At 37.4% G+C, this 72,089-nt stretch overlaps 1 protein-coding gene and 1 pseudogene across 1 annotated transcript; both read left to right on the forward strand.

The window, feature by feature from the left end:
* The first annotated feature begins 30,534 nt into the window (after positions 1 to 30,534).
* LOC111909407 (aspartate carbamoyltransferase 1, chloroplastic) lies at positions 30,535 to 31,761 on the forward strand. Its single transcript, XM_023905228.3, has 4 exons — positions 30,535 to 30,751; positions 30,844 to 31,157; positions 31,230 to 31,466; positions 31,549 to 31,761. Exons 1-4 carry the CDS (start codon positions 30,535 to 30,537, stop codon positions 31,654 to 31,656), a joined length of 876 nt encoding a protein of 291 aa, XP_023760996.2. The 3' UTR covers positions 31,657 to 31,761.
* A 1,369-nt stretch (positions 31,762 to 33,130) lies between these two features.
* On the forward strand, positions 33,131 to 35,243 carry LOC111909406 (uncharacterized; annotated as a pseudogene).
* Positions 35,244 to 72,089: the final 36,846 nt, after the last annotated feature.

Raw genomic sequence — 72,089 nt, forward strand, 5'->3', positions numbered from 1 at the left:
TAAGCATTTTACAATAGTAGTGAAAGTATTATGTTCCTCAGGATTTGCTACATACGAGGGTGATACCACGAAAGCATTGGAAGATAAACATCCATACAAGCCACCACCATCCATGTCGAGTACCATATTTTCAGAACCTCCCCTTGTAGTGGATATTAACCATGTGCTTGGGAGCATTAAATCCTTCCCTAAAGGAACCTTGTGTGGGAGGGATAGGTTGAGATCTAAACGCATTTTGGATGTTGCCTTTGACCCTGTTATGCGGCGCTTAAAACCTGGCAATGAAATATGACCTATTGCAATAGGCACTATATGGAGATGTCTGGTTACCAAGTTGGATATGAAACATGTTGGTAAAGAAATGGCCAATTATCTCGATGATTTTCAGTTCAAGGTCGAGGTGTCAAGTGGCACTGAGGTTGTATTACATAGCATCAATAAGGTTTTAAGTGAGTGTCACAATGACAAGTCTCTTTCCATGCTTGCTGTGGACTTCTCTGATGCCTTTAACCTAATGGACAAATCAACATTACTTCATGAGGTCATATCTAGGTTCCATTATATATCCTTGTGGATAAAATTCTTATATAGTAAAGCAACAAGGTTGTATCTACGAGACACACATATTTGGTCAACCACTGGGGTTCAGCAAGGTGACCCCTTGGGACGACTTATCTTTGATCTAGTGTTGCACCCTCTCTTGCATAATATTAAATACAATTGCAAGCTTCTTCTCCATACATGGTACTTTAATGATGGAACACTTATTGGATATTCGGAGGATGTGGCCAAAGTATTGGACGTCATTAAGGTGATTGGTCCAGAATTGGGTCTTTAGTTAAATATCAAGAAAACCGAGCTCTTTTGGCCCTCTTATAATGGTAGGAAGCTTCATGAGGGGTTATTCTTTGTTGACATTGATAGGCCGCTATTGGGGGTGAAACTTCTTTAGGGAGGTATTAGTAGAGATGCTAGTTTCATTAGCAACTTATCTATAAAGATAGCCAAGAACGCTATGAATTTGATACGCCTTATTCCATAACTTCTGGATCCCCATAGCGAGATCCTTTTGCTTCGTTCTCGTATGGGTCTTGCTAAACTTTTGTTTGGGCTTAGGACATGCCAACGCATTCACATGGATGAGGCGGCGTTATTCTTTGACAACAAATTGCACAGGGTGATAGAGGACATCAAATTTTGTGGTGGCCCTTTCTTTGACGACATGCAGTGGCGACTTGTTTCCCTACCCATTAGGTTTGGTGGTTTGGTTTTGTACTCGATAGTAGATGATTCCTCATATGCTTTTGTTTCCTTGAGGGCCCAATCTTGGATGTTACAAGACCACATCTTACAGGATAGTGACATATGTTGTATGGATTCTGATTGTGCTTGTGTCTTGGCTTCTCTTCGTAACACGCTTCCAAGAATTGAATTTAGTAGTTTCACTAATAAGGACACCGCCCCCAAATTCCAACATACACCGGCGAGTGCCCTTTTCAGTAAAATTGTCCAAGACATGAAGTTGCATTTCGACATGATGGTTCTGTAGAAAGCAATTTTTGAGTGTTTACGAGCACCACATGCTCAAGATTTTCTTCTAGCTATCCCTATAGATGTTCTTGATCAACATTTGTCTCATGTGGAGTATCATAGTATCCTTAAATATCGGCTAATGATCCCAATATACCCAACTAACAAGATATGTTCGGTGTGTCGCAAGGCATGTTTGGACTCTTTTTGAGAGCATTCAGTTCATTGTAAAGACCTCTCAGGGTTTAAATACAGACAAAATACGATTAGGGATGTTTTGGTTGACAAATTTAAGTGCACTGGAGTTTTCGCCAAGAAAGAGACACATGTGAATTTCTTGACTGACCTGATAAAAGGAAGGATAACCCTTAGATTGGTTGATATTTTGGTTTTTGGATGGGTTGGAGGGAAACACGCTTGTGTGGACCTTACAGGTGTATCCCCTATCATAGGCTTGAAGGCTGGGGGTTTCAAGTCAGGACATGCTGCTTTAAAAGTTTCTATATGCAGAGTCACAAAACATGAGAAATCATACATGGAAAATTAACACGTGTTCATACCATTTACGTTTAATACGTTTGGTTTCCTCGCGCCAGATGCGGTGGAGCTTCTTAACAGAGTACAACGGATAATGCATAGCAATGTTATATCCCATAGATCTATGGATATAGTTTTCACAAGAATTGATTTTATAATACAAAAAAGTTTAGCGATGCAAGTTGTTGCCTTTTTTTCTTCTCACTCATTGTATTTTTATCACTAATTAATATACCATTCTTTTACTCTAAAAAATAATTAAAAGCATGCATTACTATACTTTCAAATATATTTCTCTCTTTCATCTTGATGGTATGGAAAATGACATTGTTCCTATATTGCCACAATACCTAGATAACTGTGATGAAAATAAGCTCTACCATTGTCAAATATATGACTCTTTTTTTGACCCTTTCTTATTGAACCGTATGATACAAAACAACCACATATATTCAATAATTTAAAATTAGTTTCTTGGTAATGGTGGTGCATAGTGCAGATGGATGGTTATTGTAACGCCGTAAATTTTCAAACAATTTTTTTTTTCATTTTAAAATCACATAATTCTCATAACACATTTCACAAAAATCCCAATTAATTAATTAACAAAACATAACTCCATAATTGTTTGATTAATAATCCAGGATCCTCAAACACATGACTCTTTCAATTGTGTGTACAATCATGCCGACACCTTCCCGTGATCCTGAGAAGAACCGGAAACACATATCACACATAACACGGTAAGAAAAAAGCTTAGTGAGTTACCCAAAATATCACACATATCTCATTAACCTCTAATGGCTATACTTAGATAAGACCCTCTGGTCAATGTGTCTCAGCGGGACCCTCCAGTCCCACAACTCGGGTGGACCCTCGGTCCTAACTCAGTAAGCTCAGAATAATACACATCATAAATCACAAAGACATAATGAAGGATATCAAAATACTTAATATAAGCACATAAGACCCTCTGATCACACAAAGGTTACCACTCTAGGTAAAGTATAGTAAGAAGACTCACCTCGGGAGATGACACAGCTCCTATAAACGTTGTTGCTGTGCATCGGCCTCTATATCTAAGCCAAACTAACAATTAACCCAATTAGGATCTAAGTCCAAACTCTCACTCATTTGGTCTAAAGTTAGTCCACTAACCAGCCCATCCATAATCCAAAACCCATTGGGCCCACCAAGGCCCAATAATAAATGGGCTCTCCCGAGGCCCAACTCTCAAGTCTAAATGGCAAGCCCAACACAAGGGCCCAAGACACACATATATATATATATATATGATATTTCTCTTATCAAAATCTCTATTACACAAGCCCAAAAATCCAGGCCCAACCCTTAAGGCCCAATAAAATTTAGCCCAAAAATCCCACGGCGAGTTTACGTGGGGGGTACCTCCCTTGGTACGCTCAGCGTACACAAGCATGCACAAATCCTGATCGGTGACACCAACCTAGTACGCGGGGTGATGAGATTAAATTAATAACTTTTAATCTGTAAAGATCGATTAGATCGTGAACAAGTATATGAATATGAAACTGCAAGAACACAATATAAATAACAAGGCAGAACGCAATAATAAGAACAAACAGCTTGAATCAAACGTGTCGAATGATTAAATAAAATCCTTAGAAGAGCTCGATTAAGAACATCAACTGTAAAGGATTGGAAGATTACAAGAGAGCAAATACGTAAACTCTGGAACGCTAAAACAGAAATCTTGAATCTTAAATCTTAACCTAATATGCATGCAAGCGATAACTTATATACAATACATAAAAGGCTCTCGGTAGGACAGGCCCAAACCGGAGAATACAAGGCTAATCTACGAGCCCAAAAGACGCAATACAAAACAGAACTTCAGCCCAACAATCTCCCCCTTTGCGTCAATTTGGAGCGAGACCATCACTTCGTACTTGGGCCGGCAGCTGAAGCTGGTACCTTCTTCTTCACGGTACTAAACAGACACTTGGTAATGGAAAGAATGGTCTGTCTAAACCGGATGTACCAGTTGATCATATCTTCAAAATATTTGATGTCATCAGCCGAATTGTCCTTACACCGCTTGATGATAGATAGGACATGTTCCAAGCAGGTAGTGGTGTAGAGGTGCTTGTCAGCTAACGCGAACAGACATTTCTGTCCTTCGGCTCTGGTGAACATCACAGAGTTTCGCCTCGAATCTATCTTGCCCATTTTCATCGTGTTTAGATCACTGGCCGATCCCACAGGCTTGACTTTCGGTTTCTTCTTAAACACTGTGGCAACCTCCTGATCCATTAAGGCCACCTCCATGATATAGCATGCCAGCATCCTTTTGACATGGTCCAAGATGGGACTATATTCAGCTTCGTTTGTCAGCAAGATGTTGTACAAGACTATCCAATCATGAGGGTTCAGATTGGGCAGATCCGCCAGAGAGATCATGTGAGCAGTTCTTGCAGATCCTCGGATAAGCTTGAACTTGACGTTGGTGAATCTCCCCACGGCAAACGGCTTCATCACCCGAACATTGACAATCTTCTGGGCGCTCCATGTAAGGTATTGAGGGCGAGCGGCCTCCAGATAAAAGTCAATGAGCTCCTTGTCAAGCTCATCGTTCGGATGCGGGACTTCGTAAATGTTCGAGAAGGCGTGGAAGATGAACGCCTTTCGAGTCAGCGGCATATCAAATTGCGAATCGACCGAGTTGATGCAGTCGAATGATATCACCGGCTCGAGCCACAGAATGCTTGGAGTCTCTATGGCCTCTTTTATCAGTCGATCCCTGGTCCAGGCAGGGAAGAGCAGCTTTCGGCTCTCAAGGAGATCGTTGGCTTCTTTTTGTTTACGTTCGGCTTCTTCAGCTTCACGTGCCACACGATTGACATCGTCAGTAGTATTGCGACTGTTCTTTCTCTTCAACATGTCCGCAATAGTCTCCTTGTCTTCATCTTCATCTTCATCTTCATCTCCTCCCTCTGCAATATTTTTGCCCTTGTCCTTCACACCCGAACCCGAGGCATGACCAGTTGGGGTTGGTTCGGTTGTGTGAGTTGCTTTTGAGGAAGGAGGTGGTTTCGATCCAGTCTTCTCATCTCCCCCTTGTTTCGGAATGGACACGAAACTGGGTAGGCCTTCAATTTTATTCAAGAGAGCCAGGGCCGGAGAGAGTTTCTCAGCGAGGGAACGCCTTACCGAGTAATTGAGGATGGGATCGTGTGCTTCCAAGATGTTGGATAGGACGGCGTGGACATCCGAAACACACATCTTGATTATTTCCCGTTCGGATCGAAGAGCCTCCAGTTGGTGTTCGGAGTTGGAAAGTTGGGTGCTCTTGACCTTGAGGGCAGTGGTCTTACTCGCCAGGACGTCCATCAATTTATTTTCAGCCGCAAGATCCTCTTGTAGCTTTGCCAAGCGGGCTTCAATGGAGGCACGGAGTGCCGAGTTGTCGTCGCTAAGATGTTGTCTGAGGGTAGCGAACGAGGATAACTCCGTCTTCACAAACTGGCCCAATTGATTAACAAGAGGTTCCAGTGTTGTTTTGTTGGCTTCGGCGCTTTCCTGCATAGACTGCAGCAGGATAGAAGCGTCATGGAATAGTTTATCGACTTTTTCGGTCGCTGCCTCACAAGCTCGGGTGGAGGCGTCTATAGCAGCAGTAGCAGAGGCCACTGAGTCATGTTGAGCCCTAGAGAAGGCGTCAACTATCCTCTGAAGGGCAGCTTCAGATAAGGATGACTGCTGATTGGAAGAGGAGGCGAGAAGTTGATCAACCTTCTCGTTCAGCGCGCGGAGATGCTTCTTAGTAACAGGAGCATCATCCTCCTCGTCGCTTTGAACTTGAAACGGACTGTAGTAGACCGAATCAAAGTTCAGGTTGTCACCACCTAGGTATTGATCATCGCCATCGGAGGCGTCTTCTGGAGATTGAGGTGGTGGTGAAGCTGGGGGTGTTAGAGGTTTGGTTGGTGCAGGTTGAGTGGGTGGGGGTTGAGTTTCGGGTGGTGGTTGTGTATGGGTTTCGGTTTGTGGAGGTTCGGTTACGGGAGGGGTTTCGGTTACAGGTGGTGTTTCGGTTGAGGTGGTGAATATGGGTGGAGGTATAGGGAATGAGGTTGGTGGTATAGTGGGGGTTATGGTGGGAATGGAAATAGGTATTGTGGGTTGAGGAGAAGGAACTGGGGATTGGTGAAGTTCCATGTCCGGGGTTGGGGACCTAGGAGGTGTGTTGCCTCTTTGTGGAGATTCGTCTCCGTGTGACTCCTCAGAGCCCGAACTACCACCTTCGGATTCACTTGATGAGGATGAAGAAAGGGAGATACATACCTGAACACTTGAACAAGCCTGATAATTTCAGTGAACCAAGCACAAGTGGTACTAAAGACACTCCTCAAGAGGGTGATCATTCGGCAAAAGAAGACATTCCTTCAACGCCAACAGCTCGAAGTGAAACTTCATCAGATACTCCTTCCACTTCCTCAGGGCAAACTGAGTCTTTGTCAAACATTCCCTCTGCACCCTCAGCTCAAAGAAAAACTCCTAAAGATCAAAAGGAACCAGCCAAGGTGACATCAAAAGCAAAAGCGAACGTTCATCATCAACCTAAACAGATGAGGGATAAAAAGATAGAAAGGAACCTAAGGCCACCAGTTGTGCTTTTGCGGTCGAGTCCACATCCTCCAAGGTCTGCATCAGAATAGGCTTGAACGAAGAAGCCAGAGTTGGATGGATACCATAGACCCAAGGAGGCGGTTCGCTTGAGATAGCGTAAGATGTTCTTCACTGCCAGCATGTGAGGTTCGCGTGGGTTAGCCTGAAATCGAGCACAATAACATACAGAAAACATGATATCAGGCCTGCTAGCAGTTAGATACATCAGTGAGCCAATCATTTGACGATAGAGCGTGATGTCGACGGCCGGTTTATCGAGTGAAGGGGTAAGTTTGGTGCCGAATGCCATAGGGACTTTGAAGATACCAACCGAAAGCAAAGGTTCGGTTCGCAAGAAGATATCAACCGAAAGCCAAGGTTCGGTTCGCATGAAAATACCAACCGAAAGCAAAGGTTCGGTTCTGAAAAGGATTTCAACCGAAACCAAAGGTTCGGTTCCAAGAACAACTCCAACCGAACTCAGAGATTCGGTTCTGAAGTCAGAAGAGAACAAGACTTAAAGGTTAAACCCACCAGCGATCAAAAGCAAAAGGGTCACCTAGAGTCATCAGCAAGGAAGACACCTCCATCCCCATCCAAATTCTCTCGATCTAACTCTTCTCGTCATTCTACTCCTACTCACTCATCTTCATCTTGCTCTAAAGCTAATCCCACTTTTCCTCATAAATCTCATTCATCAGCTGAACAGAAGGGAAAGCAAAAGGTCGATAAATCCAAGCCTGAGCCCAAAGGAAACCAACCTAATCTTAACAAAATAAAAGTTTTCACCATTAAAAAGAAAGATGAAACAACTTTGATTAAAAGAACATATCTTGTTGATATCTCTCTTACTATTCCTGTTCCCATGAAATCCTCACATGGACCCAAGAAACTTTGGGTTCCTAAATCTGCTTAATTTTTGCAGGTTATAAGTGACGAGCAGTTTGACGAAGAATGGTACATCGACAGTGGCTGCTCGCGTCACATGACAGGAAGGAAGGAGGAACTCAGGGAATACAGATCTCTTGCAAATGGTGGCAACGTTAAGTTTGGAAATAACTCTTACGGCACCATAAAGGGATATGGGATGATAACGAATGGTGATTTTACCATAAGAAAGGTGGCTTATGTGGAAGGACTTCAACACAACCTCATCAGTGTATCTCAGCTTGTTGGAGGTACAGGTCTCAAAGTTTCATTCGATGATGAAGGTTCTGAAATCATTGACAAAACAACAAAGAAAGTGATTCTGAAGTCAGAGCGAAAGGGTGAAATGTTTCCGCTGAACATGAAACCCATCAAAGGAAACCCAGCTATTTGTCTGCTATCAAAAGCTCAATCCGACGAAAGCTGGTTGTGGCACAGAAGACTCTCTCATCTCAACTTCAAAGATATCAACCGACTTGTCACTGGAGGTCATGTTAGGGGTCTTCCACTGCTCAAGTTCGACAGAGAACATTTGTGTGCTGCATGCGAAATGGGAAAGCAGAGTCGTCAAAGTCACCCATCTATAATCAACACAAAAGTTGTTGAACCACTCGAATTGCTTCATATCGATTTGTGTGGTCCTTCATCTATAGAAAGCATCGGTGGTAGCAAGTATATTCTTGTTATCGTTGATGACTTTTCACGATTTACATGGGTGTTCTTTCTAAAGCTTAAATCTGAAGCGACTCAAAAGCTGAAAGTGTTTATCAAGCAAATTGAAGTCCAGCTCAAGAAGGTCGTTCGCAACATCAGGAGCGACAATGGTCTCGAATTCAAGAACAGGGAGTTTGAAGCGTTTCTTGCAGAAAAGGGAATCAGCCACAATTTCTCAGCTCCTTACACACCACAGCAGAATGGAATAGTCGAAAGACGAAACCGATCTCTGTGTGAAGCTGCCCGAACTATGTTAAGTTTCGCTTCCTTACCTCTTTATTTTTGGGCTGATGCTATTTCTGCTGCTTGTTATACACAAAACAGGTCCTATCTCAACAAGCGATTCACGCTCACACCATATGAGATTCTAAACAACAGGAAGCCCAATGTGAAATTTTTCCATGTTTTTGGCTCAAGGTGTTTCATCTTTAACTCTAAAGAACACCGCAACAAGTTTGATGTCAAAGCCGACGAGGGAATCTTTCTGGGTTACTCACTCACTTCAAAGGCGTACAGGGTCCTAAACAAACGATCAAGAAGGATTGAAGAGACATACTATGTGACCTTCGACGATAACTACGTCAAGAAGCTGCAGGCCATAGATGACACTGCCGGGGAAATATTTCCTCAAACTGGCCAAGTCACAGTCTCAATCGCCAATTTGTACGAGAATTTTCTGGAACTCTTTGAAGAACCGGAAAAAGCTTCTCTCTCCGAAGCAGGTGCAGCTGACAACAAAATAGATCATATGAAGCATATTGTCGAAGATGCTGCAAGAAGAATGCATGAAGGAGAATCGCCCACTGATGACTCTCCAACCAACAATGCTTCAGTCGAGGGGGAGCCAAGTTCTCATGTCGAGGGGGAGCAAAGCTCTACCACTTCACCCGAAGGTCCTTCACCAACCGAAGGTACCTCTCCAACCGAAGATGTCCCTCCAAACGAAGGTGCTTCAATGCCTGAAACTCCAGCACCACAAGAAACCCCTGAAACTCATGTTTCTCAAGACTCATCAATTGAGGGGGAGCATGATGATATGACGCTTGATGACGATAGCCAATCTGAGCCTGAAGAGATGATCAATGCTGAACTAGATCCATCCTTTGATCCGAATTACCCTCCTCTTACAAAATGGACCAGAGATCATCCTATCTCTCAAGTAGTTGGTGATGTATCTGAAAAGGTTCTGACCCGATCTCAACTGAAGGCAAAACAGACATCCTTATTCTCAAAAGTTGAGTTTTGTATGTTTAACTCATTTGTATCAAAAGTCGAACCGAAGACAGTGAACACTGCCCTCGATCACTCTGATTGGGTTCAAGCTATGCAAGACGAACTAAACGAGTTTGAGAGGAACAAAGTCTGGCGCCTCATTCCAACTCCTCCGGATGCTTCAGTTGTTGGTCTCAAATGGGTTTTTAGAAACAAAATGGACAAGGAAGGTAATGTCATAAGAAACAAGGCTCGCCTGGTTGTCAAAGGATACTGTCAGGAGGAAGGGATAGATTACGAAGAGACGTTCGCTCCAGTAGCTAGGCTAGAATCGGTTAGAATATTTCTGGCCTATGCTGCTCACAAAAACTTTGAGGTCTTCCAAATGGACGTCAAGTGCGCATTTCTCAATGGAGAACTTGAAGAAACTGTGTATGTGGAGCAACCTCCTGGGTTCGTGAACGAAAAGTATCCACATCATTGCTACATTCTGGATAAAGCTGTGTACGGCCTTAAACAAGCTCCGAGAGCCTGGTATGAAACGCTTACAAAATTTTTAAAGATGTCCAAATTCAAACAAGGTTCGGTTGACCCCACCTTCTTTCGCAAAAAGGAAGGTAACCACCTTATGATAGTTCAAATTTATGTCGATGACATCATCTTTGGCTCTACGAATCCCAGCTTAACAGCTGAATTCAGAAAGTTGATGGAGACTAAGTTTGAAATGAGCTCAATGGGTCCTATTAATTTTTTCCTTGGTTTAAATATAAGACAGGGACCCGAAGGCATCTTTATCAATCAGGAAGCTTACACGAAGACTCTCCTAGCAAAGTTTGGCATGATGGGAGACTCAAAAGTCAAAGTCCCTATGGCATTCGGCACCAAACTTACCCCTTCACTCGATAAACCGGCCGTCGACATCACGCTCTATCGTCAAATGATTGGCTCACTGATGTATCTAACTGCTAGCAGGCCTGATATCATGTTTAAAAAAAAAAAAAAAAAAAAAAAAAAAAAAAAAAAAAAAATTGATGAGATTAAATTAATAACTTTTAATCTGTAAAGATCGATTAGATCGTGAACAAGTATATGAATATGAAACTGCAAGAACACAATATAAATAACAAGGCAGAACGCAATAATAAGAACAAACAGCTTGAATCAAACGTGTCGAATGATTAAATAAAATCCTTAGAAGAGCTCGATTAAGAACATCAACTGTAAAGGATTGGAAGATTACAAGAGAGCAAATACGTAAACTCTGGAACGCTAAAACAGAAATCTTGAATCTTAAATCTTAACCTAATATGCATGCAAGCGATAACTTATATACAATACATAAAAGGCTCTCGGTAGGACAGGCCCAAACCGGAGAATACAAGGCTAATCTACGAGCCCAAAAGACGCAATACAAAACAGAACTTCAGCCCAACACGGGGCATACTAGGATTACGCTCGGCGTACGTCCAACATGGATTTTCCCACTCTCTTGGTCTTAACCCGTTAAGACCTTAGCTCATATCACAAATTTGGACTCCCTAGAGGCTCTTACTCCATAAATTCTGTGACTTTAAACCTTTGCATGGCTAATAAAGCCACAAACACCCAAAACTCTCATTCTCTTATCTCAAAATGCTCATATCTCATGCATGGGTTGATTCAAACGTCCAAGTCTCGATTTTTACGACTCTACACGACTAAAGACACTCAAAGAAGCTGATAATAATCTCTGGAACTCAATATCTCATAAAACATCCAACTTTGGGACCAAAACCCTAAAATGAGCTAAAATGATGCACAAATCAAAAGAGTGAGAAAGCTTGGAGCTTTATACCTCAAAATGAAGCTCCAAACTCAGATAAACTCAGATCCAAAGCTTAGAATCCCACACCTTCTTCTTCAAGGCTTCTTCTTCAATCCAAAGTGACACAAGATCACTCAATAGCCCACAAATGGACACACAAGCTTAATGGACGAGTATTTAGGGTTTGAGAGGGTTGATTGTTTGAGAATGGTGGCCAGGAATGAGGTCATCTTATTCTTTATATTGGAACACCCCCTCATTTAGGGTTTTCACTCTGTGCCTAGTACAACCAACGTACTAGTTGACTCCACTTCAAATTCACACACATGAGTACGCTAAGCGTACACACGTACGCCCAACGTACTTAGCTTCCACCTTTCTCAAATAAGGGACTTATCCTGCCAAAAATTCAAACTGTCATAATTTACTCGTTATATGTTCGTTTCTAATGAACCTCATATCCACGGAAAGGCGACGAGAAGCCTTACACTTCTAGCAACTCGACGCAGCCTCGAGGCTTCCTCATGCCAGGGTTGCAGCCCACGAACCCTAAATCACGGACGATCTGAAACATGATGTTACAATTCTCCCCCACTTGAATTAGATTTCACCCTCGAAATCGCTCCTTATCAACACATAGATCGAACCCGATAACTCAAGAAGTACCACTGAAAGGATGTCATATCTAATGGGTTTCGAGCAATACATCAAACCTATGGTGTACATGCAAACCCTAATAACTTTTGGATCTAGTTTGTCTAATGAACATGCAATTGAATATCCAAAGCTATAAACCCTAGATCTAGCATACAATTAATCATATTAACATAAAGTAGGGTTTAGATCTGTCCTTTGATTGTTATATAGCAATAACAATCAATCTTTAGCTTTAGAAATCTTAGTGCCTCAAGTGTTGCACCTCTAATGGAGTCACAAACACCACTAAGCAACAAGTTGAAAAAGAGAAGAGAGGGGAGGCACCAAAACGGCTGTAAACCCTAATCCAAGTGTTAGCCACCTTTTGGTGCCTAAGGGTTCCTTATATACTTAGGCAATTAGGGTTATCTAACAAGGAAACCCTAATTTGACTGCTTAAGCCCTAAGCAGCCCATGGACTCCTTCTTTAGAAGCCTTGGATGACTTCTAATGGGTTTCCCCCATAGAATTCATCCACTCCACCTTCTATGGAGTCCATCAACCCATCTATGTAATTATCTTATAATTACACAATAAGTCCCTTAAGTTTAATTAATCTCTTTTAGCCACAAAATTAATTCTTAATTAATTCTTGAGTAATATTAATTAAACATTATGATTTCTCTTTAATATATTATTCTTATAGTATATTAATAAATCATAATTAAACCTTTCTCTCCTTAATTCATCCTACATATTGCTATGGTGAAGGCAACCCAAAAGGACCATGCTCGTAACCGGGTCAAGTACATACCAAAATAGTTATGGACTTAAACATTAATCCAAACGTCTCCCACTTGGATAAGTCTAATAACTATTTTCCGTATGACTTCAGAACCTGATCAGCAATCGTAGCTTTCAAAAGCCGCTGTCAACTCTGATCTTATCAGATATGTGTGTCCTTTAGATAAGGGATCATATATTCCTCCATTCTTAAGATATCGTATAGTCATAAGACATGAATTTCAATCATTCTCTATATATTGTTTCCCGACATCCGATTTATGACGACTGACAACAGACTACAATTGAACACATCAACTTAGTCCCGGCTTGGCCAAGCGCTTAGGTGTCATCACTAAATCATCGAGGGGCCCACATATATCGTTTTTATCCCACTTTAGTTAAAAGGAATGGATAAACTTTGACTCATATGCTTGCTTGCATTCAGTAATCGAATCACACACAACAATAAGTTTTATAACATCAAGTTACTGGTGCGTTTACTTATCATCAATGTGCAACCGACCAGCAAATAACAACTCACACGTCTCGGTTTCAAGAATAGACAATATTATTGTCTCACTAATCACCCGTGATAAATCCATGAAGTGATCCAAGTGAGCGTGGGTTTCATCCAATACTCTAATCTTATTAAAGCACTCATGAACTCTGAAGAAAACTTGTGCTATGTCTAAACTCTTCAGACAATCTACAGACTTTTCATGACATTCTTGCTTCATACCTACTTCCAGAGTATGATCGACTGTGGAGGTTCGAATAAACCAATTATTCTGGAAGTCAAAATATGCAAACTGAAACACAACAATAATACTTAATCCTATATGGCCCCAAACTTGTGGGAGTAAAGAAAACACTTTTGTTTAAACACCATATTGATTACTCATTATTCATTGTTTACTGTTTTAGAAAATCAACTTATTACTCAAATTACAACAATAGTTGTCCCATGCATAAAGCATGCACACTATGTTTCCTATGGTCCTTACTTTGTGAAATAGATCAATTGAAAATCTTTTCCAATGATGCTCATTTCACAATCCCCCAATCCTTATCATTAGTGTTAGAACACAAGGTTCTTGCCACTACTAGAATATACTAGATTCTAACATTTTATGCAACGATCCTTTCGCTAAGTCATAGCACAAAAGTCACCAAGACTTGGCCAATGAAATTACGAAGTACTCTATCGAAAATCGTTACCAGACAATTCCATAGACGTGAAGTCTCACATTCAAAGTACATTCCTTTGAACATCCTTCTTGCATAAAATTTTCTAATCTAGACATAGACTCTCAATATCCAACTCCCAATATGGAAACATTTCCATATTTGCAATATGGAAACTCATTCTTAATAGAATCTTATCTATTCATAATAATGTCGATATGGTCCATCCAATACCATACTTCCAACTATTCACAAGCGACCAATCCTCAGCGAGCTTTGGATCGTCCTTTGATAGTTGTTTAATTATTTTAGTCAAAACCGATTCTAGTCCTTTTTCCCTCTTAATACGCTAGACATTTGGAAAATTTAAGAAGGGTCAAATATTATAGCATTTGCAATCGATCCTATACCCGATGCGTATGGGACACGATGCATAATGTCTTACATAAAGATATGATACTTTATCAATCTTTTTCCATAATATTTTATGTGTCACATTCTCACAATTCGAACTATGAAGAGGGATGCCGTAAGCATAATCGAAATTTAAGAACACACTATGTATCCTTTGACTAAATTTATTAAAATTTCTCAATCTAAGCATTAGATTTTGAAACGAAGTATAATATTCTCTCCCTTCATTATATCAAAACAACTTTTCAACCCATGCAACTTTGCAAATTGAATCTTTGTTTTTCTATAATTAATATTGCTAACTTGCAATACTTGCCATAATAATCATACAAGCATAACACTTATGCTCCCACTATCATGATGATTATTATCATATAAGCATAACACTTATGCTCCCACTAGCTTTGACATGTATTAAGAAAACAACTGAACTTCCAGCAAACAATGCCTATTGAATTTCTGAAGTTCATATTTCTAATACCAGATGCTTCGATAAGCCTTTATCTAAGCTTCTTAAACTTATACACCTTTGCCTTAGATAGCGTATATGTGTGTCTAAACAATTCAAAACTTATATCAATAAGTCGCAAATGTTAGACTAATTGCCAAATCTCATAATTCAAACTATGGAAAGGGATGTCGTAACCATAATCGAATTTGAGAATACAATTTTCACAATTGCTATCTTCTTAAAATCTCTCTTAGTGAAAGCATTTCCTCACAGTCATTTTCATGAAGGAGGGAATCTTATGACACTTAGATTTTATGGTGTATGAGTTCCTATCCATGTGAATTTTCCAAAACCAAGTTTGCGACAAATCCAAACTCATATGGACTGAACTTTCTTAATCTTGATTTCTTGCCTTATGGTGACACGAGTGCCCACCATGTCTTCCAAGTAGTTTAGCAACTTATCCTTACATATCAATGTACTTTCCATCGATCAAGTTACTTTGTCTTTATGCATTCAAATGAGAACTCATAGAACTCACATAGAAACAAAATAATGTCAACACGATAGGCTGTAAACCTCAAGTCGTGTGCTAGTGATGATTGATAAGGTATATTCTTGATTTGTTCTTGAAACCTTTTCTCAAGATCATTAAAACTCCCACTGACCTCTTGACATATATGATTCTCTTGTCAGGAAACTTTCCTAGACAAAACAAATATTCAAGAGTTAGTCTTTGTCTTATCCAAGACAACACAACTTACCAATTTCAAATGTGCAAGAATAAGAAAACTTTTCCAAATTCCACATTTGTTGAGTGTTATAAACCTACTAAAGACTTGTCACTCAATTCACAATCTTGGAGTATAACTCTAAGGTTCGATATTGGAACGAAGTATGATTGACTTCTTGATTTAACCATTTCCACAATTCTCGTTTCCTCTTCTTAGATATACAAATGTACTAAGACTCACATAGAGGATCAATTGAGATATGGTTCTTAATCATTAAGGCATATCATAAAACACAATAAAAGTTACTCTCCCTTCTTCTTAGAATAGAGAAATTTTTATCTTTTTGCCTACTAGATTCTTCTTATTCGTTTTGCTGTTGATTGCGAACTCGATCTCCTAGTCCTTCACTTGACTCTTTGTCAATGAATTAGTCTTGAATTTCCAATTATATAATTTCTCATTCATCACACAACCAAGTTGTATGATTCCAAGTTTCTATCCAATTGAAACTTGGGCGATGAGAAACTTTCCCTATTTGGAAAATTCTCGACATTTCCACAAATAACATAATTAAGAATAAAATCCATTTTGCTAATAATAGAAATCTTCAAACATCAATTTTTCATACATGCCATTGCAAGGATAAAGAAATAAAATAAAATCAAAATTTACTTTATTGCGGAAAAATTTGTCCTTACAATGTAATTCAATTGAAAAACTATGTTATTACTTATTTCTTAGCAATCTATTCTAACTCCAAGTAGTAGCTCAAGAACCCAATCTTCAAGCTATGCGATCGAAATCCATTTCTTCACGATTAGATTCAGCTCACTTCTTCCCTTAAGCTTCCTCTCTTTTCTTTGATCCTACAAAACATCAAAATGTAATCTTATCACATCATGTATTAATAATCTAGAATAGGAACTTAAAAGAGTTATTTAACGGATTTTTACCAGAAGTAGAGCCATACGTATTGATTCTCCCATCTCTTAGATCTTTCAGGTAAATAGGGCAGCTTCGTCTCCAATGCCGTTTCTCTTGGCAATAAAAGCAAATGGATTCCTTTGACACATTACATGGGAAAATCTCATGCTCAGTCCTTTCTGGACTTTCAATGTTGCTAGTGTCCAATGAAGTATGGGAGTTTGATCGACCAATCAAGTTTGCTTGACCACTGCACCAAATCATCGCTGAGTCAGCAACAATAAGCAAATAGGTGAGATCAATGAGGGTCACGTCGTGATCCATCATATAATACTCTCTAACAAACTCACTATATGATTCAGGAAGTGACTGAAGAACCCAGTCAACAGCCAACTCCTTAGGGATGACAACACCCAGCATACCCAACCTGTCAATGTGTGACTTCATCTCTAAGACGTGTGCACACACAGACTTTCCATCTTCATGTTTACTTGCCAAAAGGGCTTGAGTGAGCTTGAACTTTTCAAGCCTTCGAACTTGTGGGTTAGGGAGAACAACTGGAGGAGGTGGAGGAAGTGAAGCATGATTTCTTGTTCCTCGATCATATCGTGGAACATCATCTTCATTTGGAAAGCTTGTTCCATGGGATTTGGGAAGACCGTGATTGTCAGAACTAGACATCTACAAAACGGGAGAATTCAAGTTAAGTTGATTAGAATCCTTGATGTAACACCCAAATGAAACATCAATGCTAGGATCCAACATAATACTCTACAACCTAGAAGAGGCATGCCGTAATCTAGTTGCAGAATATTTGAAGGTAGGTAAATGATGATTTACCAATTTCCACCATGAAAAACGAAGTTTTTTTCCCTCCGCCTTTTTGACTCGGCGAGTTAATGGATAAACTCGGCGAGTCAGGTCAACTCAGCGAGTCCAGTCCCTGAATCGGCAAGTCCATGGATCTGGCAGTTGTTTTTCGCTAACAAACAGCCCTAGGCTCTGATACCACTGATGGGTTTCAAGCAATACATCAAACTTATGGTGTACATGCAAACCCTAATAGCTTTTGGATCTACTTTGTCTAATGAACATGCAATTGAATATCCAAAGCTATAAACCCTAGATCTAGCATACAATTAATCATATTAACATAAAGTAGGGTTTAGATCTGACCTTTGATTGTTATATAGAAATAACAATCAATCTTTAGCTTCAGAAAGCTTAGTGCCTCAAGTGTTGCACCTCTAATGTAGTCACAAACACCACTAAGCAACAAGTTGAAGAAGAGAAGAGAGGGAAGGCACCAAAACGGATGGAAACCCTAATCCAAGTGTTAGCCACGTTTTGGTGCCTAAGGGCTCCTTATATACTTAGGCAATTGGGGTTATCTAACAAGGAAACCCTGATTTGACTGCTTACGCCCTAAGCAGCCCATGGACTCCTTCTTTAGAAGCCTTGGACGACTTCTAATGTGTTTCCCCCATAGAATTCGTCCACTCCACCTTCTATGGAGTCCATAAGCCCATTTATGTAATTATCTTATAATTACACAATAAGTCCCTTAAGTTTAATTAATCTCTTTTAGCCACAAAATTAATTCTTAATTAATTCTTGACTAATATTAATTAAACATTATGATTTCTCCTTTAATATATTATTCTTATAGTATATTAATAAATCATAATTAAACCTTTCTCTCCTTAATTCATCATACATATTGCTATGGTGAAGGCAACCTAAAAGGACCATGCTCATAATCGGGTCAAGTACATACCAAAATAGTTATGGACTTAGACATTAGTCCCAGAATATCATCCAAAAATATTCTCCAAAGACACTTGAACCCAAACAAAAAGTCTCAATCCCGAAAAAGGACAGACTCATCTGCCGCTGCGGTACTAGTTCTGTCTCTCCAGATCTTGAAAAATCTAGTGGTCTGTCTCCCTGCCAGATCGTCCTAGCAAGATATCATCATTTTAATCGCTCATCGATTAACAGACTCTAAGAACACTCTACAAATTCTGATTCTCTAATCGATCCCAGTCGTAACTCAAAAGGATTGGAAGGGTCATATCCTACCAAGGACCCACCGCCTAAATAGCTATCAAAACTCTTCTGAAGGAATGATCCTCAAAATCTATCCTCAAACACAAGAAAACGATCATGTCAGCTCAGAACGATCCTCTGACACCCATAATCATATGCCCTAGTTCCCCTCAAATGTTCCTTTCGACACTGAACACCAGGTCAACTCCCGACCCAACAGTTGGACCTCTAAGGCTACTCATTGCCCATCTAACATTCAACTTTATAATTTCTTTTTGCAATAGCTTTCTCGGACCATCATGTGACTCACGAAGTCACGAATTTCACCTTTACCTCAAGAGAACTCTATAATCCCCTTCAGAAGCCGCCTCACCTCCAACCCCTGTCGTCTACTACTCGCTAGTTCCATGCATCACGTGGTCCTTCTCAAACAAACGAACTTGCCCACTCAAGTCTAAAACACCAGATGGAAACACATCCCTCTCAGAATGAGATCCACCCAAAATCCCAACTTGCTCATCCTCCACACAGATAGAGCCAAAATCACCCATCAGAGTCTGGTCCGACACAAAATTGGAATCACTCGTCCCAATCTAGCGCTCAACTAATGACCCATGATCCACGATTATACGCATGCATTACACCTCGATCCGTCCAATTCGCGACAACCCCTCTCTAACTCAAAACACAACGGGTTCCGACCACTGTCGAGACCCTGGTCTTACCCTTGGTTTGGCCACCAAGCCCTCACAGACTCCTCTGGTAAGGCTACCCAGGCTTAAGAACCCCTCTGCGTCACCCCTGACTAGTAAGGCTGTGGCTCCCGCAGGTATGCAACACTCTCTCACTGACTAACAAGTGTTACGGCTCTCCGTAGTCCTATGACACTCTCTCATTGCCTCGTGAATGCTACAGCTCCCCGTAGTCTTACGAATCTCTCTCTGACTCATGTATGTTACAACTCCCCGTAATCATACGATACTGTCTCTCTCTAACTCATGTATGTTATGGCTCCCCGTAATCAGACGATACTGTCTCTTTCTAACTCATGTATATATGTTACGGATCCCCGTAATCATACGATACTCTGTATCTGACTCATGTATGTTACGGCTCCCCGTAATCATACGATACTCTCTCTTACTCTCCATTGGCTCTCTCCACGGTCTTCCCTAACAGTCCTAAGTGATTACTCCCACTCAGATCTGCTCACACTCTTATCACCCCACATTCTCATCCTCAAGTCATCACCCCACTGAGTCCACTAGCTCATGCTCTGTGGTCCAACCTTAGATAGGTACATACACCTATCATGATTAAGCATCTCTACTTCTGAAGACAACTGCTGCAACAAGACACTTTCTCCTGCTATAGTTCACATTTCGATAGTCTCATTATATGACCATTAGATGAAGGGTTCCCACTGGAACAATAGTCATTCGGTACTCCACTTGTCATCTCACAACTCAAGTCTCAAAACAATCCCAAAAGTTTGGGGTGTCATACTTAGATAACCCGGTACACCATCACTAAACCTCACGAAGTCTTGTCTCGTCCATGGATCTTCCACTCACGTAATCATACTCGGTTACCATAATACACCCTCTCAGAATCTCACCATGTCTTGCCTCGACCACTGATTTTCCACTCGCACAACTCGCAACCTCGAAATACTCCAACTCACAACTTGAAATACGGAGGAATCATCAATGAACAAGAACACGTTGACGACAATCTGAAATCTCATCTCCTACTGCTCAAAACCCATGTGAGAATACTCATACCAATTATGAAGTTGATTTCCAAACAACTGTTGCCCTTCCTGGAGTCCATATAATAACCCATACATTGAACTAGAAATTCTCGACAGTCGATACTGGACCTCAACGAGCTAACCGCCTCGAATCTCAACCACTTTCACTTGAAGAGTTCCTAACCACAATATGGTCCCTAGCCAATGGTGATCTTTAATTCTTTGAATTTACCATATTTTTGATTTTTGGTATCTTCAACTTTTGAATTTCTTTAAAATTTTGATCTTTTGATCTTCACTTTGACTGCTCCAAAATTCTTACAAATTTTCTTTTAATTCTCTCTCTTTTTTTAACATGTAACTCACTTTTTTTCACTCAAAACCTACATGCTTAAGCAAGGGCGCTCGACTTCAACCTTTATTTGTTCAAGATATTAGCTTTCTTAGATACATTTCAAGTACACGATGCTAAACATATTGCGTCCCTCAAACTAAGCAAGATTGTGTTTTTGTTCCATGATTTCACTAGAATAAGAGAGGCTACAAATGCATTATAACATATATAGGCTCAACTAAACATTTAGGTTCTCAAGGAATCATCAAACACAATACTAGCATGGAATCCTAATTGCTTTTTACCTAAATTTCTAAATTAGCCCTAGCAATTTTTATGCAAATTTTTCAAAATTTAACTAAAATTCTAAATTAACTAGTATAACCAATCCCCTACCCCACACTTAATTTAAGCAATGTCCTCATTGGATGTTAAAACAATTAAAGAACATAAAAGTAAAGAGAGAATTGGAACAAGCTCCCATGGGATAGTAGTGGAGAGGGTGATCTTCTTCAATTTAGCTCTATCTTCAGCTGACTTTAGACATGGAAACAACTCATCCATGCCTTGGGTGTCAAATCTCGTATATACAATCTTTATAAAAGCTCCAAATATAAGGAAAAAATCTCTTGGAATGCTTAGAATTGGACTTCAAAATATAAACTATGTCCACGTCGTATGGAATCAAATCAAAGACTCAAAAATCAAATGACTGAGCAACACGCCTAGACTCTTCACGCTATATTCTCTTACGCTCTATACTCTTTCACTTCACTCTTTTATCTAAATTCTGAGAATATCAAAGGCAAACATACGTAAAAAAAAGGAAAAACAAACATCAAAATAAAAATCCTAAATTATCCTTAAATACTAGAAGTTTAGAAAGAAAAAGAAAAGCAAACTCTAATGACGGGTTGCCTCCCGCAAGCGCTTCTTTTTGTGCGAGTCTTGAGCTAGAATCTCAACTTAATAAACTTCTAATAAAATCAATGCCATTCCATCTGTTGCATTAAATATTTTCTTTGGAAAAATTTGTAAAATTTGGCGCTTTGCTTCTAAAATTGGCCAAACTAGCTTGAATTCATGTAACCCAAGAATCTTGACAAGGGTTGGAACCGGTCGGGTGCTAATCAGAAATGGATCGTGCTTCAAAACTTTCTCCAAAGTTGGAATTTTCACCCCATGCATCGAAATACAAACTGGAAATATAGGGGGCCATGTCGTGGTAATGGTCAAACCACATGTTGGTTCTTGCAATTCAACTTGTTCTTGTTCTCCGTTTGACCTTCTGCTAACAACCTTTCCGGCTTCTCCAAATCTCTTTCTGGATTAAATTCTTCATCTTGTAACTCTAGCTCTTGTGACTCAGATTGATCTTGTTTATTAGGCAAGATGTTTTATAACCATCTTCCAAATTTCTTGAAATTTTCATCAGAGTCATACTCCTCATCTTTTTGCTCAATTTCATGTACTACTTCCTCAAGAAAAGCATCAAGAGCATTGAGATTTGGAAAATACATAATAAATAAAAATAAAAATTAAATAAAATATTAAAAAATCAATAAATTAAAAATGATAACAATTAGCAAATAAAATTAACTATTAGAACTGTTCCCCGACAACGGCACCAAAAAACTTGATGTGTGTTAAACGAACTAGTTTTAATCCTACTAACTTAGACACAAATAAACACACGAAAGGTAGTGTACCTATCGATTAGTAATATAGTTCAAGCAAGTAGGGTATCGAACATATGGAACGGTAAACAATTAAAATAAATGCTAATATTATCTAAATAAAACAAGTAATAGAAAGGGGGTTTTCTCTAGTTTTGCAAGACTAGAAACTTAACAATGAAATAAAACTCAAACTAAGCAACTAACAACTAAAGGAAATAGACAATCACTAAATTCAATAATGGAGAAGACTTCTGTTTAGGTTCGATTCATTTACTACCATGGTTGATTTTATGGTAAGTGCAACAGAATAATTATTATTGGCTACCGATTAATGTGATTAAGTTCATGTTCGCTATTACTAATCATTAGAAAGCAAATTAATTCAAACAGTGGCCAATTGGTTAAACTAATGAGTTTCCTAGTTTATTGATTCGGGTTAAGTAAGACTTGTAGTAGCTAATCAAATTGCTAATTCAAATAACCTCTTGTTGATGGTTCGTCATACAAGGCTCACACATTAATTTACCTATTTTCTAGTTAACCCTAGTTTCACGTTCTCTATTCTTAGGCATATAACAATGTTTTCACATAAATCATATGAGATCAGCAATTAAGAGATGTTTATGCAACTTAATATGTTGGTTAATTAACAGAAAATAGTTATTGTTAACACATGACGATCTTTAACAATCTTAAAAAAACAAACTCACGAATTTCAATTAATCCAACCACAAAAATCAACACATAGTCATAAATCCATCTACCCTAAACAGAAGATATGAGTTTTAGCTCATGATTACAGCAACAAGTAGCTCAAAAACGAAATCTAATAGTTCACACATAGTTAAAACGAAAGATTAAGTAAAGAGTAAACCTAAATTGCCTTTAATCTTCTCAAAATTGAAGTCTAGGGTTGTTCCACGAGTTCCATGGCTTCTAGCTGCACCTCCGATTAAAAATTAATCCCCCAAAGGTCCCCCCATTCGTTAGGGTTCGAATGAGAAGCGTTATATATATATATATATATATATATATATATATATATATATATATATATATATATATATATATATATATATATTCTGAAATCAGAGGCGACTTGGCGAGTCCAGTGACCGACTCGACGAGTCCATCACTTAAAATCCCATGTATGGAAAGTCAGCGTCAAGAATCGCGAACTTTCTGCTCAACTCGTCGAGTTGAGGACCAACTTGTCGAGTCCGTTTGGAATCAACATTTTCTCAAAACACGAAATTAGTCTGAAATTGTGTCTAGTTTTCAGAACATTTTGAATCTCTTCAATCGGAGTTACGGTTCATGAGATATGGCCAAAACACTGATGAGGATTCAAGCTGTCCAGCAACATCCTTCTTTCTTCAAAATCCAAGATCCAAGCTTTCAACTGCTAAATCCGCTTCTTTTTCCATACGAGCATGTATTTTAGGCTACAAATACATTTTAAACATAATTTAGTACGTTTTGTCCCTAAATTTCAATAAATTAGCCAAAAAGTATTAAAATTCTATACAAAATATATAGCTAAATATGCACATATCAAACGGCTACTTACTCTGGTTGCATTATCTCACTCCGCACCTTGTCTCATCCACCAATGACCCAAGTCTCATATTTCCCTACCACAAATCTCCATAATTATTTCTCTAACCGCACTTGAACAAATCTATAATCCTCTTAATAAAATATTCAGTTCTCCCCCACTCAGGGTTCGAACCATCACCAATTGGCATACAAACAGTCTACTCCACAAACTGTTTCACCAGGTACATCACACTTGACTCTTGGAACGTAATATGTAATTACTCAATGATCTTCCCGATCGAGACCAAGCAACTCCAAATATCCCGTAACTCAGACAAAATCTCAAAATCCTCCCAACGTGACTGCCTCTAGTCATCTCAAAGCCTCAAACCGACACACCGTCGGATACCCCAACTGTTCCGAATTAGTCTTGACACTCAATCTGGAAATAATGCACTATCATGCACCTCATCTCTGATTCCTCGACCAGCCTCCCATTGCGGAAATCATCATAAGAGCAAGAGACCTCACTCTCACATTCGATACCCAACGTAGACAACGAGGGTCACCACCCCGATATACTCCTCTTAATCACCTGGAACTGTTGCTAAAAAGTATGCCTACCTCAATTAGGAACTTCCTTGTTCTCTTCCATCTCAGTCCCCACTAATGACTCTCTCGTGGTATAAGAAATACCTCGCAACAAACATACTGCCCAAATACTCTAGTGAAAAGGTTGCAACTATATGCTACCAGACGGGGTTTACCTCCAAACTCTGAAACCGAAATCTTGCTATCTCTTTCGCTTCTCCCAGGAAATGGGGACAACGCAACTCTTGTGACAGAAGATGACGTCTCATCTATCGGATGATTTCTCAACTCAGACCGCGAGCCTCCATAAAGCGTCATCTTTACTCATTCCCGAGTCTTGCAACTCGAATTGGCATCTCACCAATAAAATCTCTTGAAAACTAACTCGATTTCCCTCTAAAGGTATGCTCCATTAAAACTCATTCGACATGGCCCTATGGCACCACACTCTATCAAATTTGTTGTCAGTCTGATCAATCACAACGGGATAACTGGTAAACTCTGAAGCACTAACCGTCACGAATCATGGTACTCAAACCATGCTATCTCTTCTCAATCTGCTGCGAATCATGGTACTCGAACCATGATATCACCTCTCAATCTGCTACTTAGAACCTCTGGAATTTTTCCTATTTCGGGTACGGGTCCTCTGCTTTCAGTAGTATGGGCCCATACTACCTGCCACATTTACCCATACTTTCCACACAGATCGTCCCATATTTTCTTAGTAGCTGCTCAACCTTCTCGATCACAAATCCCGATATACCTGGTCGCTACCTAGCGAATACTCTCCTTTATCAGCATACTCTTCTGACTAAAGTCACACTCTAGGCTCTTCCTAGGTTCTCACACTTCTCTTCCATCAGCTGCTGAAGAACTCCCTATGATGCCAGCCATCTACCTCCTGAATATCATTATATTCACTTAGTAGCTGACTCACATCATGAAGAGTTCCACAAAGCAAGTAGCATTCGGGTATCGATTAATCTCCACCAACATGTAAAACCACTCTAGGTTATAGCTCCACTTGCTCTAATCACACTCAAAAGATATCACCGAACTCAAGAAACCCTACCCCTCATGGGTATCTAACTACTCTCTCAGTAGGTTCCTCCAATGCTCATCTAGGTATCTCTCCTAGATTACTCCTCTACTCAAAGCTCTCTCTAAAAGATTCTTGCTGGATACTCTTACTCCGCACATACTCAAGGCACATCATAGATAGCAAAATTCTTATGCTAACGCATCATAAATCAGGCAACTCTAGCCATAAAATATGAAATACCTAGCCTATTCTCTAGCATGCATCACTAGTATCTCAATAATAACTCATAGCACAAATAAGTAAGGGTATTTTGGGACATCACCGTTCCGGCTCTGACTGATTGTACACACTGCTCCAACTCGTTTTCTCTTAAAGATCTTTCTCATTTTAGAAAAATCATTTCTTTTGAATTTTTTTCTCAAATCCTCAGTTTGAGTCTAGACACACCCGAAGGTACATCCGAATCCCTCCAACCAAGGCTCTGATACCAACTTATAACGCCGCAAATTTTCAAACAATTTTTTTTCATTTTAAAATCACATAATTCTCATAAACACAGTTCACAAAAATCCCAATTAATTAATTAACAAAACGTAACTCCATAATTGTGTGATTAATAATCCATTATCCTCAAAACATAACTCTTTCTCTTATGTGTACAATCAAGCTGGTGCCTTCCCGTGATCCTGAGAAGAACCTGAAACACATATCACACATAACACGGTAAGCATGAAGCTTAGTGAGTTCCCCAAAATACCACACATATCTCATTAGCCTCTCATGGCTGTACTCTGATAAGACCCTCCGGTTAATGTGTCTCAGTGGGACCCTCCGGTCCCACAACTCGGGTGGACCCTCCGGTCCTAACTTAGCAAGCTCATAATAATACACAACATAACTCACAAAGACATTATGCAGGATATCACAATACTCAATATAAGCACATAAGACCCTCCGGTGACACAAAGGTTACAACTCTCGGTAAAGTATAGTGAGAAAACTCACCTCGAATGATGAACAACTCCTATAAACGTTGCTGCTGCGCACGAACCTCTATATCTGAGCCAAACCCACATTTAACCCAATTAGGATCTAAGTCCAAGCTCTTACTCATTAGGTCTAAAGGTAGTCCACTAACCAGCCCATCCATAACCCAAAACCCATTGGGCCCACAAAGGCCCAATAATAAATGGGCTCTCCCGAGGCTCAACTCTCAAGTTTAAATGGCAAGCCCAACACAAGGGCCCAACATACATATAAATGATATTTATTTGATCAAAATCTCTATTACACAAGCTAAAAAATCCTACCCTAACCCTTAAGGCCAATAAGATTTATCCCAAAAAGCCCACAAACGAGGTTACGCGGGGCGTACCTCCCTTGGCACGCTCAGCGTACACAAGCATGCACGAATCCTGATCGGGGACACCAACCTAGTACGCGGGGCATACTAGGATTACGCTCGACGTACGTGCAGTATGGATTTTCCCCCTCTCTTGGTCTTAACCCGTTAAGATTGTAGCTTATATCACAGATCTGGACTCCCTAAAGGCTCTTACTCCATAAAGTTTGTGATTTTAAGCCATTGCATGGTTGATAAAGTCACAAACACCCAAAACTCTCATTCTCTTATATCAAAATGCTCATATCTCATGCATGGGTTGATTCAAACGTCCAAGTATTGAGTTTTATGACTCTACACCACTAAAGACACTCAAAGAAGCTTATAATAATATCTGGAACTCAATAACTCATAAAGCATCCAACTTTGGGACCAAAACCTAAAATAAACTAAAATGATGCACAAATCAAAAGAGTGAGAAAGCTTTGAGCTTTATACCTCAAAATGAAGCTCTAAACTCAGATAAACTCAGATCCAAAGCCTGGAATCCCACTCCTTCTTCTTCAAGGCTCCTTCTTCACTCCAAAGAGACACAAGATCAGTCAATAGCTCACAAATGGACACACAAGCTCAATGGACGAGTATTTAGGGTTTGAGAGGGTTGATTGTCTGAAAATGGTGGCCAGGAATGTGGCCATCTTATTCTTTATATAGGGACACCCCCTCATTTTGGTTTTTCTCTCTGTGCCTAGTACGCCCAATGTACCCTTTGGTACGCCCAACATACTAGGTGACTTCGCTTCAAATTCACGCACATGAGTATGCTAAGCATACATACACATATGTCCAACGTACTCAACCCCCACCTTTCTCAAATAAGGGACTTATCCTGCCAAAACTTTAAATTGTCATAACTTCCTTGTTATATGTCTGTTTCCAGTGAACCTAATATCCACGGAAAGGTGACGAGAAGCCATACGCTTATAGAAATTTTTCATAGCCTCGAGGATTCCTCATGCCCAGGTTGCAGCCCACGGACCCTAAATCATGGACGATTCAAAACAGGATGTTACAGTTATGGTGGTGAATGATGGTGCTAGAAGGTGATGTGTGTTGTTGGAGGTGGACGATGGTGGTGGGTGTGGTTGCCATTGGACGGAAAAGATGACTTGAACATAACTTATTTGTAAATCGTTTGGGGCGGACGCATGAATTCATACCAGGTGTTGCCTAGTTGAAGTAGGTGTTGCTAGCGCAAGAAAAACTTATAAAAAAAGGGCAAATACCATAAAAATCACAACATGTTCACGCGTAATTGAAAAAAATCCTTTCTTTTTTGTTAGCTCTGGCCATAAATGGGACGCAGAGTTTTCACTTTTCACTCAAACCCATTTAATAGGTTTCATGGTTAACTCCGTTATCGTATTTGCAAAGTCAGTCCTAAAATTGGGTTTAACTTTCAAATTTGGTTTCTGTAGTTTGAAAAAAATTCCACCACATGTCCAAAACTTGGTTTTATATTTTTTTAACTTTTCTATTTTCATTTATTTTTTATTTTTTAGTCAAAACTAAACTTGGTTTTATATTTTTTTATATACTATTTTATATTCATATATTTTACAATTTCGTAAGTTTTTCGGTGTGTGTGTGTGTGTGTATATATATATATATATATATATATATATATATATATATATATATATATATATATATATATATACTCTAATATGTTAAAACATGTTATACTTTTTGAAAAAGGTAAAGAAAAAGTTATCAAATTTATGAAAAATAAAACAAAAAAAAATGAACAAATTAAAAATACAAAAAGATAAAAAATAAATACAAAAAAACTAAAAACATACGAAAAATGTAAAATATATTAATATAAAATAGTATATAAAAAACGAAACTAAATAAAGCGTGTGTCTTTGTGTGTCTATATATATATATATATATATATATATATATATATATATATATATATATATATATATATATATATATATATATATATATATATATATATATATATATATATATATATATATATATATATATATATATATATATAATACAAAAAATATAAAAATACGGAAAACGAAAAAAAACAAAAAAAATATAAAACCAAGTTTAGTTTTGACTAAAAAGTAAAAAATAAATGGAATACTAAATTGCAAAAATGGTCCCTATGGTTGTCAAAATTGTACGGTTTTGTTTCAAAAAAGTTTGGTGGTGCATCAGTGGTCAAATTTCAAATCTTTTTAGTGATTTTGGTCCCTATAGTTGCCATTTATTTGTGGTATTGGTCTATACTCCACCTAAAATGACAAATATTCCCTTACATAATTCATTTTTAATTTCTTTTATTTATTTTTCTAAGTATTCTAATTAAAAAAAAACCAATCACCCTTCTTATCCTCCCATATACTGTCACACCCCCGAACCAAAACGGCGGAAACGTCCGAGGGCGGATGACGTCATTGTATAGTATCTTAACAATTGAATATGAATGAAATATAGCAACCAAACATCGTACATTAAAAGATACCAACATACATTGTTTACAAATTGTATTTGTTCACAAATTTACACAAAAGTGACATAAAATATGATGTTCTAAAATGTTGCAAATATCCAAAATCCATAGCCCAAATACCTGCTCACTGAGTCCCTGAGAATACAAGTCGTTTCAAAAGTGTCAACATAAAATGTTGGCGAGTTCATAAGCATGTTTTTATGAAAAGCTTTGTAACATCTTTGTTTGTAATAATTTGTAAAACTCCAGAAAATTCGATATTTTCTATGAAAAGTGTGTTGTAAGTCTCGTTCTAAAACTATGAATAATTGCATGCATGTCCTTTGTTTTCTTTTGTTTGTAATTTAAAAGAGTGTGTGTTCCTAGAAAATCTCATATTTTCTATTTTATGAAAAATTATAGTCTTAAAACCCTAAGGCTAGAGTGGTGATAGTAATGTACAAAAATGAAGCGTAGTTTTATATTTTATAAAACCAGTGAAGTATATACTTTTTTTGTAAATCCAAAGTAACGTTGTTAATACCTATGTGAGTCGTTACAACCATGCTTGATGTTATTGATATGCTTGTCATAACGTTCTTCAGGCGTCAGTTTCGATAAGATATTTGTCACCCTAAACTGGCCCTGTCTAGCTTTAGCGAACAACCACTACAAGAAAAATAGCCTTTTACGACGCGCAAACCACGACACTCATTGATTTATGTTACGCAAAGGAGAGTGACGTTCAAAAATTGTCATCTCTTCAAAAAATTTAAGGATTTAGGTCACGCATTATTGCGTGCCCTTAAAATAACGTCATACGAGAAAAAAAATTAAAAACACGGAGGGCGCTGTATCTTAAATGGGCGTCGTTTATGAGTGTCGCAATATAATTTTAATGAAAAGCGCGTTTAGTAGATAGGGGGAAAATGAAAACCCTAAAATTTTGAACACCCGCCTTCTTTTTTATCCTCCACTTTTGCTTCCTTCTTGCCCTAATTACGATCCTTTCTTCCTCCTCCATAGATTCGACTGCCGCCTTGCCTAGTTATCGACACTCCTTCCTTCATTCCTCACTTGCCTTCTTCGCCTGACAATATCTCAAGAAGTACAACTCCGAAAGCGTACAAGTCGGACTTCTGTGTCGGAACTCTGGTAGACTAAAATTCAGGCGACATGTAGCCTCATGTGCCCTAGAATTTCACGAATCTTGAATTTGGCCTACTTGAATCTCGTTCCAAGCTTAAACTTAAACCCTTTTAGCATAGCTACTCTCTTTTACGAGCCTTCAACAAGAACCATGATTTCATTTGAGTCAGCAATGAAGCGCTTAGGTGGCGAAGTTTTAACAACAGAAAATGCACGCGAATTCTCTTCTGCTGCAAAGGGAGAAACACTTGAAGTTAGTGCCTTCTTTCATCTTCTTTCTCTCATTCTGAGTTTATTTATTTATTTATTTATTTATTTATTTATTTATTTATTTATTTTGATTCATATTCTATTAGAACTGTGGATGGGTATTCAGATATAATTGTAATGAGGCATTTTGAAAGTGGTGTTGCCAGAAGAGCAGCGATGACAGCTAACATTCATGTTATCAATGTTGGGGATGGTTCAGGTCAGCATCCTTCTCAAGCTCTTCTTGATGTGTACACCATTGAAAGAGAGATAGGAAAGCTGTATGGAATCAAAGTCGAACTTGTTGGGGATCTTGCAAATGGGCGAACAGTTCGCTCTCTTGCATATCTTTTAGCCAAATACAATGATGTCAAGATCTACTTTGTCTCTCCGGAAGTTGTAAAGATGAAGGTATGCAGTTATTATATATTATATTATATGTATCTGAAAAGAATGTGTGAATGTCTTGATGGATTAATTTAGGAGGACATCAAAGAGTACTTAACATTAAAGGGAGTTGAATGGGAAGAAAGTGCTGATTTGAAGGAAGTGGCATCGAAATGTGATGTGGTGTATCAGACTCGCGTCCAGAAGAAACATTTTGGAGAGAGAAGCGATCTTTATGAGGAAGCTCATGGGAAATACATTATTGATAGAGATGTATTGGGTGTGATGCAGAAACATGCCATTTTCATGCATCCTCTCCCTAGGCTTGATGAGGTACAAATTCTTGTCTTGTTTTTGTTTTTAGTTTTATGTATAATATAATATAATTAAGTAGAGTTTTGTTTGTGAATTGTAGATAACAGTGGATGTAGATGGGGACCCAAGGGCTGCTTATTTTAGACAAGCTAAAAATGGACTCTACATTAGAATGGCTTTGCTCAAGCTCTTACTTGTCGGTTGGTGAATGGTGATTGATTGATATGCAATGGTCAATGGTCAATGGTCAATGGTCTTGGTTTGAAAGGGAGAGTCCTTTTGCTGAATAACTACACTTTCTGTCTGGTCTCGTCAAAACTGCAAGAAATTCCATTTCCATGTGTTAGATTAGATATATCACCTAAAGTCTAAAGATTGCAACTTATTAGTTAATAATTTATGCTTATGGATTTTTGGGAAGTCTTCTTGCTCTCCTGTTTAATGGTGATTTATTGTGGACATTGTTTAATGGACATTGATATTAAAGCAGACTTATTTTCATTTTTCAGTTAAATGTTGGGTTGTTGAGCACCTATGCTTCTTTGAGCACAAATCTAAGGGTATTTTTGTTATGTTAAACTTAAACCCTTTTATCAAAGTACTGTTTGGATGTGAATTGTAGTTTGGGTTGTTGATGAGACTTGAGTGTTTGTTGACTGCAGATTCTGATTCTAGCAGTGCTTCTGAAAAGGAGGTAAAAGATCTTAAGGCTTCTACTTAGTTTACTAGGGCAAAGGTAGATCTAAAGTTATCCTTTGTAGTATATGATATGAATTATCTGGAAATTGCAAGATATGTTTTTTTTTTGTCTTGGGTGGAATCTTTATGACTAGTTATATATATATATATATATATATATATATATATATATATATATATATATATATATATATATAATCTTAGAAAAAGAGACCTGCAGAAGCCAAGGCAGCTGAAGATGCTCGGAGGCGAGTGGAGGCGGAAGCTGCTGCAGAAGCAAAACGGAAAAGAGACCTGGAAAGGGAAGCAGCCAGACAAGCATTATTGAAGGTATTCTGTATTTCTATTTTGCAACATATATTTTATTATAATATATATATTATTGTACTTTTCTTCGATTGAAGAATAAATACCATATGTAACAGGTAATCAGTAACATCCATTCGAATTTCTCAATCATCCGTCTCCTGTTGTATATTTTCATCTTCCTCCATTCTCCAAATATTAGACATTAAAGGACTTCCTTTGTCTTCAATCAGATGCTAAACAAAGGTAATTACCTATGCTATCATACATTCTCTCATATTCATCAGTCATCATGTTTTCTTGAAAAGGCATAGATAGAAGAAAGCTATCACAATCCCAGAAAAAAAAAAATAGATAGAGGAAGATGTAGGAACTGAACTCATATTCATCAGTCATCATGTTTTCTCTCATATTCATTAATATATAATCTGTAGGTGTTCAACTAATATAATCTGATCACAATATAATCTAAAAAAGTTTTCTTTTTTTCATTTTTCTGTAGGTGTTCAACTAATAGTTCAGGTTGGGCTGAAAAAACCCTAGTTAGGGACTCATTACCAAATTCTATATTAAATGACTTGAGAAAAGTTGAGTAGATATTAACAAAAATAGATGAGAATCAAACTCAAAGTGGTTACAGTTTAGAACATGTTTTAAACAGCTCTGATAACATAAACATGAGAAGTGAAATGATGAAATTTGTTAGAAATGTTAGTTTACAATGTTTAAATGTATTTCCACATGACCATATTTTAAAAGAAGCTGCACTTGTTGCTGAAGAGATTTCAAACACAAAAATGAACTCCTCTAGTGTTGCTATTACTCCATGTAGGACATTGGCAAAAAGCCTCTTGAAAGTTAATCATCAGGTATGTTTATTTTGTTTATATTTAATTATTTATTCGATATAAAAATATGTTTTATATAACTGAATAGTAAATAACTAAATACATACAAGATGTACATTTATCTGGTGTTTATGCAAGAAAAGTATTTGGCATGGCATTATTATCCATTGAAGGGCTTCCATGGGTAAGAAATAAAAATCGAGATTATCTCTACTTTACAAATTACAAAAACTTTATATATATATATATATATATATATATATATATATATATATATATATATATATGTATATATATATATATATATATATATATATAATCATTTAATTTTATTTTATACGACTCACAGGATCCCAAATCAAACGCCTCACTTTTATTCTTTTGGTATGCTGAACTTGAACTTGAACTTTCAAACAACAATTCTTCTAGGAGCTCAGAATCATCATTATCACGAACATTACACATTCTTTGTTGCTTGGGATGTGGGGTAAAATTTAGTCAATTCAAAATTCAACCATCAAGTTTACAGCTGTTAAGGGCACGTCAAGGATTTAAAGAACAAATAAGGGTAATTCAGGAAACATGGATACATGGGAGTATTAATGAAAATTCTGTTGCTTCTATTTGTTGTGCTTCTTTATTTGAAGAGTTGACTTCTGCATTGGAATCTGGAATAGAAATTTTAGATCAATCTCTTTCCATGGTGCTTCCAGGTGATTTCATGATCATTTTAATTATCATATTTAATTTTGTTAGATTGTAGAATCTGTTTAGTTATTGTGGATAACATAATGGAGAAGACAAATTCATCAACTTGAATTACTATTCAACTATTATATACAAATGCTATGGAAGCATCATTAAGAAGTAGAGCTTGCAAATATTTGGAAAATTTTGGTGCAAGAATTACAGATATACCCCTTCAGTCCCAAACTCTATAATACAATTAATCAAATTCGACATCTTCATACTTCCCCTAGTAACCTTCGATGGATCATTGATGATTACTTACACAAGTAAGATCAAAATTTTAATCTGTCCTCATAGGGGTAATTGTGTCATTAGTATGAATCTTTGAAACTGAATCATGTTGTTGTGGTGTTTACAGGAAACCATCAGTGAGTGTTTGTCTGTTTGCATTATCATATTTGTTGTATGAAATCCATGTTACACATGACATGTCAGCAGCTAGAAGAATTTACTTTCATGCCATTCACTCATGTCCATGGTAATATAACATCTTCATCTTTTACAATTTCAAATTTCAAATTTCAAAATTCAAAATATTTGGTTATCGGATTTGTTGGAAGTTATGCGTGAGAAAGAGATGAATGTGAGGACTGATGTATATGAAATCCTTTTGCAAGATGAGATGGATGTGTCCAAATAACTTTAGGTAAAAAAGGTATTGTATTGTATACTACATAATATTCATCAAACTTTGCATGGATTTGACTTTTGTTGATGTAGGAACTGAACTCGGAGTCGGTTATACCTAGAGGTTTCCTCGAATGGAAAGCGACCATGGATTCTTGGGGTTCCAAAATGATATCTGCTATAGAGGTGAAGTGATTTTGCATCATAATTTCTAATATTACAGGATATAATTCAAAATTCAATTTCCTCAAGCTGTTGCTGAAATTACAACAATTGGTTCCACTGAGGTCACTTTTTATCTTGGACATGTGACACATAAGTAAATGGTTAAGGTCATAGAAATGTAATATTCGTTAATTTTCACTTATCCTAACCAAACTTTATTTCGTACTTATTATACTTTGGTTTTGATTTTATGTGGCGTGTTATCTAACAATCCAAGAGCTACCCCAATTTGTTGATGTTTGAATTATATGTTTCTAGATTGCAGGGTCCGCATCTTCTTGCTCCAACAGGGAGTAACCTTGAATGCCATGGGAAAGAGGGTACTGTGTTTGTGGGATAAAATTATGACAAGTAGATTCTCTGGAGAGGACCCGAAGCCTTTCATTCCATGACAAGTACAAACAAGGCCTTGTTATCGGTTGTAAGTATTGTATTTCTAGCACCCATTTTATCAATTTAGCCACTCAATGTAACAGCCCAGATTTCCAGGTATTATTTATTCATATATCTTTGGTATTTTGTGAGGGGAGTCGGCGAGTTGGAGCTCAAACTCGCCGAGTAGGATCGCGGTTTTGGACGCGGGTTCGCGCCTGGACTCGGCGAGTCTGTGCTGTTTAATGAAACCCTAATTTCCTGGTCCTAAGCCCTATTTAAAGGACCTTATGGCCTTTCATTGCGGCTACCTTCGACCTTGAGAGCACCAGAGCAGCTGAGAGTTCTTGTGAGTGAGATAAGAGGCCATTATTCACCAATTTTGAGTGTGTTTGCAAGAAAGGAAGAGGAAGGTCAAGCTAGGAGAGTTGGGGAGCTTGGATCTATTTCCATTTCGACAGAAGAAGCTACTTGAGGTATCATTCAGAGCTTATTCTCGTGTTTTTGTTGATATGGCCAAATCTAGGGTTTCTTCATGCCTTTTTTGCCTTGTATTTGGAGTGTGAGAGGTCCCTAGGGGAAATGGTACCTAGATTTGGACCTTAGTGGGTCCAGAGAGTCCCAAATGCCCTGCTTTATGCCTTTCCTTTTGAGTTGGGGACTTAGGTTACCATTTTAGATGTCATTTCTTCAAAAGAAGCCTTGTAGGCGTTGCATGGTAGCCAAGATGGTAACTTTACGTGATGAATGTACTTGGGAGGGCTAGATCTATGAGTTGTTGGAGCGGATCTGACCTTAGAAGCGAGATTGAGTTTATGCATGGCATGGACTCGCCGAGTCCGAAGAACAGACTCGGCGAGTAGCATGAAGATTGTCCTTAACCACTCAGCGAGTGGTCTTGCCGAGTTAAGGGTTGACTCAGTGAGTCAGGGAGAGTTAGAGAGGGTTGACAGGTGGACTGAGTCGAGCTGGAACTTGCCGAGTTGTTCTTGACACTCGGCGAGTTGAGTCGTGGTGGCCCCGTGATTCATGCCAGGTGGAACTCGTCGAGTCAGGGAAGTACTCGACGTGTCAAAAGAGGATCCTAGGGAGTCAGTAAACATGTATAGACTCGCCGAGTCGCTCTAGTGCACTCGCCGAGCCCGGTCAGAATTGACCGTTGACCAGAGTTGACTAGTGTTAACTTGATAGGGGTAGTCAACCTTGGTTGAGAAAGTGTTAATTAGAGATATATTGTGTTATTGGAGGATTATAACTCGGGGGATCGAGCGCAAGTGATTTCCGGGATTTGCGAGTTATCGAGATACACGACGTGAGTCTTCTCACTATACTTTCAGAGTTATGTGACAGAGTATTTGTATGCTATAGGTATGTTATGTGTTGTGCTGCATTATTTCTATGTGATTTATGTTGTGCATGTTTATAGAGTTGGAACCGGAAGGTTCCCAGAGTTAGAACCAGTGGGTTCATAGAGTAGGGTCTACGGACCCACAGAGTTATAGCCTCGAGTGGCTAATATGTGTTATGTGTGGTATTTTGGGGAACTCACTAAGCTTTGTGCTTACAGTGTTAGTGTTGTTTGTTTCAGGTACTAGTGATGACCGTGGGAAGGTGCTGGCTTGATCTGTACACACGCATGGGATTTTTATGATATATGATCTTGGGATTTTTGTATGATATGGATTGGAGTCTTAAAACATTGATGTTTTTATGAAAATTAAATGAAAATGTTTTTATATTTTGCGAAAAATTATTTTGAAATTCACGGTGTTACACTCAAACTCAAACTGCTATTAAAATAAATCACAAATAATTCATTAATAATGTTTGTAATTATGCAATGCAATGCAGATATGGAGCATTGGAAGTTGTGTCACCTATCCCCTCCTAATTCGTTCCCATCTCCTTGCTTAGCCTAAGCCCAACCACCTACTTGCAGGTTGATCTTGAATAAGCAAAGGGGCAATGGATTGTATTTTTTGTATCTAATTCGTTTGTAAAATTTTGTTACAATTTCAATTGGTTTGTTTTATCTTTCCATGGAACGATTATTTGTATGACAATAAATTTATGCAATGGATTCTATTTTTTGTATATGATATTTATTTCTATTATGAAACATTAAATATAAATTTAATTTGAAAATAAGTAAATCTATAAATAATATTTTTTTTAAACATTTCAAATTATGATACGCAAAAATGTGTGTCATCTTCATTTATGACATGGCCTTTCTTGACAGGGGCTTTTTTGATACGCATTGCGCGTCATTAATATGCGCGTCGTAAGGTTACGACACGCGAATGCATGTCGTCTTCCTTTATGACAAGGCCTTCCTTGATATGTATTGGGTGTCGTAAACACACGTCGTAAATGCGCGTCGTCTCTCTTTATGACAGGGCCTTCCTTGACGCGCATTTGCGCGTCGTCTGAGCCTTTTACGACGCGCAATGAGCGTCGTGAAAGGCTGTTTTTCTAGTAGTGAACTCAGGTGTGGGGGTGTCAACCCCATATAGATCTATACACAATTACCTTGCTCTCCATCTAGGGGACTCTGGTTATAACTACAGGACTTACGGTGTATGATAGGTAGGTACAACGAAGGAAAGTCTCACAAGAGCCTTAACAGATAATGAAAATAACATTACTTGTGTAAATTCGTGACTGAAGTTTTATGACACGCGTATTACAGCTTTATGACATACAACATATACTTGTACTTTTAAAAGCTTTATGATGGACAGATAATGACACTCAGATTTTTCTGTCGTAATAATTCTATTTTGTATACCATTTTGGTTAAATTATTTATAACACTTTTTATAAATAATCATTAATGGAGTTGTATAATTGTAATATATGTTGTGTAAATAGCATAATCCTCTAAGTTTTTAAACCATTCAAAAATATGACAACATATTACGACTATTTTACTAGAAAAATAATTTTTAACAAAATAAACAAGTTTTGTAGTTTGCTCAACATACCAAAATTTGTTTAAGAGTTTTGTAACACAAAATATACTATTTTCTTGTGATTCTAACATGTCACGATTTCTACAATACACATGGAATAACTTTGAACTTTATTTTATCCAAATATTTGTGTAGTTATGAGTGTTAAAATATATATGTCCAAAAGTTAATATGCTTGAGTACAACATTCATATCCTTGTCATTTTTGAATGTACAAACCATATCCACAAGATTTCATGCATCATATATGTTAACAAACACATTTCTTATGATTTTATGAAGATGTATAAGTTAAACTTCATGTTCATGCAATTACCCAAAGGTTAAACACATAACACATTGGTCCATGCAATTATCCAATGGTTAAACAAAAACTTGACTTGTATTCCCCCCCAAAAGTATGAAAAACTCGAAAAAAGTGGGGTATGAAGCTCACCTTCGTTGATTTCATGTGGTAGGAGGAAGAAGAAGGAAATTTTCGAGTCTAGCCTTGTGTCTTGGAGAGATTCTCGAAAATGGGGATGCTCTTAGAGCTACACACAAAATGGTGTGTGTAAGTGGAATAATCTTAGCACAAACATGAAATAAAACACTTTGAGTTTCATAAGGACTTACCAAGATGCCTATGGTCGGCTTTGTTGATGATGATGTTCGAAATTTTTGAGAGAATAAGGAGGGGAGCTTATTTAGAGCAAAGTGAGGAAATGTGAGTGTTTTGTGTGTGCGTGAAGGTGTGGGTGTGGGGATCGGCCGACATAAGAGGGGGAGGAGGAAGAGGGTGTTGACTTTCTTTAAAGTTGATGGGATGCATACATGGATATATGGAGGTCCAAGCCTTGGTGTATGTGGGGTAATAAGGAGGTGGCAACTCCTTTTTCCATTGCTTTTGTTTGTTTAAAACCCAACCGACCCCATAGGGTACTCGGTCCAAAAGAAATCCCAAAAGAAATGGGTTTCGATTTTTGGCTTGGCCCAAAAAGAGTTTTCAGCCCAATAGTAGTTTTCGGCCCAATAAGACCTAAAGAAAAGTCTTTCGGCCCAATAAGGTTCACAGAAAGAGTTTTCGGCCCAATGGAAGACCCAATAGATGTTTTTGGCCCAATGAAGAGTTATTGGCCCAATAAGACCCAACAAAAGATTTTTCGGCCCAATAAAGCCCAATGAAGAGTTATCGGCCCAATAAGAAAAAGTTTTGGTCCAATAGGGCCCAAATAGAGGTTTTCGGCCCAATAGGGTGTTGGGCCGAGAATTCTTGGACCAAAACCCAAAATGGACTGGACTTAGCTATTGGATCAAGTTTTTGGTCTTGTACGAGGCTGTTTCAGCTTGATTTGCAATATACGTACGTATGAACTTAAATAACATTGTAGTTTGAATTTCACTAATTAGGTGTTGCAAGGTTACATGGTGGAAATTGTTTCGTACAAGAATCACAATGTCAACCCTAATTTGCTAGTTGTGACATATACAATCACCCTCTCCCATTGCTGTAATGTTCTTCATCCTCAAAAAAGCCTCACATAGAGCAGCCGATGTTTGAAGAGCTGACTGCTGCCAACACCAGACCGCTAACATCAATATGAACCTCATTGACTCCGACATCAGTTTGAACCTCATCTTCATCGTTGAACATTAACCTCCATTTTGAAACCCTAACTTTGACGACAACTTTGACATAAAATAACAGGGAAGACTACTTCAATCTCTCTCACAGATCCACTCATATCTACTTGGATCTGTCAACCCACCTTCATCATCGCTACCTCCTCTTTAATGTAACCCCATCATCCGAATGTCAAAGTTTTAGAAGGTGAAAGAGATGAGGAAGGGACACATACAGGTGAAGGAGATGAGTCGCGACGTTTGGGTGTTGTCAAAAATTCATATGTTTAGGGTAGATGAAGAGGGAGGTGTGGCAGAGATGAGGGGCTATAAATTCGTTGGTGGAGATATTGTGACAACCCGAAATTTATCCCGTCATTTTAACCACATCTTCCGTTAATAAAACCCACTTTATTAATTGTCTGTTAACCTTTTGGAAGAGGTTAATTAATTTGGGACTTTTATAATGACTTCGTAAGGGTTGTAACAAATTAGAAACACCCTCAATTATCCCTTGAAAAGTTTTAGTTTCAACCAAGTCAAATTACGACCATTTAATCTGGTGCGACCCAAAAGCCCCGTTTAACGTCAGTATTGGGTAGATTTCCACCGAGCCACAGACTCAAGCCCTATATAAGGGTGAGTGGAGTCCATTTGAGACTTTTCACTCTCTCTCTACAACTTGCTTTCGATCCAAAAATGCCCATTTCGAGCCCCAATCTAGTAAGTAATCTATCCTAACTTGTTGTATAGCTTAGTTAACATGCAAATTCATGTTTAAGACATCCAATAGGGGCCAAATCATGTGTTTACGGCCCAAGAACACTCTTGGACCATGAACACCCTTAAGTGGGGTTTTGAAGCCCCCAAACCCCTCTAAATTACTCTTAGGGATTAGATATGACTTGTGGACTTACACATACGAGCTTAGGACACCAAAACCTTGCACTTTGGAGAGTAAACATGACTTTACGGCCCAAGAACACTCTTGGACCATAAACCCCTCTTCAAGGGTCGTTAACACCTTATAAGGTGTTAGAATTGCCCTCAAACACCTCCTATGACTTGGGAAAATGTCTAGAAGCAACCACCATTGAAGTAAAGGCATTAAACATCAAAGAATCTATGGACATAGGAGTTTACGGCCGTAAACCCCCCTAGGATTGGTCCATGGGCCGTAAACTCCATAGAATGGCCAAATGATGCCCTAACTTCTCCATTTGGCTTGGAAAATGCATAGAACTTTATTCTCTATCATTTAAGACCTTAATACACAAAAGAAAGGGGCTAGTAGGAGTTTATGGCCGTAAACTCTATGTGTACTACCGTAAACTCCCAAGAATGATCTGTTTGAGGACTTAAACCCTTCATAAGCCCTAGATTTGAGCCTAGCTTAATTCCACTAGTGAGATAAGACCATTAAGCATCTTAGAACACCCCCACCATGAGTTTACGGCCGTAAACACATGGGGAGTTGGTCTTTTGGGCCGTAAACACTATAAAGAGTTTACTCTTGAAGAGTAAACTCCCTAACTAGGCCATACACTCCCTTAGATGTTACCCAGGACACTCATAGCACTTAACCAAAGTGTTTTCCGCACATTAGGATGCGTTTACATGTTTAATTAGTATTATAATTACTATTTGTATGTAAACATATGTTATCATATGTTAATAGGTCACTAAGTGTGTTCAAGTCTTTACTTGACACCGATCACCCAATCGGCACCTCCGCCCGATCCACTTACATCAGGTGAGTTCGTACCCCTGAATTAACCTTTTAAATGTTTTTACATGCTCTTATGGGGGAATACAAGTTAAAACATGCTAGTTATCATATCCATCATATGTGATTAATAACCCGAATGCATAAGGATTTATCACACTTTCAGTTGTTTTACCAAGTATAATATTATAGATGGTTTTCCAAAACGTCTTTACTTGTTTAAATCTTTTCTCAAATTATCTCTCATGCTGTATGTGTTACTTCTACACCAGTTACAGCAGTGTTTAAACAAAGTAGAAGACTTCTTCCGAATGGCATAATTAGGAGATTGATTCCTCGATCTTCAAAGAAAACTGACTCCTCCTACTCCTTCTTCTCCTTTAGGATAGGATCGTCGTTGGTCCTTCTTTCACTAATGATCTAGGGCGCTGTGAACTGTAATTGTGAAAAGGTTGGAAGATCTGGCCAAAGAAGGTGATAGCCATGTAGATTCGTTCCCATGGTTCGATCTTTATTTATTTTGTGTTATCAAATTATATTCAAAACGTGTTTATGAACGGTTTTCAAAGCTTGTTTTACATAGCGATATCAAGTCGTAACTTCTTATTTTTAAAGGTTTTCCAAAGGTTATACTAGAGTTTTCTTCTATACTTCTAGACTTCTATTTCGTTAAATGCATGCCTGTACTTGTATAGTTATAAAAATAATGTTTAAAAGACTTAGGAAGGCTAGTTCTCCCAATTTCCTTTTCTTCATTGGGATGTGGTCTGGTGGGTATCGGATATCCGTCCGAAGGTCGTTTAAACATTAGTTATATATCATGTATACACGTATAGACATAAAGGTTTACATCGATTAGTTCATTTCCCATGGGTAGCAAGGGCATCCTTCCATTCATCATTCATAGATCAGAGACACTAGTAACTATTATAGGAATAGTTAGGAGGTTCTATTCACTCTTTCTAGTACAAGAATTCCAAATGAGTCAGTTCATTCGCGAGTCTATATCATTTCTCCAGCGCCTCTAATAGAATTCAAAATACGAGATGCATATTCAGGACACGGATCTCCCCGTCGTCAAGTTGGTAACCAGAGTCTCCTGGAGGGAGAGCAAGCATTGTGTGTATAGATCTATACGGGACTGACACTCCCGCACCCTGACTGCTAGCTACAGTCCACGGCCTAACAAGCCAAGGGGTTACAAATGTCACATTTATTCCGATGCTTGTAGGGCGTCAAGTACTCTAGTGTCAATCAGTATGGTTACGAGTATCTCCATGTTTACCTTATAATTCATGGCCTTAAGGTAACGAGAATTAACAGTATTGTATTCTTAAAACAACACTCTTAGGATTACCCTTTGTTTTCGACCTTGCTAGCTGTATCATTCATTTGATACTGTCTGGGGTCTGTGTTTCTCTGTTTTAGACCTTGCTAGCTGTATCGTTCATTTGATACTGTCTGGGGTCTGTGTTTCTTTGTTTTAGACCTTGCTAGCTGTATCGTTCATTTGATACTGTCTGGGGTCTGTGTCTCTTTGTTTTAGACCTTGCTAGCCGTATCGTACATTTGATACTGTCTGGGGTCTGTATTTCCTTTTGTTAGACTGAGCCAGGCGTATTATTCATTCGATACTCTCCTGGAGTCTATGATTTCTTTTGCCTTAGTCAGCAGTATCTTCTACTGAGGCATATGTTATTTTCCCTTAGTATTTTTACTAGTGATATTCTCCTACTTTCTTTAAAGTCAAATACCGTATTTTGGTAATGATAGTATTTCAGGGAAAATTTCTCTTTAAAACGTAACACTGTTGAGTCTTGGTAGAAGACTGCTTTTAATTTGAAAATATAGGATTTTCTGGAAAGGACGCTAATACACTATAGATTCTAAACTACTACTTTTTATAAAGTTATTTTGAATAAAATACTTACTTACACAAATGACACTAAATACTTATGAACTCACCAGCATTTATAAAAAATGCTGATACTCGCTTTCAAAATAACTTGTATTCTCAGGTCAGCAATAGACAGGTACACCTGGGAGCTTTTGTGAAGCCAGCCTAGAACCGAGCTGCATCTATTCTAGTTTCTGTATTACTTTGATGTCTCTATAAAATTTAACTTATGTAAAACTATTAATATTAACGCAATGGTTGTTGTACTTTTATTACTATACTGCATATGTTGTGATACTTGACATGACGTCATCCACCCCAGAACGTTTCCACCGTTCCGATTTTTGGGTGTGACAGATTGGTATCAGAGCATTGTTTATAGTGAGCTAAGTATATCAATTCATAAAAGATATATAGCCTATAAATACATAGGAATAAAACACTCTGACCAAGAATTATACTTTAAAATATAACCATATTTTACCAAAGTATAAGAACATCCAGAATCTGAACACTTGAACAAAGTATCACAAGAAGAACATGAATAAAAGTCTTCGGATGTTGAGCATTACCGTCTAACCTGGGCAGTTATGTAATCGTAAGCTAGAATAAATGTAACCTGATCAACTACATTTATTCGAGATGCGATGAACGTGTGCTTGGGAGTGATAGTAGTGCTGCAACAAGTCTGAAACTTACCAAATAGGAATGCTAGAGCCAAACATAAAGTTTAAACATACTATGGGAGTATTTTGGAATACTAAAAGACTCACACTAATCCCAGAATCATATTCAGAAGTTAAGAAACAAACAAGAAATTAAAATACCATAAGGGTATTTTAGGATCCATAGATAACCTTGTGTGAATAACTAAAAAGATCCTTATCGATATACCTATGATTATAGAGGGTACACTCCAAAGGTTATATATAATAAGGATCCCATAGACTAAGAATGTGTGGTTTCGATCTACTTCCTTTTCCTCGTTGGGATGTGGATATAGAGTAGTATCACATATTCGAAGGCCTATCGGATCTAAGCTATATATGATTTGTGTACCCTATGTAATTGTAGCAGGACTCGATATGGATCACCCAGTGAAATGTTAATAATCTCTTAGGATTCTTTAGACATTTCCATTCTCGCATGAACCCTGTAGAAAACCCTATCCACTTCAGTGCTCGCCAGAAGAGTTGATTCAGATCCAGGAGAAGTTCATTGAGAAGATTTCCAGTTCGGAAATAAGTGAACTAGGACGAGACTATTGAAACCACCAAGTGCCTATACCTTTTCAGGGACATCGGTGGGAAATTCGCCTGAACTTCCGAGATTTCCAGTCATCCATCATGAAGTGACCCGGAGTCAGAATCAGAAGTAAGGCGGAGTAGAAATTTAATATGTCTATATGAGAAGAGAACCCTAGGTAACTTCCCAAAGAAAACCAACGCCGGTCCCAGTCAAGGATATGAGGTAGACAGAGGGAGCCAGTACATGGAACCCGAGAAGTGTCTTTTCCTCGTTATAGTCGCGCTAATACACCCGTAAAATAATACAATTTAGTGAGTCAGTGATTACACTACTCACACTATGAGTTAGGTAAATCGCCTTTTCCCGTCGCAAGTAATACGATTAGATCGGATCTCAAAACCTTGATTGAGAATGTTTAGCCATAAATCTTCATGAGCCTTTTCTTCTGTGATGCTCGTTCCGAACTTCCCTCAAATCTTTCCAAGTCGGAGAGTGATCCTTTCCCAGTATAAAGGTAAATTAGTAGGAACGACTCCCATCTTATGGCTTTTTCGATACTCATACCCCTACCTTGAATACCCGGACTACATCATAGGGATGTAGGTCGACACTTAGACAACCAATATCCGAGGCACGGGAAAATTTATGCCTAATATAGTAAGGATAGATACGTCCAGAGTTAACCATCGTCCCTCATAAGCTTGTGTTCCTTTCCGTGTAAGAAAACCATGCCTCCGAAGAAGCGTAACCAATCCACTGGCAAGAAACCGACTCTCCTATTCGTTGAAGCTACATTCCAAGCTGCAGTCTCGGCAGCCGTAGCAGCTGTCATGGCTCAACTGAATGCTAACGACGCCAGTGTTAGCAAGATCCCTATCGGGAATTCCAATCCAAGTAATGGATAGCAGCAACCAACCTCTGTGTACCCAGCCACCCAAGAACCTCAACCAATTCCACTAAAGAGAAAGTTCAAGAAACGAGGAAGGAAGTACCTCAGCTCAAGGACCTTTCGAAGGGTAACGAGTTGAGACAGTCAATACCCCTGCCAACCCTTCCATCCCTACACCTAGGAGACCATACCGAGGAAACCTCCCCCGTTATGGAAAATGCAGCTACCATCATCATGGTATATGCCGGGAACTCTGTTGTACTAGGTGCAACATGAAGGGGCATACCGCTCACGTCTGCAGAACCCCGGTTGAGTTTATTACATCAACCACCAATGTGGCGACCAATCCAGTTTGCCATCTATGTGGTGAGATTGGACACTTCAAGAAGGACTGTCCAACTGAAGGAATTGACAAAGGCGCAGGAGGAGCCTAACTCTAATGCTTAGGGAGAAGCATCGAGGAACCCGGTAGATTTTTGGTACGTCTCTCAATCTCAGATAAGTAACCGAAAACATTAAAAGGCTAACTCTAAATGTAATTACTTCCCCATTAAGGTGAAATTCGCAGCACTGTTATAAAATTTAAAATTTCATTAGGTAAAGCTATAATGGCTCGATATATACATTAAAGCCATGTATAATCAAGATGGATAGACCTAGAGTGAGTGATGCTGCCTCATTTCCTGTTCCTCGTTTGGTGGTGGATATAAGGCGGAGTCGCTCAGTCAACAGTCCTCCCCACCTTAATTATACATGACTAGTATATGTTAGGCGATTATAAAAAGGCCTCGTGAGAATCCATTCATGAAAGGTACCCTATTCAGAAACACTCAGGACCTCTATAGATCCGCGTCGACTCTATTGGTCCCTCATTCTATATCATGTTGATGTGTGTCAACTTCGACGCCTCTATCAATCATGATTCGATTTAGTGCAACCATGTGTAAATCCCTAGTGCTGTGTAAAAAGAACTTTCACCATAGCCATTTCGGCAAATAAAGGTTCTTCCGAACCTAAAAATAATAAAAACTAGTGCGATCCGTCAGTCGTCACTCTTATTTCAAACCTTCCGAAGTACCTAGGAGAAGGGTACCGCACGCTGTTAACCAACCCCTTCTTAGACAGATAGAACCCGAAGCGAAAGACACTACAAGCATTCCAAAAGACGATAACCACCCGAAACCTACTCTGTAGATTCCCTAGAAAGACACTTTGCACCCCGCAATCAGGTTCGTGAAGCTAAAGGATAGAGCTCATGGGACTGACTACTATAACTAAGTGTATGCATAAGAGTGGTATATAATTGAGATCAAAAAGATTTAAGATGTGTGCTTCCTCCCTACTCCCTGTTCCTCGTTGGGTTGTGGGTCTGGGGTGGAGTCGCACAACTGAACATCCTGCCGACCTTGATTATATACGGCTTGCATACACCAAGTATTAGTGGTTAAGCCAAGTATGCGCTCTACCCCGAACCTCATAGTAAAACCCTTCATCCTATCCCATAGAATAAGAGCTAGAGTTAAGAGAACCACTGCGGGTTGAGCTACTATAATGACCACAAATCCGAAATTGTTTTCATCCCAGTTAAGCCAACATAGTAGCTAACACCCTCAGTTAGTAAAGAAATCTGAGTCGTAAGAGTCAAGTACATTGACTACGACCATCCATTCACGCTTAATCCCCCGAATTAAGCATCTCAGCGGATATTCTAGAAATCCGGAAGCTGCGATAAGTTAAAGTTGGAGAAGAATGGATGAGGAGACTAGAAGTTCCGAGTAACGAAACCCTATACTTCTAGACTTAAACTAAATCAAGAAAACTCAGAACCCTCGGAAGAGTAGTTGCAGAAGATGCTCGCACTACTCAGGCACTTCGCCCACCTCGTTACCGACAAGTAGTGCCTAGGACACTCCGCTCCCCCTCACATGGAAGAAGTCACCGTCGCCCTATAGACAATAGATTGCATTCTCCAAAGTGAATACTAGAATGCTAAGAACCACAGGATAACCTCCGCAGCCAAAATACTTGAATAAAGTACAAAAGTAGGTTGCGTTAAGCCTTATAACCCAGATCCCGAAGAGTTTATAGACTTGACGCCAATCTAGGTGTTAGTCGATGGGTTATTCAAGAGCACGCGCTTTCCACAATTGAAATAAACCGACACTTTAGAGAAATGAGCATGTCTTAGAGACTCAGGGAACTACTAGGTGTTGCAAGAATACTATCTAGCGCAGAGATAGTAGAACCACCTCCTGAGGTAGTCCAACACTTCAGAAAATCTCTAAGGATTGAGTTATCCCTGAGCAGAGCTTGCTATTCATGAAATAGCAAAGCAAGTAAGAGCATGATCCTTCCTGTTAGAAATCATATTGTGAAACCGTCAACTAGACGATGATGAAAGGTTTCATAACTTTCTAGACAATCGTCTGGTTGAAACCCTATCTCACCAACCCTGAGAGTTTTCGTTAGAAACATCTCAAGAACCAGAAGTGCAGGATCATTTCGCACTAGGTTGAGATAGATGCCTGTGGCAAACAGATACCCGTAGACATCCAATCCATTCGATGATCCAGAAAACCTCTGAAAGCCAATCGACAAGAAACACAAATCCAAGGATAACCCGAGCTTTCTAAGAACCAACCTGAAGGACTACACTCCCAGTATGAGAGAACGTTTGGAACTTCAGAATGGCGATCACGCCAGTGATGATCTCGCCATAGGAGTACACTATGTTCTAAGTACTGAAAAGCTCTACCCTTCTGAGAGCTTAGGACCATCCGAGATTCTTCACATAATTGGTCAAACCCTCACCAGACCACGACTACCTTCGGAAATTCCATCAGTTCACCCCAAACCAAATACACTTCTTAGACTTGAAAAGTGTTGACCGACGTCACTCTTTGTATCCCACTCATCTTGATAGAAGCCATGGGGAACCCTAACCTCGTAGACGCGCTTGTAGGAATCACTAACTGAGCGAATCAGAATCCGCATCCCGTAAGTGAAGGTTGTTAGAACGCCAAGCATAGGCCAGAGTTCACTTGGGAGTGCGAAGACCAACCGAATAGGAAGTGCCCTCATACCTCTACCTGACCTTTTATGCCACTTCCATGCCTAAACCCAAATTTTGGGACAAAATTCCCTCTAACGGGGGGATGATGTGACAACCCGAAATTTATCCTGTCATTTTAACCACATCTTCCGTTAATAAAACCCACTTTATTAATTGTCTGTTAACCTTTTGGAAGAGGTTAATTAATTTGGGACTTTTATAATGACTTCGTAAGGGTTGAAACAAATTAGAAACACCCTCAATTATCCCTTGAAAAATTTTCGTTTCAACCAAGTCAAATTACGACCATTTAATCGGGTGCGACCCAAAAGCCCCGTTTAACGTCAGTATTGGGTAGATTTCCACCGAGCCACAGACTCAAACCCTATCTAAGGGTGAGTGGAGTCCATTTGAGACTTTTCACTCTCTCTCTCTACACTCTCTCTCTACAGCTTGCTTTCGATCCAAAAATGCCTATTTCAAGCCCCAAACTAGTAAGTAATCTATCATAACTTGTTGTATAGCTTAGTTAACATGCAAATTCGTGTTTAAGACATCAAATAGGGGCCAAATCATATGTTTACGGCCAATGAACACTCTTGGACGGTGAACACCCTTAAGTGGGGTTTTGAAGCCCCAAAACCCCTCTAAATTACTCCTAGGGCTTAGATATGAGTTGTGGGCTTACACATACGAACTTAGGACACCAAAACCTTGCATTTTGGAGAGTAAACATGAGTTTACAGCCCAAGAACACTCTTGGACCGTAAAACCCTCTTCAAGGGCCGTGAACACCTTATAAGGTGTTAGAATTACCCTCAAACACCTCCTATGACTTGGGAAAATGTCTAGAAGAAACCACCATTGAAGTAAAGGCATTAAACATCAAAGAATCTATGGACATAGGAGTTTACGGCCGTAAACCCCCTAGGATTGGTCCATGGGCCGTAAACTCCATAGAATGGCCAAATGATGCCCTAACTTCTCCATTTGGCTTGGAAAAATGCATATAACTTTATTCTCTTTCATTTAAGACCTGAATACACAAAAGGAAGGGGCTAGTAGGAGTTTACGGCCGTAAACTCTATGTTTATTGCCATAAACTCCCAAGAATGGTCTATTTGAGGCCTTAAACCCTTCATAAGCCCTAGATTTGAGCCTAGCTTAATTACACTAGTGATATAAGACCATTAAGCATCCTAGAACACCCCCACCATGAGTTTACGGCCATAAACTCATGGGGAGTTGGTCTTTTGGGCCGTAAAATCTATAAAGAGTTTACTCTTGAAGAGTAAACTCCCTAACTTGGCCATACACTCCCTTAGATGCTACCCGGGACACTCCTAGCAGTTGACCAAAGTGTTTTCCGCACATTAGGATGCGTTTAAGTGTTTAATTAGTATTATAATTACTAATTGTATGTAAACATATTTCATCATATGTTAATAGCTCACTAAGTGTGTTCAAGTCATTACTTGACATCGAGCGCCCAACTGGCACCTCCGCCCGATCCACTTACATCAGGTGAGTTCATACCCCTGAATTAACCTTTTAAATGTTTTTACATGCTTTTATGGGGGGGGGGATACAAGATATAACATGCTAGTTATCATATCCATCATTTGTGATTTATAACCCTCATTCACAAGGATTTATCACACTTTCAGTTGTTTTACCAAGTATAATACTATAGATGGTTTTCCAAAATGTCTTTACTTGTTTAAATCTTTTCTCAAATTTTCTCTCGTGCTGTATGTGTTACTTCTACACCAGTTACAGCAGTGTTTAAACAAAGGTTTTCTTTACTTATTTTGTGTTATCAAATTATATTCAAAACGTGTTTATGAACGGTTTTCAAAGCTTGTTTTACATAACGATATCAAGTCGTAACTTCTTATTTTAAAGGTTTTCCAAAGGTTATACTAGAGTTTTCTTCTATACTTCTAGACTTCTATTTCGTTAAACACATGTCTGTACTTGTATAGTTATATAAATAATGTTTAAAAGACTTAAGAAGGCTAGTTCGCCCTATTTCCTTTTCCTCGTTGGGATGTGGTCTGGTGGGCATCGGATATCCGTCCGAAGGTCGTTTAAACATTAGTTATATATCATGTATACACGTATAGACATAAATGTTTACATCGATCAGTTCATTTCCCTTGGGTAGCAAGGGCATCCTTCCATTCATCATTCATAGATCAGAGACACTAGTAACTATTGTAGGAATAGTTAGGAGGTTCTATTCACTCTTTCTAGTACGAGAATTCCAAAGGAGTCAGTTCATTCGCGAGTCTATATCATTTGTCCAACGCCTCTAATAGAATTCAGAATACGAGATGCATATTCAGGACACAGATCTCCCCGTCATCAAGTTGGTAACCAGAGTCTCCTGGAGGGAGAGCTGGCATTGTGTGTATAGATCTATACGGGACTGACACTCCCGCACCCTGACTGCTAGCTACAGTCTACGGCCTAACAAGCCAAGGGGTGACAAATGTCACATTTATTCTGACGCTTGCAGGGCGTCAAGTACTCTAGTGTCAATCAGTATGGTTACGAGTATCTCCATGTTTACCTTATAATTCATGGCTTTAAGGTAACGAGAATTAACACTGTATTCTTAAAACAACACTCTTAGGATTACCCTTTGTTTTAGACCTTGCTAGCTGTATCGTTCATTTGATACTGTCTGGGGTCTGTGTTTATCTGTTTTAGACCTTGCTAGCTGTATCGTTCATTTGATACTGTCTGGGGTCTGTGTTTCTCTGTTTTAGACCTTGCTAGCTGTATCGTTCATTTGATACTGTCTGGGGTCTGTGTTTCTTTGTTTTAGACCTTGCTAGCTGTATCGTTCATTTGATACTGTTTGGGGTCTGTGTCTCTTTGTTTTAGACCTTACTAGCCGTATCGTACATTTGATACCGTTTGGGGTCTGTATTTCCTTTTGTTAGACTGAGCCAGGCGTATTATTCATTTGATACTCTCCTGGAGTCTATGATTTCTTTTGCCTTAGTCAGCAGTATCTTCTGCTGAGGCATATGTTATTTTCCCTTAGTATTTTTATTAGTGATATTCTCCTACTTTCTTTAAAATCAAATACCGTATTTTGGTAATGATAGTATTTCAGGGAAAATTTCTCTTTAAAACATAACACTGTTGAGTCTTGGTAGAAGACTGCTTTTAATTAGAAAATATAGGATTTTCTGGAAAGGACGCTAATACACCGTAGATTCTAAACTACTACTTTTTATAAAGTTATTTTGAATAAAATACTTACTTACACAAATGACACTAAATACTTATGAACTCACCAGCATTTATAAAAAATGCTTATACTCGCTTTCAAAATAACTTGTATTCTCAGGTCAACAATAGACAGGTACACCCGGGAGCTTTTGTGAAGCCAGCCTAGAACCGAGCTGCATCTATACTAATTTCTGTATTACTTTGATGTCTCTATAAAATGTAACTTATGTAAAACTATTACTATTAATGCAATGGTTGTTGTACTTTGATTACTATACTGCATATGTTGTGATACTTGACATGACGTCATCCACCCCAGAACGTTTCCGCCGTTCCGTTTTGGGGTGTGACAGATATTAAGAAGGAAATGGGCTAGAGGAGAGGGGTGGCGGTGTAAGTGGCTGTTATTTTCGACTCCTAACCCAAGCTCCGATATGAAAACTTTCACTCCAGCGGTAATTGCGTTCAAAAAATTATATCTCCGAAGGCGGCGACTTCAATTTAGTCCGGCCAGGGGGGACGTGGTGGTGGAATATATCGATGATGGTAAATCCATATATGAGGGTAATTAGTAGTAGGAGTGGGTCGTATAGAGAGAAAGAAAGATAGGGGTGACCCTTTCTTTTATTTTTAATTAATTAAAAGAATAAAATATAAATAAAATAAATAAAAAACAAATATAAGGGGCAGAACAGTCTTCTCAAGTGCATAGGGACCAAAATCACTAAAACTATTTGAAATTGGACCATTGATACATCAACAAACTTTTTTGGACAAAAACTGCTGTATTTTGACAACTATAGGGACCGTTTTTGTAATTTCGTCAAAATGAAAAGAAATAAGTTACAAAACATAAACCGGGTTTTGGACATGTGATGTAATTTTTTGTAAACCATAGCGACCAAATTTGAACTTTAAGCCTAATTTTAGGACTGATTTTGCAACAAAGATAACGGAGTTAACCATGAAACATGTTAAATGGAGTAGATTGATAACTTTACGTCTCATTTGTGGTCAGGGCCAACAAAAAAAATGGCTTTTCCCAATTATGCGTAAAAATATCGTGGCTTTTATCGTATTTGCCCATTAAAAAATTGAAAAAACAAAAACATTTCCACTGCGTATGGTAAAAATAAGTGTTGTCTGTGCAACACCAGACACCAATATAAATCTACTAGTGTAAATCATATGCATAAAAAGTTTATGATATGTTTTAAACCATTCGGATAAATTCAATTGTTAACCATATAATAAAAAAAACTGAATTTATATAAAAAAAATAATAATAATCCATTACCCTCTTTTTCACTTGAAACAAAATCGTAAGTCAAACGATCACGGTTTTCATTATTTTCAATCTTGTTTCAACAAATACTTCCAAACATGTTTCAACTTTCAACATATACTTCCAAACATGATTGTGGTTGATACCGATGTTGGTTTATATAAATAACTAATATTTTGAATCATCTTGGTAAAAGAAATCCAAAAAAGAAAAATTACCATTATGATTAACGCTTAACAATGAGTAACCAAATATCCCACAATTGGTTAGAAATAATCATAGAATACTATAACTTGCAATCGATATCTTTCTTTGTTTATGCCGATGTGGTTCATATCCTCACATAACTTTAATACACATGTATTTAGTTTCTTCGTAGCAGTGGACCCATGTAATACCTTAATTTTCAAAATATACAGTATAACAAAAAAACGATTCCAATTAATTCCAGTCGTCGGTATTATCTTAACTATACCAAAAATAATAAAAATAAAATAAAAGCCCCGAACATCGAACTCTGAGGTGTTACGCCTTTGAGAAATATTGTATGCACATCAGACCTTCTCCTTAGCTTTACCATTGCCATTTGCTATGTAATATCTTGGTTTCTACATATTTAAAACTCTATATGGGTAAGTCTTTGGTCCAATTTTAATAATTTATGGTTTCATTCATGTAGACGTCTATAAATTTTATTAACTTAGTATTCTCATGCATTTGTAAATTGTAATATAAAATTATGCGGTAGTATATTTCATTCGATGACACTATTTTGAGGAACGTTTAAATGTCCAAAGAATGAACCAATAGCCTGTTTCCATTTTTTCTTGGAACAAGTCGTTCATTATGCTCAAACAGTTTAATTATATAAAAAAAAAAAAAAAAAAGATGAGTAAATTTTCCAATTCTTGCCGGTCGCAACACATTTGTCATGCTTACAACTAAATCCAAATTGTTCCCACTAAACGCGTTACCTAAATAATCATGTAATATGTCAACCAAACCAAATATAATTTGCATGCAATAACGTTCATCATAAAACATACTTGAAATAATATAAAAATCTAGATACGTAAATACAAACCTTTGCATGATGAACATTTCCATTCAAGCAACCAAAAAAAACACAAAAAAACCACTTGTTAAACATCTATCCTTAAAAGAAGCTCATCTTCACTAAGCATAACCCCTACCCATTACAAAAAATATATCTAAGACAATATTTCCTATTACTTGTGTAACATTCGGTTTTTTGATACGTAATTTAATTGCTTAATTGTTTGGTTTATTTAGAATTTTAGGTTTCACTCTAAGAGTGGCGTGCTAGTTTGGGGAGAGGAGCGACCTTGTTCGTGACACGACTCTTAATGGGGTATGCAACACCCTCATCCTAATGGGTCAAACTCTAGAAGCCTCGGAATTTGGTCATATTAAATGGAACAACCCCCTAGGGTTTTGTCATTCCCTTAGCCTCCACCTCCACAGAGCATCCATCGCAAACCCTAGCCTCAATTTCTTGTATTTTTGAGCTTTGTGTTATTTTTTGTCTATATTAAAGGAGAAGAGATTACCTTGTAGTGCAATGAAGTTTGATTTAAGAAAGATCCAACCATCATGAGCATCTTCTGGACCTTTGTAAGACTTCAAGCTTGGAGCTTTATGTTCTTATCGTTTAGATCTAGCATTTTATGGATTATTATGGACCATTTCATGAGATTTATAGGGGGTTTTGCAAAATCCAAATCCAAAGCTTCAGTCTTAGGGCCTTCTAGACACATAGTATTTGTCTTTCTTTTTGAGCCATTCAAGGCCTTAGGTGTATTTTGAGCTAAATCTAGATCTAGGGTTAGTGTTAAGTCGGTTTGATGCATGAAAATAGATATAAAGTTGGAAATTTTATCCATTAAGTATTTACGTCCATATTTTCTATTATTTGGAAGTTTTGATATTTAGTCTTGAAGGATTAAGACCTTAATGAAAAGTTGGCTAATTTACCATGAATCATGACACAACCATAAGGGGTGCCATAATGCGAGTCACAATAGCTAGTCACGACTATTTTGCCAGTTAGTGATCGCAACGCGACATGAGCAAAGTTCGCGGCTCGTGGCCGTTAACCATTGACCTTGACCAATTGACCTTTGACCTCTTCACCAGTTGAATTTTGGTCAAACTTGGTGAGTTTAAGTTGTAGGCCAAGGTTTGACCTCTGTTTATTATCTAGATGGTTCATGAGACTGATTCTTACGAGTTCGAGCGTGTAGCCATGTTTCGTCAGTTATTAGTAAATGTGAGTTATTTCACTATACAATGTGTTACAATATATATATATATATATATATATATATATATATATATATATATATATATATCATATGTATGTTAGGGTGTAGATTTATTGTAGTATCTTGATTAGGCAATTAGGATAATATAGTCTTTTGCATATTGATTGTGTGATTGGTTTGACTGTTTGATTGTATGATATGTCAACATATTATGTTGAGGGGTTGATGGTGGATTGGCATTGGATCTCAGAGCCTAGATACTCAGGGTTGATGGTGAATAAGCACTGAAACTGAGAGCCTAGATACCCAAGGTTGATGGTGGATCGACATTAGAGCTGAGAGCCATTGACTGGGTGGACCGACTCTAGAACAGAGAGCCTTTGCTTGTATGGTGGATCGACACTAGTGTTGGATTAAGGTGTCTAATCCAATAACAAAATTGATATATTCTTGTAATTAGAATGAAAATCTTTTTTGGGTTGCCCTAATAACCAGTAACATAATAGAATAACTTTTGGAGAGAGATACTGATTTGATAATTTATTATATGATTAATAAATTAATTAGAAATTCAAATAAATAATTTATTAATATATTATATGATTAATATATTTATTGGAAATAGTAATAATTAATTAATAATCAATTAGAAATTAAGTGGAATTAATTTCTGGTTAATTAGGATTAATTGGAAGTGCAAGGACATAAGTTGTAGTTGTTCAATAGTTGAACAAGAAGGAATTCTAGAACCTTCCTAAGGTTGGACTATTTTGATAAGGATAATTAGGGTTTCAGGAATATTCCTTATATATAATTACGGAGTTAGATAATTATCAAATTTGAAATATTAATATAATATTCAAATTAGGGTTATCCAAGGCTTCCTGTATTAGCTATAAATAAGGTCATGTGGCCTATTATTTTCATGCACTCTCCGTTATAACCTAAGTGGCAAAAATTTGCTCTCATATCCTCTCTCTTCAAGTATTCTAGTTGCTAGGGTTTTGGGTACAAACCATTAGAGGCATTAGATTTCTGGTGCTTGCTTTCCAAGGCATTTAAAGAAAGGTTTTAGTGTGATTATTTGCTACAATAATCAATAAGGTATGTAACCCTAGATCTATATGAATTTCGATTTCTATAGCCTTGCCTTAGGGTTTATTGATGTTCATAGTTTATTGCTATCAATAGAGAAAACATAGATCTTTTCTAGGTTGCATGTAAACTTAAGGGTTTAAGTGTTTTTCCCTCACGTGATTTTTTTATAACTTAGAAAACCCATCAGTGGTATCAAATAAATAATTTTCTGTTGATTGTGCATAAATGAATAGATCAAAAAAAAATTATGGTTTATCGAAAATAAACCCTAGCCCATGAGATTTTCGACTTTGCTAGGGTTTCTTGAAACCCTTGCCTCCCTAACCCTATTTTCGAAAATGGTGGTTCCTTTAGGGTTGATGTTGTTTCCTTAATTATTATTTTAAATGCCTTTAAATTTGAATAATTAAAACATGATAAACCTAACCCTAATTTTCAAAAATTAGAGGGTTAAGGATTATGATTAAATCTCAATTATTTAACTAATTGTTTAATTGAAGACAATTATTTAATCCATAAGGATTATGATTAAATTAGAATTATTTTATTAATTGTTTAATTGAAGATAATTGTTTAATCCATAAGGATAAGGATTAAATTTGAATTATTTTATTATAGATAATTGTTTAATCCCTAAAGATGAGGATTAAATTTGAATTATTTAATTGAAGATAATTATTTAAATCCTTAATGATTTAATTAAAGGATAATTGGTAAATCATTAATTGTTTAAATTTAATTAGTTATTAAAAGTTTAACTCGAAAATTAATTTTTAAGCCTAGTATTTTGAAACATTTTAAAATACACATTATACTGTACGTATGATTAAAAGTTTAATATATCATATGTATAAGATAAATCAGTCAAATCGCTAGTATGCGCCATTCACGAAATCATACTATAAGAGGGGGGGGGGGGGGGAGGGGGATAAGGAAACAGCATATAAAATGACTGTCATTGGGTGTCCACTCTCACCCACCACTCCCTTGTATGGTGGAAGATCATTAGCTAAACGGATTTGATAGGACATAACCTCTTAAAAGTATAATGTAGTTAGAGTACTAGAATATTTTAAATCCAAACTCATGTTACTTTAGGGAAAATGTGAAGTTGTATGCTAATCCATAAAAACACACATCACTTACTATATGTCATTAGTAGAGCGTGAATGGCTAACCGACACACTAATTTGGGACTATAATTTAAGATGATGGATAAATAAAAAATTATTATTATCGATGGAGCGTGTGTGGTTAACCGACACATTAATTCGAGATGATAAATGACCTCGAGGTTGTCAAGCGGGTTTGCATGGTTATTCACATCTTAATTGTGATTATCGGCATCTCAGTCACAATTGGTAAGAGCATAATCGAGATTAAACATGTCATTGATAAAATTCAATGAATCTCAAAATATTTAGGAGTTTCATGTGATTGAATCTGGTTAGATGATTCTACCAAACTAAAATAGATTCGAATTGGTTTACGACATCCCTCTTTAAAGGTCAAATCGGAAATATGGATCCTAGCCTTAATTTAATTATGGGTTAATAATTAAGGATTAAAATCAACTAACTTGAAGTCTCTATTCTCCCAATTTTAGATGTCAAATCAAGATAATAATGTTCTTCCTCGTTCTTATGGAAATGGTTTTCCTCAATCTTTCGGAGACGATCATCCACTTTCAAGCCAAGGTGAAAATGTATTCCCTTCCTTAGGAAATGGTGGAACTAGATATCGTCTTTCTTCACACTACTAGAAAAACAACCTTTTACGACGCGCAATGCGTGTCGTAAAACGCTCAGACGACGCACAATTACGTGTCAAGGAAGGCCCTGTCATAACGAGAGACGACACGCATTTGTGCGTCGTCTATTTACGACGCACATTTATGACACGCATTCACGACGCGCAGTTATGACACGCAATGCACATCAAGGAAGGCCATGTCATAAAGGAAAACCACACACATTTGCGTGTCGTAAGCTTACGAGGCCCGTATTTATGACACGCAATGCGTATCAAGGAAGCCCCTGTCATAAAGGAAGACAACACACATTTTTGCATGTCATAATTTAAAATGTTTTTAAAATTATATATTTTTGATAGATTTGTTAATTTTCAACTTAAATAAAACATTAAAAGTCTTATAATACAAAATAAAATACCATAAACAATAAAGATAATTCATTGCATTGATATGTCAAATACAAATAATCATTCCAATAGTAAGTAAATGTAACACATTGCTAATATTTCATAATATTTATTATAGAAAACAAAACATGTACAACATTAAAAGAAACCCATGGCCCACCACAGGATCTCGACACCGATTCAAATAGCTTCTCAATCTCCGGTGCACACCTTGTGAAAGATCGGCTCCAAAAGTTGTATCGTGGATTCTGCCACATCATCATTAATCATTAAGCATTATTATAAAAACAAGTCAACAAGCACTATGTATTATATTATATTACACTTAATGTTTATGATAACTACCTTGATAAGCTCAATGAAGGTGATTAGAAGCCCCCAATGGTGTGGCCTGTTAACTATCAACCGCTCCAACAAAACTCTCGTTATCTGTTCCTGGATTGCCTCCTGCACTTTATTATTATTATTATTATTATTATTATTATTATTATTATTATTATTATTATTATAACCCATATAATAATTATTATTATAATCATTATTATAGAAAGTGAGGTAGCAGACCTGATTTGATTCTAAGAACAAGTAGAGAAGGATGAAGGAGAAGTAATGTGTATGGTTGTTGGGATATCTGCATATATATAAACTTATATAAATTCAGATAAGTTAAATAAAATTAAAAAATCCAAAACAATCAGATCATAAACCTTTGTAATTATTATTATTATACGCTCTATCTGGCATAGCCATTATTTCTTGTTGTTGTTGATCAACTTCATCTCTTACATGTGCTTATACGTCTTGTAGTCTGAGTTTCTTTTCCTCAATTTGTAACCTCAAAACAAGATATGGCCTTATCCTTTTTCTCTCTAGATTCAAATCCAGCAAACCGTTAATCTTTTTTATATTCTCATCTCTCCTTTTCTTAACCACTTCACTACCTTCCTCAAGAAAAAGATCTTTCACATCATATGCTAGAGTAGAAGGCATAACAGTTTGAATTCGCTTTTTTCTGATTACCTCCTACATCTCCTGATGCTTCTTCCCCATCAGACTATTGTTTGGTTATTAACAATAACCCCTAATCAAATAGAATATAAAGATGAACTGAATCAAAACAGTTAAAACAATATATGAGTCAGTAAACCCTAACCAAATTTCTAGAGGTGGAAAGGGGACGTTTCATCGGCGCTTCAAACCAAGTAGCTTTGGGGAAACACTCCACCACCTTCATGAAGGAAACCCCACCACTAGGTCGGTGCTGGTATTACCTGATTTAGGGTGAGTAAGTAGCAAAGAAGAAGAGGTTTCGATTAAAGGGGATATAAGAGTGGAAAGCATCTTTGGGAGAAACTCCACCAGGCACAAGGAAAACCCACCACCCAGTCTTCCATCTCAATGTGATGTCAGGCTGACCGGAATTAAGCAAGAAGGCAACTTTCATCAGCAAACGACGTCGTTTCGTGAATCACATTATCACATGAGGCTGATGTAGGGTTAAGAGGAGTTAGGAACGTAAGCATCCACTTACCGATGATGCTGATTATCCAGACGAACCTTGGAAAACGACATCAGCGGAGGTGAAGGGAACGCTTAAAGAAACCCATGTGAGAGACAAAGCAAGAGTCGATTTGAAGCAACCGACGAATGAAATCGAAAGGTAGACTCGATACACTCTTTTTTTGTTCGTGTCACCACACATCAACATAGAGAAATCGAGAACCCCTGCGGGTTTGATCTGTTCAAAAGACGGGATCAGAGATTTGGTGATATTGCGATTTTGTTGCGGGAGAAAAGAGGATTGGTGATGAAATTAGGGATTTTTTTTGTGTATTAGAGTGAGACAGAGATAGAAAAGAACGATGGAAATAAGGTAGAGCATAACAATGGCGGCCTTTCAAACTTTTGGGATTTTCGTTTCCCCCAGCTGCAAAAGAAGAGATCGCGCCTTTCATTAAAAAAATATAAAGCGACATTTCTAGACGACGCCCAATTTTAAATAAGTGCCCTCCGTGATTTTAATTTTTTTGTTGGACATTAATTTTAGGGAACGCACAAAAGCGTGTCCTTTATCCTTCAAATTTTAGAAGAGATGACATTATTTTTATGGCGCACGCTTTTGCGTATCGTAACTCACCGCGTGTCATTGTTTGTGCGTCATTAAAGGGTTGTTTTCTAGTAGTGTCAACTCTTCCACCTCATCCTCCTGTGAATCTCCCAACATCACAAGTTGAAAGATATGAAACAACTCAAGACCTTTTGGTATGTAAACATGAAGACGGAAATTTTGTGTGTGCACACGTTTTGAAAATGAAGGCATACATTGACAAATTGGATAGGATGGGTGTCGTATTTCCAAGGGAGCAAGCCATTGATTTGTTTCTTCTTTCTCTTCCTGAGTCATATGGTCAGTTCGTTAAGAAATTTCATATAAGGCATCTCGACATGACCATAATTGATCTAAAAAATGTTGATGGTTGTCGAGGAAGAAATGCTTAAGAACACATCTAAAGCAGATATGATTATAGGGTCTGATTCCAAGGACATTGGTAATGGTGAAATTGGTGATCCATAAATGATTTCTATTCCCAATGGAAAGGGTCATCTAAGGTCAAACCCTTTTGATCATATGTTTAAGAGAAAGGCTTGTTCTGGGATCGTTCCGCGTGTTAAACCCAACGAGTCCATTTGTTTCTACTACTAATTGAAGGGACATTGGTTGCGAAGCTGCCCAAAGCACCTGAAGGAGCTCAGATATGGTGAAGTAAATTCGTATAACTCTACTTCAGGTACATCCATTATCTAACTCCGTTGCTTTTTAAGTTCATATTCTTAGAATCTTAATATAGAATGTGATGATCACATTTTGATTGTATTTCAGGATCTAAAAGGAAGAAGGAAGCTTAAGTGAAGTGAACTAAATCTGATCGTGGGAAATGGACTTTGGTCACATGGTTCGATGATCAAAATTTGGAGCTACTACTAAGGGAGTTAGGATAATTTAATAGATTACTATTACTCTTCAGAAATATCTAGAAATATAGTTTTTCGTTTCATGCATTGTAAGGATAAGTTCCAATTTTCCTTTTAGTAATAAAATGAAGTTTTGGCTTATGAAGTTGCCTTATTTCCTTGCAATGACATTTATGAAGCTTTTGGTTATGTTTCTACTAATAGTAATGTTAATAGTGTATATTGATTCTTCTAGAACGTGCTTGTGGCATTGTCATTTTTTGACCATGTGAAAAGGAATCTCATCACCATGTTTATTGGACAGAAACTTGGAGTCATACAATTCGAATTGCATGATGCATGAGAATCTTGTTCTTTGGAAAATTATGACTAATTCGTTGTTCACATGTTTAGGTGATGCAAGTGAAGGACTAATGGATCTAGTATATGTTGAGATGGTCTTTTTAGATCCACTACAAGGGATGATAACTCTACTCATCATGATTTACTGATGCTTCAGTAAATATGTTTTTTTATTAGATTAACCAAAATTCTAATACTTTTGAAAAGTTCAAAGTGTAGAGAACGAATACAAGAATCTATCAGGCAGAAAGATAAAAGATTTTCCAATTTTAAAAGAAAAGAGAATGTTTGTGTATCATGTTTTATGATCATCTTAGTAATTGTGGAATTGTATCACAATTAATCATCCAAGAACATCATAGTGTAATTTTATGACTAAGAGGAGGAATCGAACATTGTTAAAAATGGTTAGATCATAAGATGACTCATACTTTGTTCCCAATCAAAGGTTTAGAGACATGCTCTAGTAACTATGAATCATATCTTGAAACTCATTTCAAAACTAAAAAGGATAACAACACCTCGTAATATGTGGAGTAATAATGGTTTCTTACTCCAACATATTTGGAATTGGAGTTGTGATGTTTTCATTGATCGAGAAACAAAAGATAAACTGAGACCTACTCTATGAAGTGTTTTCTTGTTGGAAATCCACACGAACATTTGAATATTTGGTTTAGCTCGTCAAGGAATCATTCTTGAGAGAAAAACTCATATGTTAAGAAGTCAGTGGGAGTCGTATTGATGTTGAGAGTATCAACAGTCAACCGAAAATGATCATTTTAGTTATCATTAGCACGCAAACTGAGGTTGATAACCTGCTAGGTTTATTGACACATTCTTATTTTTGTGCACTTCCAGCTGAGTTGGCAATGCCTATGAGCTCTATGTTCTTCATTTAACTGTAAAAGGAAATGCATGTTGGTTAGTGAAAGTGCACTGAGTAATATGTGTGAGCTACTAACAACATGGAAGCACTGGTAGGCCTTTGTGCTGCCAGAGGGCAAGAAATTTAGAATAGCGAAGTTCAGTCCATAAAGGAAAGCTAAATATGAATTTGGTTTTGTCTTAAACCTTGTCTTATGATTATAATTTGGAAATTTCAGATTCACATGGATAGGAACGTATGAAATATAAAATCTAAGTGGAAAAGGTTTCACTCTAATTCATGAGAATGATTATGAGGAAATGTTTTCGCTGATAGATTTTAAAGATCTAATCAATACGGATATTGGTTGTATTAACGACATTATGAAATTCACAATATGATTACGACATCCCTTTTCATATTTTGAATTGTGAGGAATGACAATGGATTGTTTAAACCTTCACGAGATATGTTCATCATGTCTTGAAAGGGTTTGAACACATACACTTCCAGATAAAGTGTATAAGCTTAAGAAGCCTAATTAAAGGCTTGATGAAGCATCACGAAATAGGAATCTACACTTCCATGAGAAAGTCAAAAGGTATTGATTTCTAGAAATCCAATTGATTTCATAGTACATGTCAAAGTTAGTGGGAGCATAATTGTTATGCTGATATTACATGTAGACAATACCATTAATAGGGAACAATGTCTCTTGTTTGCAAGTTGCAAAGTTTGGGAATTATTTCTTTATAGTAGAATTTGGGGAGAGGCACTCATACTTCATTTTGAATCTAAAAGTTTAGATTGAATAGTTTAATAGAACTTAGTCAAAGGCATACCATGTTGAAATGTTTTGACATTGGGTATTCTATATATGGAAATTTTATAGCAATGAATTGAACAGATATTGGTGTTGGATTAGGTGTGTAAGACCATAAATATAATTGGTATAAACTTCAATTGATGGTATCACAGTCCTTTTGGGTTGGCTTTAGACCTAGCAACTGAATATGATAGCTTTTAAAGAGAGAGAATGATTTATTAATTTATGGTTAATAAATTAACTGGAAATCAAAACAAACATTTTGTTAGCATATTATCAGAATAATATACTAATTGGAAATAGTAGTATTTAATTAATAATTAATTAGAAATTAATTGGAATTAATTTTAGGATTAATTGGATTAACTAAAAGTAGAAGGACTAAAGATCGATGACAATGTTCAATATTGAGCATTGAGCAATTCTAGAACCTCCCTTGGTGGGGGACGAATTGTAGAAGGCTTCTATGGTTTTTTTGGGCTCTAAGGGTGCCTTGGATTCCTTAGGGAGGAAGTTAAGGGATTAGGGTTATCTTGCAGATACCTGCCTTATTCAATACTTTCCTGACACCTATATAAACCCCTCTTTGGGTTTAATTTCGTCCACACGTTATTCCTTAGAGGAAATTCTGATTTTTGCTTCTATTCTCCTCTCTCTCTCTCTCTCTCTCTCTCTCTCTCTCTCCCTCTCCCTATCTTCAATCTCCTTGGTAGCTAGGGTTTGGGTGTGAACCATTAGAGGCGCGATACTTGTGGCACTTGCTTCTAAGAGTCTTTCAAGGAGGAATTCAAGACTGTTTGCTATAACAATCTTCAAGGTATGTGTCTCCTAATCCTAATTAGTATAATTTTGAAAATATGCTAGGTATCCTAGGGTTTCTTATTTGTCGTTAAAAGTTATATGTTCAATTAGATAAAACATATATGTATAACTAGGGTTGCAAGCACACATAGGTGTAACGTCCCGAAAATCCAAGGTATTTTTTTTTCATTTTTAAAACAATAAATCATACAAATGAGTTGTTCCAAAACCAATCAAAGTGAATATATCATTTAAACATCATAGTAATATCATTAATTGCCAATGCAGAAAACTCTAGGGGATGATGTGCCATCACGCCGGAAAATGCAAAGGTATGTGGACCGTTTGCTGAACTGAATGTGAACTTCCCCGAAGAGGAATTTCATATGACATACCACATCAACAAGGAGGAAGTTACACTCAGCAGACTTCAAGGACTTTTGAAGACCGCAGAAAGTGGTCTTAAAGGTAAGTCGGTTGTTACCACTCCTACTCCTACTGTGGCCCTTGTCTTGGCAATCGGGCAAGGCAAAGGAAAGAAAAGGAAGAGCCCTTCGAAGGGCACCAAAAGGAAGACCCTTGATGGCTCCTATTCAAGTGGAACCAAAAAAGTTTTCGTCACTCCTTCTGCTAACCCTAAAGAGGCTGAATGCTTCTATTGCCATGAAAAGTCGCACTGGAAGAGAAACTGCCCAAAGTACCAGCAAGATGTGAACGATGGGATAGTTAAACCCAACCATGTAGGCACTGGAAGTGAAACTGCCCAAAGTTAAACCCAACCATGAAAAGTCGCACTGGAAGCGAAACTGCCCAAAGTTAAACGCAACCATTTGGGTTGCACTTCACCGACACAATTTATATGGATAGTCTTTTGAGAATAGTATATTTATGATTTATATTAATATATTATAAGTTCTAATATATTAATATGGAATCATATTATTTAATTAGTATTGATCAAGAATTAATTTAAAATTAATTAAGTGATCAAAATGAACTAATTAAATATGGACTCTTATATATATATATATATATATATATATATATATATATATATATATATATATATATATATATATATATATATATATATATATATATATGTAGTGGGCCAAGTTCATTTAGGTTGGCTAAGTCTTCATGGATAGTCCATGGAGCTTTAACCCATGGATCCTAGGAAATGAAAGGTCATGGGTATTAGGATTTACTCCTAATCCTCCACACTATATAAAGGGTCTTATGTTACATGAAATTGGGCTAGTGGCTAGTGTGGATACACTAAAGAGGGCAATAACCGATTTCATAACTGTGAGCCAAGTATCCATATTCTCTAAAGGTTTTCCAAGGTGTTTTGGTGATTTGTGATTCCACTTGAGGCTTCCACAATATTGGGGATAAGCTCTTAAAGTTCAAGACTTCAAGCTTCGTTAAAAGGTATGTATTCTAACTTGTTATATTACCCAAGTATCAAGGATTGTATGCTAGATAGGGTAATACCTTGGAATATTCATATTTGCATGTATAATAGAGAAAACATAGATCCAAGGTATTTAGGTTTGCATGTACACTTAGGAGTGTTAGAATGCTCAAAAGCCAACAGTGGTATCAGAGACTAGGCTTGTTTTCCTTTTATACTTGCTTAAACTGCTTAAAAATCGAATTTTGGTGTTGTCTGCATAGCAGACTCGCCGAGTCCACTGATGGACTCGCCGAGTCCAAGGCAAAAAGCATCCAACTCGTCGAGTTTGTTCTTGCACTCGACGAGTTGGACCCCCAGACAGCATATATTTGACTTTTTTGGCTGGAATTGGACTAGGAACATTACTCTAATCTTGTTTTGGACTTATAAACTTATTTTTGATGTGGTAATGTTCATACTAATCCAATTTCAAAGATGATTGTCAATAGATTCATGTTTTGTTTTTGTTTAAGTGTTATGCTAATTACATGAAAAAGTTTGATTCCATTTATCTTGTTCATATGAGTTGCTTAGATTAATAGAAAAGGTTGATTGGTTATGTGTCTTTGATCCATTTTAATCTAAGAATTGATTCTAAAATGTGTTTGTGTAACTTGTCCTCAAGTTACATGAAAAGTCACATTAAAGTTTCTTAAAACTCATAAAAGTTGGCAATGGTTACAAAATGAAGAGTCTTGTCCTCATTAAATGGTTTTATGACTCCATAACTTGTCCTCAAGTTATGGAGGTTCAAGAGTCACTTTATTAAATCATTAAAATGTGTAACGTTAATTAGTTCCATAAGTTACAAAGAAGAAGAGTTACATTCTTTAATAGTTTAAAGTCTTCCATAACTTGTCCTCAAGTTATGGAACTTGAAGAGTTTTTTAGTTAAAACTACTTTAAACACATAAGTTATGGAATTAATTAGTTTTGAATATTTTCAAAATTTGCCCTTAAGTTTTGGAATTTGTAAAGTTTTCACTTATGAATACTTTAATTCCAAGTTAAGCCCTTAGAAATTTAAAAGTTAAAATTCAACCCTTGTACTTTATAATATTATAAGTTAATAATATTTATATATATGTATAAGAGTAAAGTCGTCTTACCATGAGTAGACCTCATTCACGAAGCCGTTCTATAAGGGGGTATAAGGTTACTGCCTATAAAATGGCAGTTTAATGGGTGTCCACTGTCACCCACCGCTTCCTTGACTGGTGGAGGGTCATTAGTCGAATGGGTAGGACAAGGACTATAATTCTCCCTTCATTAAAAGTATTAATGATAAATACTAAGTAACTAAACTCTTATTAATACCCAATCTTAGTTACTTAGGAAAATGTGAATTTGGTGCTAACCCATGGAATTACACTTTGCACTTTGCTTAAGTCAGCTAGTGGAGCGTGTGTGGTTAACCGGCACACTAGCTTGATTTAACAAGGTAGAAAAAGGGTAACTTAATGTTTATCATAGTATCGGTGGAGCTTGTGTGGTTAACCGGCACATCGATTGAGGGGTAAATATTAAGGGTACCAAGTATATTTGCATGGTTATTCACACCGTGTTTTGTGATCCTCTACATCCCAGTCATAAAACCTGAAGGGCACACTCGAGATTGAAACATGCCATTGAAAAGTTCAATGAATCTAAAAAGAATCTAGGAGTTTCAAAACCAGTTAAAACCTAATAATACATTTCGTTTATCTTGGTGTGAATCGTCATTCACCTACCTTCAAATATTTTATAGCTTGGATTACGACATCCCTCTTCCAAGTTATAAAATAGTTTGTTGGGTCCTAGCCTTAATATTTCATATTGGGTGTTATATTAAGGACTTAAATAACCTTTACTTGAATTTCTCCCATTGTAGATGTCTAGTTCAGACATCTATGATCTTCCCAAATCTCTTGGGACTTCACTTCCTCCACCTCCTCCAATTATTCTCCCTGAAGGGCCAATATATTTGGTTTGGGCTAGGCATTAATGCATGGATGGTTTAGGGTTGTTATTAATGTGTTTTGGACATCTTTTGTGTTTGTTTGAGTTTTCGGTCTAGGTAGGTTTTTGGTCAGGCTTTAGGTTTGATGTGTGTTACTATATATTGTTTTCAGGTTGTCAGAAGTAGTAGTTGCTTCCAGTAGGTTTTCGGTCCATCCAAGTTGTATCCAGCATTTCATAGTTGAATTGTATGTAAGCTTGGTTGTTTAATCTTCTTTTTGTTGATTTCTGATCTTGTTACCGAAACACCTGCATAACTCATTTCTGTAGTGAGAGTAATAAACATCTGAAGCTGGTTTTCAAGAGTTTCGCCCAGGACATGGTTGAACATGTTGAACTTTTGTCGAAGCATGTCCTGACGACTCTGCTTCATATCCTTATTACCCTCATAAATTTCTATTAATGCTTCCCAAAGTGGTTTCGCAGATGTATACTCACGGAAACTTTGAGTGATTTTTGGAGATAATGCCATTATAAGCGTAGCAAGGGCTTTCTCCTGCTCTTCGACTTTCTCAAAATCCTCATCCGTATAATTTTCAACCAGTTTGTCGACAATTGTGTCATCCACTATAGTAGTAATTCGAATTGGTCCCCTAAGTATACTGTGCCAAATCTTGAAGTCTTTCATTTTAATATACTTCTCGAGACCGGTATTTCCATTCCGGAAAGCCTTCGGCATTTAAGAGTCGGGGAATCCGACAAGTTGTTCCCATGATGGTGTCAAGTTCCTAATGTACAGTCATGCTTTGCGAATCCATTAGTTTTATTATTATTATTATTATTATTATTATTATTATTATTATTATTATTATTATTATTATTATTATTATTATTTTAAATTAAATTGAAAAAATAAAAATGATCAAAGACAGGTTTTCGGTGGAAAAGTTAGACCGAAAACTAGGTTCAAGTGAGTTTTAGGCTTCCTAAGGTTGATGAAGAGTTTTCGGTTTCTGAATATGCTTGGATTTTCGGTTTCTGAAGAATGAACAAAAAAATAGTTTTTGGTTTCTGAAGATGAACCGAAAACTAAAGATTTTGCAAATACACAGATCTGAACAAAAAAAATGAAAATGAGTTTTCGGTGTGTGTAGATACAACCGAAAACTATAAGAATTCCATCACAAATTTAAATTTGATGCAGATCTTGATTTTGATAAAGCAAACAACGATCCAATCTTCAAACTAGAGCAGATTCGAACTTGCCAATGAACTGAAAATGAAGATCACAAGATTGTTGATGAACCGAAAACAGAAAACACAATTGATTGACACTATAAGTGCTTTAATACCAATTGTCAGGTCCCAAAGAATTGTTAAACTCCCTTCCAAAATCCTGGGATATGAATGTCTCAGTAATCAAGAAAATAAAAGACTTAAACAGGCTGAGTTTGGCAGAAACTATGGCTATCATCAAGGCTTGTGATCTTGATGACAAGCAGAGGGAGATTATGTTGGATTAGTGTCTAAGGCTGTAACTATATTTAGTAAGTAATTGACCCGGTTGTGCATGGTCCTTTTGGGTTGCCTTCACCATTGCAACTTGACAGGATGATTTGTTAAGAGAGAAGAGATATTATTGTTAATATATTATGAGAGTAATACATTAAAGGAAATATTATAAGTCATATATTAATTGAGAATTAATTTGGTGACTTAAAGAGATTAATTGAATAAAGGGGCATAAAATGTCAAATGTGTGATAGTTGTGTTTAAGGCTATGAATCCTTATGGATATGGGAAGGGACGATTTTAAGGATATGTATATCTTAAAAAAAACGTCCAAGGCCTTATCTAGAAGGATCTTTGGATTGCTTTGAGGCTAAGTTATCCAATTAGGGTTTAAGGGGAAACCCTAGGAGCTCATAGTATAAATAGGACCTTAGGGTTGGAGAAATCGGCCAATCTATCTTTGAAGAAACCCTAGAGCCGATTTCTCTTCTCTCTCTCTCTCAAATCATCTTCTTGCTAGTTGGTGTTTGTAAGCCATTAGAGGAGTGACAATTGTGAATCTAAGCTCCAAGAAGAAGAAGTATCAAGCAAGTAATCCAAGGTATTGTTCTAGATCCTAATTCATATGATTTGAATCAATTGTTTACATTAGATCTAGTATTGAAAGTCTTGGATACAATGCATGTTCAATTAGAGAAACCTAGATCCAATCAATTAGGGTTTGCATGTGCACATAGGAAAGTTCTTGTGGCTCAAACCCATCAGTGGTATCAGAGCATTGATTGATTTCTATTGAATTGATGCATTGGTTGATTGCTTGTTGCTTGAAAAATTCGATTTTGTGATTCTGCCTGATGAACTCGGCGAGTTCCACTGTGGACTCGGCGTGTAGCTCCAACTCGAGGAGTCCATAGTGGGAACTCGGCGAGTTCGAGCGTCCGAAGGAGGGAGTTTCGGGATTTCTTGCTGTTTTACTTGAGGAAACTTACCTTAGCTGCTTTAGGTCATTAAAATCCGATTTTAAACATATATATGAGTATATTCTTGACCAAACAAAAGATAATTACCAATTAGTTGAATAATAATTTCCTTATATGATGACAATTGATTATTTGAATTGAATTGGTGGATTGTCTTGGAAGTAATATTAAATAAGATCAAATTGAGATAATCTAATTAGTTGATTTATATTATTTGCTATTTGATCCGTATGTTTTGAAAAGTTTAAAACTTGTCCTCAACTTTTGAAATTTAAGTTTTGTAATTAAAAGTCTAATTTGAATAATTTAAATTTCAAACCCTAGAATTTTACAAGTATAAAATTCAACACTATAATAATATATTATTACAAGCTTAATATATACATATATATATATATATATATATATATATATATATATATATATATATATATATATGTGTGTGTGTGTGTGTGTGTGTGTATGATTAAAGATGCTAGTCTTACCGTTAGTAGGCCTCATTCACGAATCCAATCTATAAGGTGGGTATAAGGTTGCTGCCTATAAAATGGCGCTTAATGGGTGTACACTCACACCCACCGCTTGCTTGACTGATGGAGGGTCGTTATCCGAACGGGTAGGATAGGGCAAACCTCTTCTCATTAATAAGTATAATGAATCTATTTAAAATAAATAAACTATTTTATAAAATACCCAATCTTAGTTACTTTAGGAAAAGTGAATTGATGCAATCCCATGAAATTACACTTTGCACCCTTGTTTAGATGTTAGTGGAGCGTGTGTGGTTAACCGGCACACTAATTGGTTCTAAGCAAAGGTGGCAAAGGGTGATTCAATGTTTGTCTTAGTTTGGTGGAGCGTGTGTGGTTTACCGGCACATCGAATAGGTGATTGTAACAATGAAGGTACCATGTAGATTTGCATGGTTATTCACACCCACTTTGTGATCCTCGGTATCCCAGTCACAAACTAGAGGGGCATATCGAGATTTAAACATGCCATTGAAAAGTTCAATGAATCTCAAAGAAATCTGGGAATTCTCAATACATTTAAAACTTAAAGCTTATGTTTTTCGTGGTGAAGAATTAGTGAATCATCATTCACTTACCTCCAAATTGTTTGCATGTTGGATTACGGTATCCCTTTTCTAATATGTAAATAATGTATATTGAGTCCTAGCCCTAAATTTCCATTTTGGGTGTTAATTAGGGACTTAACTCTAATCAACTTTGTTCCATTCTATTTGTTGATGTCTAACGCAAACAACGCTGCTGCTAGCTCATTCACGCTAATGAGCCTTTCTCAAAAATTGACTTTCGATGGATCGAACTTTAGCGAATGGATAAGATACATTGGCACGATCGCTCGTTACGAGGACAAGGAGTATGTTCTCGATGAGAAGCTCGAAAAGATCAATCCAGAAACCGCCACCCCCGAAGAAATGGCTGTGTTTGAGACACATGAGCGTGATGCAACGAAAGTCCATTGCATCATGATAGCCACAATGAACTCCGAATTCCAAAAGTCCTATGAGGACATGTATCCTTATGAGATGCATCTAGAATTGATGGAGAGATATCACCAAAGCGCGAGGAAAGAAAGCTATGAGATCATAACGAATATGATCACTGCTAAAATGGGAAGTGGAGAGT

Source organism: Lactuca sativa, chromosome 3 (genome assembly GCF_002870075.4).
Source record: "Lactuca sativa cultivar Salinas chromosome 3, Lsat_Salinas_v11, whole genome shotgun sequence".
In the NCBI taxonomy this organism is placed as follows: Eukaryota; Viridiplantae; Streptophyta; class Magnoliopsida; order Asterales; family Asteraceae; genus Lactuca; species Lactuca sativa.

What these genes read in the sequence shown, in the direction of transcription:
- LOC111909407 (XM_023905228.3), top strand. Translation starts at nt 30,535, where the DNA reads ATGTGCCCTAGAATTTCACGAATCTTGAATTTGGCCTACTTGAATCTC. An exon ending in CGGAAGTTGTAAAGATGAAG is followed by an intron (nt 31,158 to 31,229) that starts GTATGCAGTTAT and finishes GGATTAATTTAG; the next exon opens with GAGGACATCAAAGAGTACTT. An exon ending in CTCTCCCTAGGCTTGATGAG is followed by an intron (nt 31,467 to 31,548) that starts GTACAAATTCTT and finishes TGTGAATTGTAG; the next exon opens with ATAACAGTGGATGTAGATGG.